This window comes from Symphalangus syndactylus, chromosome 14, assembly GCF_028878055.3.
Source record: "Symphalangus syndactylus isolate Jambi chromosome 14, NHGRI_mSymSyn1-v2.1_pri, whole genome shotgun sequence".
NCBI classification, from domain to species: domain Eukaryota; kingdom Metazoa; phylum Chordata; class Mammalia; order Primates; family Hylobatidae; genus Symphalangus; species Symphalangus syndactylus.
The window spans coordinates 79,984,864-80,056,952 of NC_072436.2; the positions used below are offsets into that span (position 1 = coordinate 79,984,864).

At 42.1% G+C, this 72,089-nt stretch overlaps 1 protein-coding gene and 1 pseudogene across 2 annotated transcripts; one reads left to right on the plus strand and one right to left on the minus strand.

Annotated features, from left to right (window-relative positions):
- Positions 1-3,655: 3,655 nt before the first annotated feature.
- PAPOLG (poly(A) polymerase gamma) lies at positions 3,656-46,944 on the minus strand. Of its 2 annotated transcripts, none has more exons than XM_055240564.2 (22): positions 46,656-46,944; positions 42,850-43,011; positions 41,344-41,410; positions 33,517-33,598; positions 33,176-33,285; positions 31,559-31,612; positions 30,441-30,552; positions 26,947-27,036; positions 22,283-22,421; positions 21,275-21,347; positions 20,033-20,153; positions 19,263-19,347; positions 18,825-18,878; positions 14,941-15,060; positions 14,395-14,504; positions 10,519-10,640; positions 10,111-10,271; positions 8,385-8,473; positions 7,909-8,129; positions 7,341-7,406; positions 7,096-7,152; positions 3,656-5,055 (listed from the first exon to the last, which is right to left on the minus strand). In XM_055240564.2, exons 1-22 carry the CDS (start codon positions 46,670-46,672, stop codon positions 4,957-4,959), a joined length of 2,211 nt encoding a protein of 736 aa, XP_055096539.1. In that variant the 5' UTR covers positions 46,673-46,944; the 3' UTR covers positions 3,656-4,956. The 2 variants fall into 2 exon arrangements, with proteins under 2 accessions (XP_055096539.1, XP_055096540.1); XM_055240565.2 differs by having other exon boundaries at positions 46,802-46,889.
- A 20,957-nt stretch (positions 46,945-67,901) lies between these two features.
- Positions 67,902-69,236, plus strand: LOC129461517 (sodium/potassium-transporting ATPase subunit beta-3-like; annotated as a pseudogene).
- Positions 69,237-72,089: the final 2,853 nt, after the last annotated feature.

The following is a 72,089-nucleotide window of genomic DNA, read 5'->3' on the forward strand; positions in this document are numbered from 1 at the left end:
AGTTAGTCCCAAATAACATCACTCAATCATCACCTATTTATCAAAGCAATTTTATTTGATTACTTATTCCAGGCAAATAATGAGGTTCATGTGTACAACTAAGAAATCAGACAATCCAAATAAAAGGCAGGGTAAATTAATATGAACTACACAAACAGCTAGCTAGAAAGGAACAGCAGCTGCATTCATTTTACATAGTACTGTAGTGATGTAGCACCATTAATCTCAAAGACATCCTAAGTATTTTCTAAGATAAGTACGTGGGTCTTTGTTCAAATGTAGCAATAGCTTAAAACTTATAGCAAGCTTGATGATCATCTTATGTTCAACTAATTTCAAATATAGAAGTATATCCGAAAAATTATTTCAGGAAAAATAAGGGCCGGGCACAGTGGCTCACGCCTGTAACCCCAGCACTTTGGGAGGCCAAGGCAGGTGCATCACCTGAGGTCAGGAGTTTGAGACCAGCCTGGCCAACATGTTGAAACCCCATCTCTACAAAAATACAAAAATTAGCCAGGCGTGGTGGCGGGCGCCTGTAGTCCCAGCTACTTCGGAGGCTGAGGTAGGAGAATCGCTTGCACCTGGGAGGTGGAGGTTGCAATGAGCCAAGATTGTGCCACTGCATTCCAGCCTGGGTGACGGAGCGAGACTCCGTCTCAAAAAAAAAAAAAAAAAAAAGGGAAAAGAAAAAAATAGAGAATTTGGGGGATGACGTGACTGTATGCAATTGAAAAAAAAAAAAACCATTATTGAGACTGGTTTTCTTCCATCATCTGCACTATTTGCTACTATGACCAATTTAAATTCTAAGCTTTGGATGATTTAATAAGTAGTTATTTGAACACACGTACAATTTTATTTATACAAAGTTTGTTTTTTTTTTTTCCCTAAACTATCACTCTTATATTTATTGGTCTGTTTAGTTTGTTCTGGCCTGAACTACAAACATGGAGGAGCAAGAGAGTTTTCATGCTACAGAACTCAACATTTTGGGATCTTTAATGATTTATTCTATTTTCTACCATTTCTAATGATCATTCTAAGTTATTGTACTCTGATAATATTGGGTTGAAATTTGTTGAACTAAAGTTTGACCCTGTTAACGAATCTAAGTTATCATGAGGCCATCTGTAAATTTGAGATTAAGCATTTTTCTAAATACCGAGGACTTTACAGTTTCATTTTAGGTTATAAACTTAGAAATTCAGAATTCCAGAGTCCCTCACCAGCCCATTTTACTAGTTAGGAGCCACAGCCCATTTTCAGAAATATACCACAGAAAAATCAAAAGGAGGAAATTATATAATATTCTAGAATTATTCAATCCTGGTGGTTCCTAACCCTAACTCCCATACTTTTGCCACTTTGAGAAGCTGATCTAAACTATGCACTTCCCCCAAGAAAAATGCATGTAAACTAGAACTTCTTATACACAATTACAAAAGATTCTCTAAGGGTTCATGATTCTCAAGTTAGGAATTCCTATTTCAAAGGTGTGGAACATAGTGGAAAATAAGTTTAGCCCATTTTGATATTGCCCATCTTTACCTAATTGCTACTATAGTGAAGTAAGCATTTTAATAATGCTACTAAATTGCTGCTTTAAAACAAAGCACTCATTTTAAATACTAACATAGACTTTTAAAATTCATTCTCCTGGCTGGGCGTGGTAGCTTATGCCTGTAATCCCAGCACTTTGGGAGGCCGAGGCAGCCAGATCACTTGAGGTCAGGAGTTCAAGACCACCCTGGCCAACATGGTGAAATCCCATTTCTACTGAAAATACAAAAATTAGCCGGGCAAGGTACAGGCCTGTAATTCCAGTTACTTGGGAGGCTGAGGCAAGAGGATCACTTGAACCCGGGAGGCAGAGGTTGCAGTGAGGTGAGATCATGCCACTGTGCTCCAGCCTGGGTGACAGAGTGAGACTCTTGTCTCCACAAAAAAACAAAAAACAAAAAACAAAACAAAACAAAACAAAAATCATTCTCCTGTCCCAGTTTTACAGTGTTAAGCCATGTAACTCTATCTTGAATTGGTTAAGTCCCTAAGGTTTAAGCTAGCAGATAATTGTTTTCCTTTCATACATATTCTCCAGAGCTACTGAAAAATGAGCAAATTAAAATGTAATGCCCTTGTGAAAATGAACCTGTGTCTATATACTGAAGAACAGATTATTTGACTTTATAAAATGTACTTCTAGGTATTTTTTCACACTTGAAAACAAACATGGCCGGGTGCGGTGGTTCACGCCTGTAATCCCAGCACTTTGGGACGCCAAGGCAGGCGGATCACCTGAGGTCACAAGTTCGAGACCAGCCTGGCCAGCATGGTGAAACCCTGTCTCTACTAAAAATACAAAAATTAGCCAGGCAAAGTGGTGGGTGCCTGTAATCCCAGCTACTCGGGAGGCTGAGGCAAGAGAATCGCTTTAACTCGGGAGGTGAAGGTTGCAGTGAGCCGAGATCGTGCCACTGCACTCCAGCCTGGGCAACAAGAGCGAAACTCTGTCTCAAAAAAAACAAAACCAAACAAACACATGTACTTAGTGCCTCTGATCATAACACAAAATCCCAGATCATACTTTCTCCTTTTTCACTTGGAACCAGTACAATGGAAGCTTCCCACCAAGTTAACGAAATGTACTCAAAGTTCTACCTACTGGTCAGGATAGAAAACATTTTATTTCTGACAAACCCCACCATCTCAAAAGTATTTTATCAACTCCTCAGTTACCAAACAGGTTGAAGAATGCTATCTTTGAGGACTCTAATGTTGACTCACTGACATGTTGAATGGGCTCCTTAATCTAAAACAAGGTTAGACTTGTTGCTTCCTTATTAAAGAAAAACTCCACTAGTCACTCCAAAGAATCTATTTATATAATGGGGTAAACATGGATATAGAAGGAATTCCTAAAGATACTTTGAAGGCTGATTTAAAAGCAAAAGATATTAAATGCAGAAATGCATACACATCAAGTATATAAAATTTAATCAAATTCCTTACTAAAGCTTTCAAAGGTTGAAGTCAAGTGGTAATTATTCAGTTCTTTCATAATCATTCATTTTTGCTCAAATAGAGTATTTGTAGAACAATCCCAAAACATCTGAATAAAGGGAAAGACTCAGCTAAGACAACAGCTTTGCCAAGGAAGCTACAACTTGGTTATGTGATTTTATTCTTATCTTTTGCTGCTATATAAAAAGGGAATAATTGAACAAACATTTTTTCCTTGTTGTTCTTTACTTCTAAGACTCTTTTCATGTTTTCCATGGTACAAAGTAAACATTAGAATTTACATTTTGGAGACCTAAGGGGCAATGAACAGGAGTGGGACCTGGAGGATACGGCTCTCTGGCAATTCAAGAATTTCAACTCAATGGTAAAGGGCTTGTAAGAGAAAATGGACTGCTATTTCTCCACTTGCTAGATGGCATCCCGTGAGTCCTGTAATACACGAGGTATCTTCCCCACACTACTCAATGTACCATTTTGAGTTTTTCCTACTGGACCTACTAAATGCTAAGTGAAACCTAAAGAAGGTGGTAGATACTAGCACTCCTGGCTGTGTAATCTATACATTTTCATTTTAAATATAGTAATTCAAGCATAATCCATATTTAAAAAATTAGACTAAGGAGAGACAATAAAGGTTTTAAACGTTTCTCTTTGAAAAGATGGTATCTTACAGTACATACAAAAATACTCTGAAAATACATACGACTTCATTTACAAAACACTGAATCAACATATTACAAGAATTACATGGTTATGGATTTTAATAAACTGAGCATGCATTCATGAAACTTAAAAAATATTAAGAAATGCATTGAAAAAAGCAGTGTAAAAAAAGACAACTCATATAGTTAAATAAAAATTACAAAGGTCCTGAGCCAATTAATGGTTGGTAACAATGTCATTCAAAATGCCTTTAGGTTTCAATAAAATCCACTGCTTATTTCTGCATGCCTAGTCCGTGAAGAAACTATTTGAAGTTGTGGGGCAAATAATGGTCAGGAATTATCATGCCAAGTTAATTTTACACCTCAAAAATACAAGTTTGTCATACTTAAAGGTTATCTTATTGTTGAAGCTGGAATGAGTTGCTCCTCAGTAAAAAATACCAGTCAACTAACAAGAATGGCGTGAAATAGGATATGTAACAATTTTACCATTCATATACTGACTTTCAGTATCCTGGTTATATTTTGATTTTTAATAAAGATGCATTTCAAAGGCCTCCATGGGAGGCAAAATATAGAGAATTTATGGTGCCCAACTCTTACGTAATCACTGGACTAATCTTCCCTGGTAACTATGCAACATTTGGACAGAAAGGCACACAAAAAAGTTTAAATATTTCATGTGCCAATCTGGAAAAAAATAATTTAATTTAAATCAACAGAACAGACAGTACATCTACACAAATGAGGAAAGCAGAAAAGATACCTCACATTCATTTATCTCAGGTTTCACAAAGTGGCTTCAATGCTAAAGTAAATGTATTAACATTTGGAAAATACAAGGCAATTTTTTTGTTTTCAATTTTTTTTAGCTCTATACAATGATTACAACATAAGACAAAAAAAACAAAAAACAAAAAACAAAAAAAGGAGTTCAGGACTTATCAGTGTCCAAGTGGCTAAGAACTGGTTCCCATAACAAGCATTGAAAGTTAAGGCAGTAAAACCCCCAAATGCAAAGCTGTAATACTGTAGATGGCAATTTGACAGCAGGTGATCCTCAGAGAAGTGTATGTAGCAATCAGTGAGAATGCTACAGCATCTGCAGGTCAAAGTTTGACAGTTCAAAAACCACTTCAAGGTTATTAGGCTGAAGGCTGTAACCTTCACCTTATTTCACATATGACAGCCACTTCTATGTAAAAACAAGTGGCTGCATCTATGCCACTAATGATTGCTTGTTCACTTAAGTGAGGAGGCACTGCTTTTACCGATTAAGGGTCAGTCGAATGGAATTTTTGATGACACGGATGTTATTTGCTGGAACTGGAGATGATGAATCTGGTAGTTCTTTACTGGGTAGTCTCTATTAGAAAGAAAGAAGAAACAAAAAAGGAAAAGCACATCATATATATTATAAAGGCCCAGCTAGAAAGTCAGTCACAAAACTTGGGGAGTTTTTCTCCCAAACCCTCCAGCTCCTAAACACTCAAGTATGCAATGAATATTTTCTTCCAGTGTTCATAGGGAACTCTTGCTTTCGGAACTACTACTTCTTTTTACAGTCAGAGGTGAAAAGCAGAGGGATAAGAGAAAGGGTAGAAGTGGCAGGAGTATGAATATGTACAGGAAAAGAGGAACTGCCATGCCTGGATCGAGAAATGCATAAAGAACACAGTCCTTAAGGTCAAGCAAAGAAAAAAAAAGGAAGTGCATGGTGACTAAACAGGAAGCTCTTGGGGTGTGAAGTGAAAAATGAATGTGTGTAGTAGAGAAAAATTGAATATCTGAGAGTTATGTCCCTCAATTTGTTTCTGTAATACATTCATGAAGAAGAACACTGACTCAATCTGTGAGATACTTAAGTTCTCAGGAAAACAACTTTGTACTTAGGCTAGATAACTTTGATGGTTATGAAATTCAGGGACATCAGTTTCAGGGATTCTGAGGACATTAAAGATTATTACATAAAGAAGGCAAAATCTAGGGCTGGGCATGGTGGTTCACGCCTGTAATCCCAGAACTGTGGGAGGCCAAGGCAGGCGAATCACTTGAGGTCAGGAGTTCAAGAGCAGCCTGGCCAATATGGTGAAACCCTTTTCCACTACAAATACAAAAATTAGCCACTACAAATACAAAAAGATCACGCCACTGCACTCCAAACCTGGGCAACAGAGCGAGCCTCCATGTCCAAAAAAAAAAAAAAAAAAAAAAAGGAAGGCAAAATCTAGACTTGTGTAATGGTGATAGTTTCTTGTCAAGAGATGACTGCTTAATTCTCCTCTTGTTTTACCTTGGCTAAGCCAATATCTGTATCATATCCATATGCATTAAAACAATTATGAACAATTTCAGATATACAAAGAAGTAGAGAACAGGACAATAAGGACTTAAATGCCAAAATGAAGTTTCAGACATTATTATAATTTTGCTGCAATTGTTTGGTGTACCCACTTTCCCTTTAGACTTGATATATTAAAAAATCCAGATATGTCATTTCACTCTTTTGTACTTCAATGTCCATCTCAATATTTTTTCTTCCACCATCACACATAATTATATATTCATTTTTTTGTAACTTAATCTTATGTTAAAGGCTCAAAATCTAGAACTAATAGCCTATGAGCATACTGTTTTGCTTTAGAATAGCTACTACATCCTGGAGAACCTGGCAAGGTAACAGATGATGATGAAAAGCACTTTACTATTTAATGGCCATTCTGTTTTATAATAAATTATTATTATTTATAATTTATAATTGTTTATCATCATATATATTTATATTTATCATTATTATAAATAAGCCATTCTGTTCATTATAAACTCTCAGAGAAGGGCTTTCTCTATTTATACAAGGCTGGTTTTTGAGTACTTGCTTTTTAGCATACCACACTTAATACTACATATTATTAGTTATAAAAGTAATTCTTCAAATAATAAACATTTAAATTACAATTTAGGGGCGTTTAGCTCATGTTTTAAAGGTACTTACTATATATACCACTACATTTGGTTCCTCTAAAATATTAATACATATGGTTCCTAATTACCAAACCTATGTTTTGGCAGTAAGCAATAGTACACAACAGAGATAAACCTCCAGGTGCTTGGTAAGAAATTAATGTGCTGACCATCCAACTGCTTCTTTAAAAACAAAGGGTGAACATAATCTAAATAGATAATAAAGTTGTCTTAAACTACTGCCTCTTTTTTAGACTTTTGAGGTACATACATTCAGAACTATATACTTGCTATCTCCAACCCCAACTACACTGCTAGTCCTTGGGGACAGGGACAAAATCTTACTTTTTCCCAGTGCTAGGCTCTTAATAAGCCTTTTGTACTTGTAGATTACCTATGAGTTTTTACCTATGTACTGTACCTATGAACAAGACTATCTTGTTACCTTTTTGCGTGATGTATCAATAGTTGGAATAGGCATAGATTCTCCTCCAATGGCATCCTAAAAACAGAAGAATCAACACAAGTGAAAACTAACTTTCCTATATGCAAACACTTATTTCTACTTAAAATAAAACCTAACTAAAACCTGAAAATAGATCTAATCTGACCTACTTTCTAATATGGCACTTTTCCTGATACATGGCGCTTTACAATAAATATTCTGAAGCACACTATTAATATATTTACCACTGATTTTCTTTTTCTTTCTTCAGCAGTGCGGGGGTCCTTAAATGTTGATTCAAGTCGAATAAACTAAAATATAAACATTGAAATAGATTGCTATTATGTACCTGCAAAAAACCATATAAATCTATATAAACTGGAAGACTAGTTATTGGTTACGCTATTATAAAAATTACTATAAACATGGATTGGTAAGAGAAGATAATTTAAATTAGATTAAATTCAACTGCCACCATTAATTTCTATAGTTTGGGTGATCTTTTTGGTTAAATAAATTCAGATTCTAACAAATATAGTTTTACCACCACCTACTGGAGGCAGGGCATATCAACACACAAGAAATGAGATTTTGTTATCAGTAATGACTTCTGTAAGTCAAGGAGAAACTGAGACCAATCATTGAAATTTTCAGACACATTAGTAATTTCAACTTAGGATGAGCAATTAATATTGTAAATATTCTTTTCAGCCAACTCCTAACAGAACACCCAACAGCTATGGAAAATTGTTTCTTTAGTATTAACTATAAAAAATATCAACTACTGAATCACCACTAAAGTTGTAACTTTACCTTTTCTACGTCTTTCAATCTCTTAGGAGTCCCATCTATGGATGGGGAATGGGATCTCTTGGGTGTAACAGTCTTAGTTATATTTGACATTCCATTCAGATGCGGTTGTCCCTGGGCAGGGTTGTGAGGTGTTGGGATTCTAGGAATGACATTTCGTCCTACTACGGTAGGAATGGTACACACAGCGGGGGGTGATACAGCTTTTACTGTAGAGTCAACTTCTGAAAAGGAAAAAAAGGATTTTAATAATTAAACATTTATGTAATTTTTTTTTCCTTGAGACAGGGTCTCTCATTCCCATCACCCAGGCTGCAGTGCAGTGGCTTGATCACAGCTCACTGCAGCCTTGACTTCCCAGGCTCAGGTGACCCTCCCACCTTAGCCTCCCAAGTAGCTAGGACTACAGGCGTGTGCCACCATGCCTAGCTAATTTTTTGTAAATAGAATTATTAATATATACAAGTTTAGATACCTACTTGCGCCAATGACTGGAATGGAAAGTCCTTGGGCTGGTGGTACACTCAGTGGCTTCTCCACAATTACAGCAGCAGGCTCAGCACTATTCCTAATGAAAGTGTTAAATTATCATCAATAAATGATTTAAATATCACTTTTCTTCTCCTTTTTTGAGAAAAGGCCTCACTCTACTGCTCAAGTTGGAGTGCAGTGGCACAATCACAGCTCACTGCAGCCTCAACCTCCTGGACTCAATTAACTCTGCCACCTCAGCCTCCCAGGTAGCTAAGAACGTAGGTGTGTGCCATCATGTTGGGCTAATTTTTTTAATTTTTATTTTTGTGGAGACAGGATCTCACTATGTTGCCCAGGCTGGTCTTGAACTCCTGAGGTTCAAGCAATCCTCCTGCCTCAGCCTCCCAAAGTGCTGAAATTATAGATGTGACCCACCACACCTGGCCCCATTAGTTATTTAAAACACTCTTGTTGTAACATTTACCACTGCCGCCGCCTTTTTTTTTTTTTTTAGACATGGTATTGTTCTGTCGCCTAGGCTGGAGTGCAGTGGCATGAACACACGGCTCACCGCAGCCTCAACCTTCCGGGCTCAAGCTGTTCTCCCACCTTGGCCTCCCGGGTAGCTGGGACTACAGGTGTGCACTACCATGCTGAGCTAATTTTTGTTTTTTTTTTTTGAGACAGAATCTCGCTCTTTTGCCCAGGCTGGAGTGCAGTGGCGCTATCTTGGCTCACTGAAAGCTCCGCCTCCTGGGTTCACACCATTTTCCTGCCTCAGCCTCCCGAGTAGCTGGGACTACAGGCGCCCACCACCGCGCCCGGCTAATTTTTTGTATTTTTTTAGTAGAGACGGGGTTTCACCATGTTAGCCAGGATGGTCTCGATCTCCTGACCTTGCAATCCGCCCGCTTCGGCCTCCCAAAGTGCTGGGATTACAGGCGTGAGCCACCGCGCCGGGCCTAATTTTTGTTTTTTGTTTTTTGAGACAGAGTCTCACTCTTGTTGCCCAGGCTGGAGTGCAATGGCACGATCTCGGCTCGCTGCAACCTCCACCTCCTCGGTTCAAGCGATTCTCCTGCCTCAGCCTCCCAAGTAGCTGGGATTACAGGCACATGCCATCACACCCTGCTAATTTTGTATTTTTAGTAGAGATGTGGTTTTGCCATGTTGGCCAGGCTGGTCTCGAACTCCTGACCTCAGGTGATCTGCCCGCCTTGGCCTCCCAAAGTGTTGGGATTACAGGTGTGAGCAACTGTGCCCGGCCAATTAATTTTTATATTTTTTTGTATAGACAGGGTTTTGCCATGTTGCCCAGGCTGGTCTTGGAACTCCTGGGCTCCAGCAGTTCGCCTGCCTTGACCTCTCAAAGTGCTAGGATTACAGGCCTGAGCCACCGTGCCTGGCCACAGCTGTTGACTCAGGCCTGTACTTTAACATTTCATTGAACTAAAAGGGGGAAAAATGCAGAGGAGCCAGTAAGAAAAGAAAAATTTAAGCAAAAAATGTGTACATTTCTGGGTACCTATCTAGTCCCATATGCTCATAAGCCTATACCGTTTCCCACAGGATTACCACGAGTTATTTCTAAACAAGAAATTGACCATCAGCCGGTAAAATGAAATCTTTTAACAATTTTAAAAGGCAGTAGCAGAGGTATAGAAAAGTTCACATTATCTTCAAATAAACTGAACAGAAAACCAAAAGGACACATTTGAAATAAAGACAGACCTTTCTGTTTCTCCTACAGAAGGACTATCAGACTTGGACACTGGAGAATTAAAAGGTGTTCCATTATCAGTGTCTCTGGAGCTATCCAGACAACTGCTATCCAGAGACGATCTTTTGGATTGAAGTCCGCCCGAGCTTCGATTGACATCAGAAAGACTTTGCTGAAAGAAGGGAACAATTTTAAGATTTCAAAATGCAAATGAGACTATAAAGACTGGTTTCAATTCTGAAGGTCATTTAAGCAAATTATCTCTTGTGATTAATGAAAATGAGATTTTAGTCCTAGACTGAACTGCCTACATCTTCCTTATTTTTCTCAATAGGTTTGGGAGCTGTAAGAATGCAAATTTGGTCCCAGATCATTTGTCTGAGTAAAACCATACTGAAGGGTTAAGATTACAAACTCACCTTTTTCTTCTTTTGAAGAATTTCTGCAGGAAGGTAGTGGTGAAGTTGTTTTTTCTTTACATGAGTTGCTTCAATTTTCATTCCCTCCTTTAGCATATTTATATTGTTTGCCTGTCTGTACACTGTAACAATGTTAATATGTTAAATGGGAAACTTCTTTCTGAACCAAGGGTTCTGCCTAATTTTTCTGAAATGCATATACCTTTACTATCTCCCCACTATCACCACCAGCCACCCACCCACCCACAACCCTCTCACAAAACAAATATTTTTAATACATTTCCATCACATCACAATCCTATTCATGAATCCACTAGTTTTTCTTTTTTTGAGATGGAGTTTTGCTCTTGCTGCCCAGGCTGGAGTGCAATGGTGCAATCTCGGCTCACCACAACCTCCGCCTCCTGGGTTCAAGCCATTCTCCTGCCTCAGCCTCCTGAGTAGCTGGGATTACAGGCATGCACCACCATGTCCAGCTAACTTTTTTGATTTTTCGTAGAGACTGGGTTTCTCCGTGTTGGTCAGGCTGGTCTAGAACTGCCGACTTCAGGTGATCCGCCCACCTCGGCCTCCCAAAGTGCTGGGATTATAGGCGTGAGCCACCGTGCCCAGCCATGAATCCAATAGTTTTTCCATGTCCACCTTCTAAGACTTTCTCATAATCAAACCTTGTTAATAGAATAAATATATTTAAAAAATAGTATTTTCCAGATCTTATTTTCTGATATTTTCCCAAAAGGCAATCTCTCCTCATAATTACTTGCCCAGGTCTAAGCTAATTCTTTTTTTTTTTCGACACAGAGTCTCACTCTGTCATCCAGGCTTGAGTGCAGTGGCACAATCTTAACTCATTGCAACCTTTGCCTCCGGGGTTCAAGCTATTCTCCTGCCTCAGCCTCCCCAGTAGCTGGGACTAGAGGCGCATGGCACCACACCCAGCTACTTTTTGGATTTTTTGTAGAGACGGGGTTTCACTATGTTGGCCAGGCTGGTCTCGAACTCCTGACCTCAAGTGATCCACCCACCTTGGCCTCCCAAAGTGCTGGGATTACAGGTGTGAGCCACTGCACCTGGCCTTCTAAGCTAATTCTTAGGCCAAATATCCAAGATGCAATTCAGGCTGTCCTCCTCCTCCATGAGAATTTACTACTGCAGCTACCACACCAATCATAGAATGACAGACTTCAGGAACCATCTTACAAATACATCCTTATTGTACAGTTGAGAAAAGGAGGCTGAACAGCTCTGAATGCCTTGCCAGGACCAGAATCCACACAGCCCTAGATTCCCATTCTAGTGCTTTTCACACCTTATAAGAAAACGGGTTTTATTAACTCACACACAAATTTCTTAATATGTTTTAACTGTAAATATACCCAATGAAAAAACAGGTTTTATTAACTACCACATACATTTCTTAATGTTTTAATTGTAAATATACTCAATGAGATTATAAGCCCACTGAAGACAGGGATGGGAGGCTTGTTTTACACAGCAAGTACTGCGAGATGTGGTAAATTATCTAATCTCTTGGGGCCTCAAGTTTCTTCATCTGAAAAATAATATCTTATAAATTTATAATAAACTATGTCCCAATCTTCTCCTTTTTAAAAAATTTAAGCCCTAATCAGAATGGAAAAATTTATGGTGAATGTTTTTATTCCAGATTGCTTATAAAAGAGTTACCAGGAGTGCTTGTTTAAGTTGCAGATTCTCTGGCTCCCTCTCCAGAGTGTGATTTAGTGGTTCTAAGGTGAAACATAAGAATCTGCATTTTCTTTTCTTTTTTTGAGATGGAGTTTCACTCTTGTTGCCCAGGCTGGAGTGCAACAGCGAGATCTCAGCTCACTGCAACCTCTGTCTCCCAGGTTCAAATGATTCTCCTGCCTTAGCCTCTGGAATAGCTGGGATTACAGGCGCCCACCACCACACCTGGCTAATTTTTGTATATTTAGTAGAGATGGGTGGGGTTTCACCATGTTGGCCAGGCTGGTCTCGAACTCCAGACCTCAGGTAATTTGCCCGCCTTGGCCTCCCAAAGCGCTGGGATTACAGGCGTGAGCCACCGCGCCTGGCCAGGAATCTGCGTTTTCGTGATAAATATGAGGGCTCTTTCAAAAGAATTCAGAAAACCCAGATGAGCCAAACCAATACTTTTAATAGTATGAATGTATAACTACTCCAGATTCTTAAGATAAATAACCCCAAATTTATAACAGATACATTAAGATATTCCAGAGTTGTGACTAGAGGGCTAGATGTGAAAGACATACTTTTCATTGATCCTGAAATATATTCAGCAATTCTGTACTTACTGGTATTTATTTCATATCAAAAACATAAAAGTCTGGCCAGGTGCGGTGGTTGACACCTGTAATCCCAGCACTTTAAGAGGCCAAGGTGGGCAAATTGCTTGAGCCCAGGAGTTCGAGATCAGCCTGGGCAACATGGCGAAATCCTGTCTCTATTTAAAACAAACAAACAAAAAACCCATAAAAATCAAGTCTTTTATTTTTTTGAGACAGGGTCTCACTTTGTCACCCAGGCTGGAGAGCAATGGCGCAATCTTGGCTCACTGCAGCCTTGACCTTCTGGGTTCAAGCAATTCTCCCACCTCAGCCTCCCAGATAGCTGGGACCACAAGGCACGATACCTGGCAAACTTTTTTTTTGTTTTTTTTATAGAGATGGGGTTTCACCATGTTGCCCAGGCTGGTCTCAAACTCCCAGGCTCAAGAGATTCACCCATCCCAGTCTCCCAAAGTATTACGATTACAGGCACTTGTGAGCCACCGTGCCTGGCAAAAATCAAGTCATCTTTAAGACTGTGATCACAAACTCTGGTTGTACATACAAAGAGCTTTCCTTTCTTTGTTTTAAAACAGATAACATTCAGCCAGGCGAGGTGGCTCACGCCTGTAATCCCAGCACTTTTGGGGAGGCCGAGGCAGGATCACTTGAGGTCAAGTGTTCGAGACCAGCCTGGCCAGCATGGTGAAACTCCATCTCTACTAAAAATACAAAAATTAGCCAGGCCTGGTGGCATGCACCTGTAATTCCAGCTACTCAGGAGGCTGAGGCATGAGAATCACCTGAACCCCAGAGGCGGAGGTTGCAGTGAGCTGAGATCGCACCACTGCAGTCCGGCCTGGGTGACAGAGTGAGACTCTGTCTCTTAAAACAAAATAAAACAGATAACATTCACATGCTACAAAACTCAAAGCACTGAAGAGTATTCAGTGATGTCTCCTTATCCTGTACCCTGACCTAGAAGCAACCAGTCTTGCCATTTTTTTTAAACTAAGTATCCTTCCAGAGATATTCTATGCATTTGTAAGCAAATATGTATTTATTTTTTCTTTTATTTTTATATAAATAGCACAGTGTACACAGTGTTCTTGTACTTAATGTATCTTGGAAATTGCCTCATAATGCTTTTTTTAAAATTTTTTTTTTTTGAGACAGTCTCACTCTGTGGGCCAGGCTGGAGTGCAGTGGGGCAATCTCTGCTCACTGCAACCTCCTCCTCCCAGGTTCAAGCTATTTTTCTGCCTCAGCCTCCTAAGCAGCTGGCATCTGCCACCACACCCTACTAACTTTGTATTTTTAGTAGAGACGGGGTTTCACCATATTAGCCAGGCTGGTCTCGAATTCTTGACCTCAGGTAATCTACCCGCCTCCGCCTCCCAAAGTGCTGGGATTACAGGCGTGAGCCACCGCACCCGGCTCCTTTCCTGTTTTAACAGCAATACGGATATGCCATGTTCACTTAACCAACTGTGGAACTTTAATAAGTACAGCCAGCCAGATCGTAGGCAGATGACACTGAGTAATAGCCAGGTTTGAGAATCATAGTTCTATGATGATGGAGTCTTACCTGTATCAGTAAATGACTGTATATCATATGTCAAGTCTATGTTGACACTTTCTGCATTTTCTACTCTCCGAAAAATTATCCCAAGGAACCACATTGATACGTAATTGTTGCTATAAAGCAAAATTTAAGAATTTCCATTAATTATTATTATTTTTTACAACTTTACAGATGCTATTTCATAATTAAAACTTGGTCTCTATCTCACAAATACAGATTTCAGTGGTCTGGCCAGATTCTTAAAAGTGACATCCAGAACTGGTAAGTTATCCCCTGTTGTTCTAAGAAGGATTAAGTGGCTAAGAAAATGACTTACTAAATATATTCTTAAAGATGCTCCAAATATTGTAATGGTGTTTTGCTGGGGTTTGTGGGCTACCAAAGTAGTTATATACTTATTTTTAACGCCTAGACACTCAAACTCAAATACATAATGTGTCATACTCCCATCAATGCCTGTTAAACAAAAATCTCACAATTACTCTGAAACGATGCATATGCCAAATAACATTATTTAAGAAATAAAGTATTAAAAAACAATTAACTTACTCTTTATGATGTTCCTTATTCCCTGGGAATGACTGGGGATTCACATGGGCAAGAGTAATAAATTCATTCCGTTCCAAGTTTCCAACAAGTACACGGATTTTAGATTCTACTAATCCAACCCTAAAATAAACAACAAATACAATTTATCTTATGTCCACTTTAAATTTGAAAGCTACACTCAAGTAAACCAAACAGCATATTAACTATGAAGCTTTACATGTTCATTAAAAAATTTCGGGCTGGGCATGGTGGCTCACATCTGTACTCCCAGCACTTTGGGAGGCAAGAGTGGGCGGATTGCCTGAGGTCAGGAGTTCAAGACCAGTTTGGCCAACATGGCAAAACCCTGTCTCTACTAAAAATACAAAAAATTAGCTGGGCGTGGTGGTGGGTGCCTGTAATCCCAGCTACTTGGGAGGCTGAGGCAGGAGAATCACTTGAAACTGGGAGGTGGAGGTTGCAGTGAGCTGAGATCGTGCCATTGCACTCCAGCCTGGGCAACAGAGCAAGACTCCGTCTCAAAAAAAAAAAAAAAAATTTCAGGCCAGGTGCGGTGGCTCATGCTTGTAATCCCAGCACTTTGGAAGGCTGAAGAGGGCAGATCACCTGAGGTCAGGAGGTCGAGATCAGCCTGGCCAACATGGTAAAACCCTGTCTTTACTAAAAATACAAAAAAAAATTAGCCAAGTATGGCGTACACCTATATTCCCAGCTACTCGGGAGGCTGAGGCAGGAGAATTGCTTGAAGCTGGGAGGTGGAGGCTGCAGTGAGCTAAGATGACCCCACTGCACTCCAGCTTGGGTGACAGAGTGAGGTTCCATCTCTAAATAAATAAATAAATAAATAAATAAAATAAAAATTTCAGCCCAATATATTAGGAACCCCATTTTAAATGCCATTGTAAACACAATTTATATCAACTTTAAATATGAAAGCTACACTCAAGTAAAACAAACAGCATATTAGCTGTTCATTTAAAAATTTCAGCCCAATATATTAGGAACCCCATTTAAAATGCTATTGTAGTAAATGACAAGTTAGTAGATTTCTGTGTGTTCTTTTTTTTAATGTAAGAACTAATCTATGTAATGAATTCCTGAATCTAAAATACCCTTAGTTAAGACTATAAAACAGTCATGGCTTAGGGCATGAACAAAAACTGCTGGTTAATCTAGTCTTGAATCTTTTTCTACCTTCAAATCTTATGTCTCAAACCTAAGGCTAGGCTAGGCCAGGTGCGGTGGCTCATGCTTGTTAATCCCAGCACTTTGGGAAGCTGAGGCGGGAGGATCACGTGAAGCCAGGAGTTCGAGATCACCTGGGGCAACATAGTGAGATTCCATCCCTATAAGATAAAAATAAAAAAAAAATCAGCCAGGCATGGTAGCAAGGGCCCGCAGGCCCCAGCTACTTGGGGAGCCGAGGCAGGAGGCATCGCTTGATCCCAGGAGTTTGAGGCTGCAGTATGATCACCCCACTATACTCCAGCCTGGGTGACAGTGAGACTCTGTCTCTAAAAAAATAAATAAATCCTAAGGCTAAGATAAGTTTAAACAATGAAACTAATATTGGCACATAATATATGAAACAATCATGCTAGACTTTGCATTTAAAAAAATTCATGGGCTGGGCGCAGTGGCCAACACCTGTAATCCCAGCACTTTGGGAGGCCAAGGAGGGTGGGTGGATCACGAGGTCAGGAGATCGAGACCATCCTGGCTAACACAGTGAAACCCCATCTCTACTAAAAATACAAAAAATTAGCCAGGTGAGGTGCGGGCGCCTGTAGTCCCAGCTGCTTGCGAGGCTGAGGCGGGAGAATGGCATGAACCTGGGAGGCGGAGCTTGCAGTGAGCTGAGATCACACCACTGCACTCCAGTCTGGGCGACAGAGCAAGACTCCATCTCAAAAAAAAAAAAAAAAAAAAAAAAAGAATTCACTAAATTTGGATCACATCCTATTAAAATACAGCAAGTTTCACCGGATTTCTACAATTTCATTTCTATCTCACTTAAGGAATGTGACCAATGGCAGCTTGCTTATTAATGACTTTATGAATTAGAAACATTACAGGAACATTTTAACATTTTTTAAAAACATCAGCAAAAGCTTATACATTATAATTATGTGTGCTTTAACAGTAAATCTACAAAAATCTGTGTTATTCCAGTGTCATCTAAATGACAGGTTGGCAAACTTTTTCTGTAAAGGGCTAAATAGTAAATTTTAGTGTTTCTGGGCCATACAGTCTTTGTTACACCTATTCAACTTTGCTATGAAGCACAGAAGCAGCCACAGATAATACATAAACGAAGAAATATGGCTGTGTTCCAGTAAAACTTTATAAAAATAGATGGCAGACTGAATTTGGCCTAGAGCCTATTTTCTGACTCCAGATCTAGACAAACAAAATACTGTTTCAGTGACAGGATTATTTTCAGAGTCCCTTTAATTACCAATGAAATAAGGATTAAACTCTTGAAGCAAAAATAAAACAGTATTGCTGTTTTGCTTTTCCAGAAGTCAGACCCAAGGAAAGTACAACCATCTCTGGTGGTCTAACAGCTTCCGTCTGATAGAGGCAAGGATGTGAATATAGTGGAGGCAGAAGGGATAAATTTAGATGCACAAGAAAGAACACACTACTTCTTGACCACAAATATCTCCCACCTGTTGACGGAAGCTTAATCTGAAAGATTTAAGCCATTATCTCCTAAATTAAACGGATATACAAAACGTCTTTTCTATTGAGTTTTGTCTTTTCTATTGAGGTAAACACAATGGCAAAAATGAAAAACTCAGGCCGGGTGTGGTGGCTCATGCCTGTAATTCCAGCACTTTGGGAGGCCGAGGCGGGTGTATCACGAGGTGAGGAGTTCAAGACCAGCCTGACCAAGATGGTGAAACCCCGTCTCTACTGAAAACACAAAAATTAGCTGGGCGTGGTGGTGGGAGCTTGTAATCCTAGCTACTCTGGAGGCTGAGGCAGAGAATTGCTTGAACCTGGGAGGCGGAGGTTGCAGTGAGCCAAGATCGCACCACTGCACTCCAGCCTGAGCGACACAGCAAGACTCCGTCTCAAAATAAAAAATAAAAACAAAAGAAAAACTCAGACGGTGGCTATCAGAATCATCCAAACTAGCTCAAAATTTTGCTTAAATCTGGCTGAGAAGCAATAAGAAGCAAAATCTATACATATATCTTTTGCTCATGTCCCTCCTGATTCTGAAACATTAATTTGATGGCATATTTTAAACACTGAAGCTCCATGGTCATGCACAACAATCACCAGTAAGATATAATAATTTTACGGATCACTTGAGGTCAGGAGTTTGAGACCAGCCCACTTGAGGTCAGGAGTTCAAGACCAGCCTGGCCAACATGGTGAAACCCCATCTCTACTAAAAATACAAAAATTAGCCACAGGGCATGGAAGTGCACACCTGTAGTCCCAGCTACTCAGGAGGCTAAGGCAGGAGAATCACTTGAACCCAGGAGGCGGAGGTTGTAGTGAGCCGAGATTATGCCACTACACTCCAGTATGGGTGACAGAGGGAGACTCCTTCCCCAAAAAAAAAAAAAAAAAAAAAAAAAGTCCGGGCGAAGTGGCTCAGGCCTGTAATCCCAGCACTTTGGGAGGTTGAGGTGGGTGGATCACCTGAGGTCAGGAGCTTGAGACCAGCCTGACCAACATGGCGAAACTGAGATCGCAACACTGCACTCCAGCCTAGACAACAGAAACTCTGTCTCAAAAAAAAAAAAAAAAAGAGATATAATCATTTTAAAAATCAAGCAAGAAAGTACTTTATAAATGGTAAAGCACCATATAAATAAGTTACTATCACCACACAGTAGGTAGAAAACTTGAAATAGAAGTCTTACCACTCTAGATGGTTTTCTTCTGTTGATGCGCTGGCAGTCAATACTATATAATGTCTGAAGAATTTTCAGCAACAATCAGAAAAAACAGCCAGAAAAATTGTTATGGCCTGCTTTTTAATCATCCCTTTTCCCTCCCTCTCACTGAACAAGTGAGCTAATAAAGGCACACAGTTTATGAAAATTAAATATGCTCTGATTTTCACAAAATTAATTCTAGGTCCTACAAGTAAAAAACAATTCACTTTAAAAAATCACTAATACTGGATTAGATACTACCAGAATAAAGAAACACTCTTATCTCTTAGGATTTTTGTTAATCTATTCTCTCTTGCTTAAGAAATAAAAGAGCTGTCACCTGTCATATATTAACTATGTTTAACATTCTTCTTTAAAAAAAAAAAAAATTCACATACATACAAAATACAAAATTTCACATACCTATACTTTTGAAAGAAATTCGGTGGCTCAAGTAGTTTGGACCAATCTGATTTTCCTTGAAGAATTTCATCTGTGACTGCAAGACCTAAATTAAAAAAAAAAAAAAAAAAAAAAGAAGAATGATTTTGAAAAGAGACCAGCTCTTAAATCACTCTACTACTACAAAATCTCAAACTCCACCAGACCAAATTTTTTTTTTTTCTTTTTTTGAGACAGAGTCTCACTCTGTCACCCAGGCTGGAGTGTGGTGGCTCTATCTCGGCTCATGGCAACCTCTACCTCCTGGGTTCAAGTGATTCTCCTGCCCCAGCCTCCTGAGTAGCTGGGATTACAGGTGCCCACCACCACTTCTGGCTAATTTTTGTAATTTTAGTAGAGACAGGGTTTCACCAGGTTGGCTAGGCTGGTCTTGAACTCCTGACCTCAGGTCATCTGCTCGCCTCGGCCTCCCAAAGTGCTAGGATTATAGGCGTGAGCCACCGCGCCCGGCCCACCAAACTCTGAGTAACAAAATATAAATATATATTATGTTGTTTTTTAGAACACAAAAAATTAGTTTCAACCAGACTGGGCTGACTCCATTTTTGGCCTTAATATTATCATATACTTTTGAAAACACATTACTAAAAAACAAAATAACCATACTTGAAAGAATTTTTAGAAAGAATTAGGTATAACTCTAACTACCAATCCATAGCTGCAACAGAGAATAAAACTGTCAACCAAAAACTTGTGGGAATATGTAAAGGGCAACGGGGCCACATGTTTACCTTGTTTAAATTCTTCTACCATTACTGTTCGAGTTGATGTGGACACATTATACGTAGAATTCTGTTGTGGGTAGGCAGGGGTGATTATGGGCATGAGATGATACCTATCTGATGGATTTACCTGTGAAATTAGAAGCAGAATAACTGATCTATTCTCCTATTTCAGTTGTCCTCACTTCATTTCCCCAAAAGTCTGAAGAATATGAAATATAAATTTAATACTACATTTCCTCAAGTTTAAGAAGTACATTTTCCCTCCCCAACTACATTTATTTCTGAAGTTGGATATGTCTGATAGTCAAAGTCAAAGGAAATACTGCAGAAGTATATTTTTCCTCAGAAAAGCTGTTAAATTGATGTGCATCTTATAAACAATGATCTCTTATAATCAAGGAAATACAGTATTATAACTACAAAAAGCATTATCTGGTTTAATGGTTCTCAATCCTTTTTCACCACCCACTCAATGGATGACTTCCCCTTGGTTACCTAGAGGAATGAGCACTCACTCTAAAAGCAAATTAAAATGCAAGATATGGGAGAATTATGCTATCCTGGAACAATGAATCTGCTTTAAATTGTATTGCAAAGTAAATCTTTTATTATACTTTAGTACTTTATTATTAGTAACCAATTACTTTTTTTTTTGAGATGAAGTCTCAACTCGTCACCCAGGCTGGAGTGCAGTGGCACAATCTCGGCTCACTGCAACCCGTGCCTCTGGGGTTCAGGCGATTCTCGTGCCTCAGCCTCCAGAGTAGCTGGAACTACAGGTGTGCACCACCACGCCCGGCTAATTTTTTATATTTTCAGTAGAGAGGGGGTTTTACCACGTTGGCCAGGCTGGTCTCGAACTCCTGACCTCAGGTGATCCACCCGCCTCGGCCTCCCAAAGTGCTGGGATTACAGGCGTGAACCATCATGCCCAGCCAAGTACCCAATTACTTTTGAGACAGTTTTTCCACAATGGATTATGGCACTGTCCTTGAGACACCCACTCATCTTACATGGGCGATTTTTAATGACAACATTTGGATCAGCATTAGTGATCCTAATCATCTGCACAAAAAACAAAAAACAAAACACAAAACAAAACAAAAACCGCAGCAGGAGGAGGAAGAGGACTATAGTTATACAGAAGGAGGAACAGAGACAAGAGGAACTATCTTTAACTAGACTGTAATTTAGTGAAATGTCCTTTTCCTTAAAAGGTTTAAAGAAACTCCATAATAAATCACATACCCGAGGATCCCAGACAGGCAAATTCAAATTGCTTTCTTCTGGTTGCTTCAGCAGCACAGGATTTGGCCATTCCCTGACATGAATAAGGCAAATTAACTTACACATGATCTCACTTCAGGTACTACACGAAACCTTATTAGATTGTTCTAACCTTCTACAGAGTGAATGTTCTGGGTATTTGGTATTAAAGGAAAAAAAGGCCGAGCATGGTGGCTCATGCCTGTAATCCCAGCACTCTGGGAAGCTGAGGCAGGCAGATCACCTGAGCTCAGGAGTTCGAGACCATCCTGGGCAACATGGAGAAACCCTGTTCTCTACTAAAAACACAAAAATTAGCCATGCCTAGTGGCGCATGCTTATAGTCCCAGGTACTCAGGAGGCTGAGGTGAGAGGATCACTTGAGCCCAGGAGGTGGAGGCTGCAGTGAGCTGAGATGCATGCACTCTAGCCTGGGCAACAGAGTGAGACCCTGTCTCAAGTAAAAAAAAAAAAAAAAAAAAAAAATGGGCTAGGTAAGAAAGTACACAAAGGAAAGGCTGCTCATTTTAATGCAGTGTTCTCTGAAAGGGCAAATATTACTTTTCATTAACTGTAACGAATTTACACCTGAATCTTTCACTTCCTTCTCATTTGCTTTCATGGATTTAATTCTGATAATTTAGTAACACCAACAGCCAACATTTACTGAAAATACTAATACATCAATGTGATTATCATCTCCATTTTACAAATGAGGAAAGCTTAAATGACCTCTATATAACTAGTAATTTGCAAAGCCACACTTATTTTAACTGCTCTCCCAAGCTAAAGGCCCACATTTACAAATCCCTGGAAGAAGGTGCCAATTAGATGTCCCACCATTGCCTCAAAGTTGATGTTTTATACTTTTAACTTTACAAAGGAATGTAAAACAACAGAAAAAGTCTATGTATAGCTCTTAAATTTCCAAACAAACTTACGCATAGGTAGAGGTTAGTAAACAGTCAAAGTACACATATAAATACTTACCACTTGGAAAAAACTAAAAAGAACTTATGAACTAAAGTAGATGCTGCTGCATTTGGATACAACTGGCAAGTTCTTGCAACTAGCATTGCCCAGGAGACACCACCAAGGAATCCTAGCATGTTGGAATAAATACCACGTCCTAGAAAATCAATATATTTGTTAATTATTATTAGGACCTACTATCTGTGACATTCTTTTTTTTTTTCTGCTCTTTACAAGGTGAATGAATATCCGTGACATTCAACAAGGTAACTTTATTCATAAGATGGTTGGTTGGAAATTTTCCCCTATAAACAAAACATTCAAACTGATAAGCAGACCTCCACATTAGGCCTACAGTCTAATTAGTTAACCATAAATTGCTAATCTTATCCTTCTTACTTTCCCTTCCAATAGAGACAACCTCAGTTCTTTGCCTCAGTCCAACTGCTCAACTGGGCTCCACTGATACTACATTGAAATTCCCCATTTTTCAGTATTTAGGATTGAGAGAAAAATGAAAGGAAGGAGACATTTGGAGAGACAATGGGGAAGAATGAATACTTAATTAATAATCATATTCATGGGTATTTTTAAATCAAGTATAAAGCTGGAGACTTACTTCAGTATTTCACGGAATTTGGATACCTCTCCATAAAGTAGAATACACCACTGATATCACTCATTTCTATTTTTTTTTCTTTTTTTAAGAGATGGGTTCTCACTCTGTCACCCAGACTGGAGTGAACTGGCACAATCATAATTCACTGTAGCCTCAAACTCCTGGGCTCAACTGATCCTCCACCTCAGCCTCTTGCGTAGCTATGATTACAGGGTTGCACCACCATGGTTGTCGTGACCGTTTCTTACATAGCTATCTATATTATGTGCCGCCAAGAGAGCAAAAGAAAAAACCTACAAAATACCAATTTCAGACATGGTAAATATGAAAAATATGCATCTAACTGACAAAACATGGCATTTATCTTTAAGGAAGGGCACATTGTTCATGTCATCCCTTCAGTGCAAATTTTACTTTATCTTAAGTATACAAGACACTTGAGCCCAAGGACAAATTCTACTTGCTTAGTATCTTTTTAGACCTGCACTGTCCAATATGGTTGCCACAAGCCACGTGTTGCTATTTTTTAACTTGGAACAGCTTTATTGAGATGTAATTCACATACCATAAGATTCGTCCATTTAAAGTACACAATTCAACGGTTTTTTAGTATACCGAGAGTTGTGCAATCATCAACATGATCAATTCTAGAATGTTTTCAGCACCCCAAAAAGAAACCTTTAACTGTCACACTCAGCCAGGCACTGTGGCTCACACCTGTAATCCCACCACTTTTGGAGGCCAAGGCAGGAGGATTGGTTGAGCTCAGGAGTTTGAGACCAGCCTAGGTAACATAGCAACACCTCGTCTCTGCTAAAAAAAAAAAAAAAAAAAAAAAAAAATATTAGCCGGGCATAGTGGCATATGCCTGTAGTTCTAGCTACTTGGCAGGCTACAGTGGAAGGATCGCTTGGGCCCAGAAGGTTGAGGCTGCAGTGAGCTATAACTGCACCACTGCATTCCGGTCTGGGAGACAGAGCAAGCCCATCTAAAAAAATAAAACGAAATAAATATAAAGGCATACCTCGTTTTATTGTTTTGCTTTATTACACTTCACAGATACTGAGTTTTTTACAAATTGAAGGTTTGCGGCAACACTGAGTTGAGAAAATCTATCAGCACCATTTTTCCAACAGCATAAGCTCTCACTTCATGTCTCTGTGTCACATTTTAGTAATTCTCACAATATTTCAAACTTTTTGATTATTATTATATCTGTTATGGGATTTGTGATTAGTGATCTTTGATGTTACTATTGTAATTGTTTTGGGGCACCACAAACTGAGCCCATATAAGACAGTGAACTTGGTAAATGTGTATGTTCTGAATGCTCCATCAACTGGTCATTACCCATCTCTCTCCCTCTCCTCAGGTCTCCCTATACCTTGAGACACAACAATACTTAAATTAGGCCATTTAAGAACCCTTAATGGCCTCTAAGTGTTCAAGTAAGAGTCACATGTCTCTCACTTTAAATCAAAAGCTAGAAAAGATTAAGTTCAGTGAAAAAGGCATGTTGAAAGCTATGATAGTCCGAAAGCTATGCCCCTTGTGCCAATCAGTTAACCAAGTTGTGAGTGCCAAGGAAAAGTTATTGACAGAAATTACAAGTGCTACTCTCCAGTGAATACAGGAATGACAAGAAAAGTAAAACTGCCTTATTGCTAATAGAAAAAAAAAATTGTTTTCTGAGACAGAGTCTCACTCTGTCGCCCAGGCTGGAGTGCAGTGGTGCGATCTCAGCTCACCACAACCTCTGCCTCCCGGGTTCAAGTGATTCTCCTGCCTCAGCTTCCCGAGTAGCTGGGATTACAGGCACGTGCCACCACACTCAGCTAATTTTTGTATTTTTAGTAGAGATGGGGTTTCACTATGTTGGTCAGGCTGATCTCGAACTCCTGACCTCATGATCCGCTTGCCTCGGCCTCCCAAAGTACTGGGATTACAGGTGTGAGCCACCGCGCCTGGCTGCTGATAGAAAATTTTAATGGTCTGGATGGAAGATCAAACAAGACACAATGTTTCCTTAGGCCAAAGTCTAATCCAGAGCAAAGCCCTAACTTCTCTTCAATCGTATGAAGGTTGAGAGAAGTGAGGAAGGTGCAGAAGAAAAGTCTGAAGCTAGTAAAGATTGGTTCATAAGGTTTAAGTTAAGAAGCCATCTCCACAACTAAATAAGTCCTGACTTATTTAGCAATAAGTGCTGATGCAGAAGTTGCAGGAAGTTATCCAGAAGATCTAGCTAAAATCATTGATGAAGGTGGCTACACTAAACAACAAATTATCAATGTAGATGAAACAGCCTTATACTGGAAGAAGATGCCATCTAGGACTTTCACAGCTAGAGAGGAGAAGCTTGGTTTCAAAGCTTCAAAGGGTAGGTGATTCTCTTGTTAGAGGCTAATACAGCTGGTAACTTTAAACTGAAGCTGGCCGGGCATGGTGGCTCATGCTTGTAATCCCAGCACTTTGGGAGGCCAAGGCGGGCAGATCACCTGAGGTCAGGACTTCAAGATCAGCTTGGCCAACACGGTAAAACCCTATCTCTACTAAAAATACAAAAATTAGCCAGGTGTGGTGGCACATGCCTGTAATTCCAGCTACTTGGGAGGCTGAGGCAGGAATCACTTGAACCCAGGAGGCGGTGGTTGCCGTGAGCTGAGATCGCGCCATTGCACTCCAGCCTGGGTGAGAGAGTGAGACTCCATCTCAAAAAAAAAAAAAACAAAAAAAAAAAAAACAAAAAAAAAAAAACAAAAAAAAAAAAAAAAAAAAATGAAGCCAATGCTCATTTAACATTCCCAAAATCCCAGGGCCCTTAAGAATGATGCTCACTCTACAATCCGTGCTGTACAAACAGAACAACAAAGCCTAGATGACAGCACAGCTGTTTACAGCATGGTTTACTGAGTATTTTAAAGCCCATGGTGAGATCTACTGCTCAGAAAAAAAAAAAAGATTCCTTTCTAAGTAGGACTGCTCTTTGACAATGCACCTAGTCACCCACGAGCTCCAGTGGACATATACTTGGAGATTAAAGTTATTTTCATGTCTGCTAATACAGCATCTATTCTGTAGCCCATGGATCAAGGAGTTATCTTCTTGTTTTACCATTTAAGAAACACATTTTGGAGCCAGGCTTGATGGCTCACACCTGTAATCCCAGCACTTTGGGAGGCCGAGGCGAGCGGATCACAAGGTCAGGAGTTGGAGACCAGCCTGACAAACATGGTGAAAGCCCGTCTCTACTAAAAATACAAAAAATTACCTGGGTATGGTGGTGCGTGCCTGTAATCCCAGCTACTTGGTAGGCTGAGGCAGGAGAATCACTTGAACCCAGGAGGCAGAGTTTGCTGTGAGCCGAGATCGCACCACTGCACTCCAGCCTGGGCGACAGAGCAAGACTCCGTCTCAAAAAAAAAAAGACTACAGTATACGGTAAATGTAACTTTTATATGCACTGGGAAACAAAAAAAAAATTAATTTGCTTTACTGCAGTTGTCTGGAACCAAACCTGCAATATCTCAGAGGTGTGCTTAAATAATAATACAGAATGTGCTGTGCCAGGTCAGTGGTAAGCAAAGGGATTTTTATGAACCTAAATATATAAACTATATATATAAACTAGTAACAGTTCCAGGCTTTATTAGAAAAGTGTTATAAGGTAAAAACAAGTGAAAGTCATCACTGTAGGCTCTTCATTTAATGAACACCTACTACAGTGTAAACCAGACTCTTTGCTGGTGGGAATACAAAGATACATAAGATGGTGTTACCCACAGGGAGGGTATCAGTCTTCAAGTTCTGAATTATTCTGACCGCCTGACTGAACCTAAGATGAAAAGTCAGGGGCTTTTAAGTTTTTGACCAAGGGAGGAAGAGGTATACTACTTATCAAAACACCATAACCACTGTACCTGAAAAGCAAATAGCTATTCCAGAGTTTATTGGCCCTTAACCTCCAACAATATCATTAGGTTCAGAGTTTCTATATATGCTTCTTTCACTGGCAAGAGAAAATTAAAATTTTATAATGCAAACATAAAAGACTAGGGATACTTACGTTTTGCCCATAATTTGACAGCTCTTAGGGTGAGTCTAAAAGTTTCTTTATTTGGCACTAAATGCAAAATTTCATCAGTAACTCTACAACCTGAAAAAGACAAAGTATTCATTTTTCACTATGCAGCAAATTCTCAGTTAATTCAAATGCCCTCCTAACTTCCAGACTCTCGAATGCTAAAAATATGAAAGATAATAAAACACTGGGGTTTATTTTATGTATATGAAATTTACCACTTATGAGAAATCAGTTTGCTTTAGGATAATTAAAAAAGACATGGGTAATGCAATCCAAAATGAGATGTGTCTGAGTATTTTTTAGTTTTCTTCCTTATTTGACTATTAATCAAATACCTCCCAATTGCGACACTGTAATTATTTCAATGTAAACCTTTTCCACAAATACTGTAATTTACTGTTACAATCTGGAAATACACCAAAGTACAATAGTGATTCGGTCCAACAAAAGACACTATAAAACATTGGTTCTCAATCCCAGCCCTTTGGGAGGCTGAGGTGGGTGGATCACCTGAGGTCAGGATCTCGAGACCAGTCTGGCCAAAATGGTGAAACCCTGTCTCTACTAAACATACAAAAATTAGCCAGGTGTGGTGGTGGGCATCTATAATCCCAGCTACTCAAGGGGCTGAGGCAAGAGAATCGCTTGAACCCGGGAGGTGGAGGTTGTAGTGAGCTGAGATCACGCCACTGCACTCCAGCCTGGGCAACAGAGTGAGACTCTGTCTCAAAAAAAAAAAAAAAAAAGACATTAGTTCTCAAAGTATGGTCTGGGTACCCCTGGGAATCTGTGAGGTCAAACTTTTTTATAATAATACTAAGGCTTTCTTTGCTTTTTTCACTGTGTTAACATTTGCACCGATGGTGCAAAAGAAACGGTGGATAAAACTGCAGGTACCTTGGCAGTCAATCAAGATGGGGCAACAGCGTGAACCCGGGATGCGGAGTCTGCAGTGAGCCAAGATCGCGCCACTGCACTCCAGCCTGGGCGACAGAGCGAGACTCCTGTCTCAAAAAAAAAAAAAAAAAAAAAAAACAGATGGGGCAACAAACTGTACTAGCAGAAGAAAATATCTTCACCACCACACACTTGCAGTTAAAAATAAAGGTGGGGAAAGGACATGTGAGACTGTGTGAGTTGTAAGCTGAACTACCTGCTTTTTTCAAGGAACACCAGTTTTACCTGAAAAAATAACTGGCAGATAAACTATAGTTATTCAGTTAGGTATTTCCTTAAACACGGACAAAAGGAACCCCTCAGTTCAAGTAAAACAAATGACAAAATTTGTTGCCAATAATAAAATTTAACCTTTCAAGTTAAATCTGAATTTTAGACAACTTTTATCTGTTACTATGAGCTTCACACCTTTCCATACTTTGTTGAGACTGGTCACTAATGAATGCTGTTTTTTTTTTTCCACATTTTATAGTGAAATGTGTATTAACATTTGGAAGATCCAAATAACTTTGTGAACCAATATTTTCCAAATGACCAAGGCATGATAGTACAAAATCATGCATGAATAAAGGGACCACTCAAAGAACAAGACAGATCAGTGGACTGTCATGTAACAGAATACAAAAAGTCTGATATGGTTTTAGATTCCATACTCTAACCTTTAAGAAACTATCATTTTTATTCAGCAACAAAACAGAACAAATACAGATGAACCTCACAAACATGCCAAATGAAAGAAACCTTACGCAAAAGACCACATAGGATACTTTTTATATGAAACGTCTTTAAGAGGCAAATCTACAAAGAAATAAAGCAGATTAGTGGTTGCCTGGGACTAGGGATTGGAAGGGAAATGACTGCGAATGGGTATAAAGGATCTTTTGAGGGTGATAAAATATCCTAACATTGGATTGTAGTGTACTAAAGACCAGTGAAGTCCGGGCATGGTGGCTCACGCCTGTAATCCCAGCACTTTGGGAGGCTGAGGTTGGCATTACCTGATATCAAGTTTGAGGCCAGCCTGACCAACATGGAGAAACCCCGTCTCTACTAAAAATACAAAAAAATCAGCCAGGCGTGGTGGCACATGCCTTTAATTTCAGCTACTCAGGAAGCTGAGCAGGAGAATCACTTGAACCCAGGAGGCGGAGGTTGCAGTGAGCTGAGATCGCGCCATCGCACTCCAGCCTGGGTAACAGTGTGAGACTCCGTCTCAAAAAAAAAGAAAAGAAAAGAAAAAGACCAGTGAGGTGTATAATGGTATGTAATTATATCTCAATAAAACTGTTAAAAAGAAAAAAAATGTTACAGGCCAAGTTTAAGAAGAATATCCATAATTATCTGAAACGGCTATTAAAACACTCCTCCCTTTTCCAACTAAAAGGACAGATTTTTTCTTTCTTTTTTGAGAAGCAGACTCGCTCTGTCACCCTGGCTGGATTGCGGTGGCATGATCTCAGCTCACCACAACCTCCGCCTTCTGGGTTCAAACGATTTTCCTGCCTCAGCCTCCCGAGTAGCTGGGATTACAGGCAAGCACCACCACACTTGGCTAGTTGTTTATTTTTAATAGAGATGGGGTTTTACCACGTTGTCCATGCTGGGCTCAAACTCCTGACCTCAGGTGATCTGCCTGCCTCGGCCTGCCAAAGTGCTGGGATTAGAGGCATAAGCCACTGTACCCGGCCTCTTTTTTTTTTTTTTTTTTTTGAGACAGGGTCTCACTCTGTCACCTAGGCTAGAGTGCAGTGGCATAATGATGGCTCACTGCAGCCTCCACCTCCTGGGCTCAGGTGATCCTCTCACCTCAGCCTCCTGAGTAGCTGGAACTACAGGCGAGTGCCACTACATCCAACTAAATATTTATTTTTGGTAGAGATGGGGTTTCACCATGTTATCCTAGCTGGTCTGGAGCTCCTGGGCTCAAGTAATCCATTCACCCTGGCCTCCCAAAGTGCTGGGATTATAGGCGTGAGCCACCACGCCCAGCCAGATTTTATTCTTATATGTTAACCAAAACAAAATATTACAATCAGTTGTAGACATAAATGAGAATCTAGCTGTCTTCTATCAGGCCTAATAATAAAGAGACTTGCAAAATGTTAAAGAAAAAAGAAGCCATTCTTCACACACAAAAGTTTATATTAATTTAAAATGGGTTATTTATAAATGAATAAGTATTTTTTAAATTTCTCAGTTTTTATTTCTAACATAGTAAATACTGACAGATATAACCAACATAAACAAAAGCTTTTTGGGGTCCTCCATAAATCTTAAGAGTGTAAAGAAGTCTTGAGATTAGTAAGTTTGAGAACCACTACTATAAATATACACAGCCTTTCAAATAAATTTGTGGCTTTTAGGATTCTTAAATGTGGTCACATTATCTGTATAAAGAAAATTACATTTTAAACTGAGTCCAATCTCCAAAATTGAATTAATAGTCAATTCAGCAAAAATATCTATATTTCTCTAATTGTTTTGAAGCAGGTATCTGAGATTTCTTTTTAGAAGCTTACCATTTAAGCTGCGAATACACCTTATATCAAGGCTTCTCAGGCGAGAGTCGTCTCTTAGATCTAAATTATCTGATATGGTTTGTATTGCCAGTCTTGCAAAGACTAGATCAATCTTTGGAAAGATGTGAAAAAAGAGAAAAAAATTACATTTTCTCCTTTTAATCCATCCTCTCCCATCCCACCATAAAAATGTGAAAAGCTCTGATTACTAGTTTGGGAAGTTCTACCAAAGCTTCAATAGGCCTATGTAGGCAGTCTCACATGGGAAAATCACTATAAAGTTGTATTAAGGTAATTAAACTTTCAAATTAATGAAAGCATTTACATGTTAACATATATGCCAAGCAGAAAAAAAAAATCAAAGGCTTATGAGCAAATTTCTAGATAAAGATAGAAGATCCAACACACATTTACATTCACTCCCTCTTGAAACCTCACTAAAATACCAGGAAAATTTAATTTTTTGTGTTTAGTATTATTTTGATGTTAAAGGCAAAATTCACTAGGACAAAGAACAGAAAATGACAACAGCAAAAGCTATGAAAGCTGGAAAGCAGATGGATACGTGGTAACAGACCCAGTAGACCTAAGAAAGCAGATAAAAATGTTCTATCTAGGAAATATGGTCAGGAGGCTGTAGATAAATGCAGACATAAATAAAAAGGAACATTTAAAGAATAGAGTAGTATTCTTAGAAATTAAAAATATGGGCCGGGCGCGGTGGCTCACGCCTGTAATCCCAGCACTTTGGGAGGCCAAGGTGGATGGATCACGAGGTCAGGAGATTGAGACCATCCTGGCTAACACGGTGAAACCCCGTCTCTACTAAAAATACAAAAAATTAGCCAGGTGGGGTGGTGTGTGCCTGGAATCCTAGCCACTCAGGAGGCTCAGGTGGAAGGATCACTTGAATCCAGGTGCTCAAAGGTGCAGTGAGCTATGATTGTGTCATAGAGTTAGACCTTGGCCATAGAGTTAGACCCCATCTATTTAAAAAAAAAAAAAAAAAAGATTATTTGATTTTTTAAAATATGCACTTATGTTAAGCCTGATTTCAGAAAACAAACCTGCAAGTTAAACAGTTCAATTGTAAAGTCAGAAAAATATTAAACACTTACTTCAATACCATCAAATTCAAATTTTATAACAGGTACAAAGGCATCTTCTACAGCCTACAAAAAATGAAAACAATTATTAACACACAGGTGTAATCCCTTCTTTATCCTTCCTAACTACCAATAATGTGAATATCTTTACTCCCAATTTGTATTTTAACCACATACGTGTAATCCCTTCTTTATCCTTCCTAACTACCAATAATGTGAATATCTTTACTCCCGATTTGTATTTTAACACAATAGACAAAGTGAAAATGTTTTTGGTCTTACATTCCAGGTAAGTATTTCTAATTTGTGACCTGTATTATGTAAGATACACAAAATGCCTGTAGCAGTATCTAAATTATCCCTCTAAAAATATTCCTCAGAACTGGAAAGCAAAACTGCTATCATCTGCAGCCATAAAAAAGAGTGACTTCATGTCCTTTGCAGGGACATGGATGAAACTGGAAGCCATCATTCTCAGCAAACATAGGAACAGAAAACCAAACACCACATGTTCTCACTCATAAGTAAGAGTTGAACAATGAGAACACATGGACACAGGGAGAGGAACATCACACAATGGGGCCTGTCGGGGGGTGGCGGACAAGGGAGGCAGAACATTACGACAAATACCTAATGCATGCAGGGCTTAAAACCTAGATGACGGGTTGATAGGTGCAGCAAACCACCATGGCACATGTATACCCACGTAACAAACCTGCACATTCTGCACATGGTATTCCAGAACTTAAAGTAAAATAAAAAACAAAAAGCAAAAAAACGAAAACCTGCTATCTTCTGGGTACTTATAATTTCGAGTCTAAACTGAAAACTGATTATTTAGAAAGGCTACTAGAGTTAGAAATTTTAAAATAATGAAAGCTCATGATTAATCTATCAAAAATTTTATTAATACAGTTGAGATTAGTAGAAATAATGGTTTTCTGAGTCTTTCTTAACTCCCCAACCTAACAAATTCTTAACTTCCTTGTCTAAAAACATTCCCAGATTCCCCAAATATCACAGATTCTTTGACCTTCACCTTATTCTAGCACTTCAGAATGCATTAACACTGTTTTGTTTATTTAGTTCACATAACCCCCTCCTCAATAAACAATGTCTTGTTTACTATTGTATCTGTAAGACTAATGCCAGCATCTAACAAATTACTGGTGCTGAAATTTTATTTGCTGAATGAATGGCTAGATATACACATATAAAGAGTTACTAACTGAACCTTACACATAATAGCACTCATCATTTGATATGTATCAATCATTATTGGCTATTACAGTAAATGGTTTATGTAAATATCTCATCAATACACAAAAACCTCATAAAAAAGTTATTACCACATCTCCGTTTTACAGATCAGGAAACAGGCTCAGAGGATTAGGTTACTTGACCAAGATCTAGGAGCTATTATGTAGTAGATTCTAGATGCCAACCCAAGTCTGTATAACTCTAAGGCCCATGTTCTTAATCATCATTTAATCATCACTTATTAAAGTTACTCTTATTAAATACCTCCTAATAGTAACTTAGAAGGTATTTCAGTGTCTTAAGCCCTAGCTTTTATAGATATTTGTTACTAATCTAAATTCAAAATATTAAATGCCAGAGGATACTTACTCTTAAGTTTCTAATGCCATCTTGATGTTTCAATTTTTCAAAAAAAGACTGAAAAAAATCAGATCTTTCCACGTGTCTTGGAGCTACACAAAGTGCATCAATGTCAGCTCCTGTAAATTAAAGTAATTTTTAATTAAGAATGTATTATGTGTTATATTCTTTGTTAAGTACACACAAACATATGTACAGAAGAAAGTATGGAAGCTGAGTACAAGAAAATGTTAACAATGATTAGCTCTAAGTAGTGAAATAATGAGAACTTTGTTCTCCTATATTTTCTAATTATGAACAAGAGTTTGTTATTGAATGTTCTTAGCACTAGAACACAGAAAAGCAGTTACCTTTGGTGTGTACTCCAAGCCTATAGGATCCAAACGTGAAAATTTTACCACCAACAGTAGCCACAACAGAAGGTGGGAGGTTCTAAAATAAAATTAAGCAGAAGACATTCAATTATTCAAATTATTTAGCATAAAAGTTACCTCAATGTTGGCTGGGCATGGTGGCTCACACTTGTAATCCCAGCACTTTGGGAGGCCGAGGCCAGTGGATCACCTGATGTCAGGAGTTCGAGACCAGCCTGGCCAACATGGCAAAACTCCTTCTCTACTAGGAATACAAAAGTTAGCTGGGCGTGGTGGTGGGTGCCTGTAATCCCAGCTACTTGGTAGGCTGAAGCAGGAGAATCACTTGAACCTGGGAGGTGGAGGTTGCAGCGAGCCAAGATTGTGCCATTGCACTCCAGCCTGGGGAATAAGAGCAAAACGCCATCTCAAAAAATAAAAAAAAAAAAATCACTATAATGTCTACTGGCCTTTATTGAGCAAATGATGCATGATTAGATTTGTCAACCTTGTCAAGATTAGATTAGTGAAAGTACTTCACGGATCCTCTGGCTGTGATCTGAATAAGGGTATTCCCAGAGGAAAGACAAAACAAATTCACCCCCACTACACATGCATACATCTCTATCTGAAGAAAAGCTTTTCTTTTTAATCACTTGACCATACTTGTCCCCTCCAATTGCCTGTCCTTTGCTTCATCACTCTTTTGGTAGTCACCAAGGAACTCTCAGTTACCAAACTAATGTGCTTTCAGCTCTCTAAAACACTCTTGGCCAATCCCATATCCCCTTTAGTTTTTGTGACAGGTATGTTTAATTTCTTGATTCTAGCTCTACAACCTTTCTGTAAGAACGGAGTCATTCCTGACATGATCTCCTTATGAGAGCTATTCTAACAAGCTTAATTAACATTTCTTGGATTATAACGTAATTAAAATGCTACTTTTTGGCTGGGCGTGGTCATGCCTATAATCCCAGCACTTTGGGAGACTGAGGCAAGAGGTCCACTTGTGTCCAGTTCAAGACCAGCCTGGGCAACACAATGAGACACCATCTCTACAAAAAATAAAAAATTAGCTAGGCATGGTGGCGTGTGCCTCCAGTCTCAGCTACTCAGGAGGCTGCGATGGTAGGATTGCTTGAGCCCAGGAGGTTTAGCCTCAGCAACAGTGAGACCCTGCCTCAAAAAAAAAAAAAAGAAAAAGAAAAAAAGCTAATTTTCACCTCTTCAGAGCCAGTTCCAAAAGCCCATCAGATATTCACTCAAGTATCCTGATCCACTTCAATATCCAGCCTCAAGCAAGCAAAAAAATTCTTCCAATATTAACAGTCAGATATTGCTTCTGAGTTCTCTATTTTTGTTCCTCATTATCCTTACTGCCCAAACCTTTTCCTTCTTCTTGGCTTACCAATTCTTAGCTTATATCCCTCACATTTGTGGCCTCCTTTCTATTCAACGACTACTCCCCTAATTCTAGGCTATTTAATGGCATCCTAAACTACCCCTAATTAATCTTCCTTTTCTCTTTCACTATCTTGTATAAAATTCACTGGCTGATGTTCTTAAATTACTCTACTAAACATAGTTGTTCTACTCAAAAGTTGCCAATGTCTTCTTCCCTAACTACTGAGGTAAGGATCCTTGGGCCTGTTGTTGAAAATCTCCACGACATGTTCCTAGGGATCTTTCTTGCCTTGTCTTCTTATCTTCCTTTCTGAAGCTCCAACTACCAACCAACCAACATGGTTACAGAATCCAACCTCCTTTTCACTGCATTTGCCATTGTTCCTGCCTCAAGTGCTTGCCCATCCTCTCTGGGCATCTTTTGTTTTTTGGGTTTTTTTTTTTTTTTAACAGATGGAGACGGGGTCTTACTGTGTTGCCCAGGCTGAAGTGAGCACAGCAGTGTGATCTTAGCTCACCACAGCCTCAAACTACTGAGCACAAAATATTCCTCCGGCCTTGGCTTGCAGAGTATCTGAGACTACAGGCAGGTACCACTGTGTCTGGGTAATTTTTAAATAATTTTTGCAAAGATGGGTTCTTTGTTGCCCAGGCTGGTCTCAAGTTCCTGTTTTTAAGCGATCCTCCTGTCTCAGCCTCCCAAAGTGCTGGGATCACAGGCATGAGCCACCATGTCCAGCTTCTGGGTATCAGTATCATTCACTTTAAAAAGTTCACTTCAAGTTCCACCTCTTCCATGAAGCCTTCCCTGCTTATCCCTACTCCCTAACAAGTTTTTTTTTCCTCTGTGCTCTCTGCCATTACAATTCTTAAATTCTTTTTTGCTATATTTACTGACTTCTTTGGTATGTAAAATCATATTTCATATTTAATCTTCAATCATATTTAAATTTCTCAGAGTTAAGAACTGTGTCTACTACTTCTCTGTATTTTCTCACAATGCCCAGTACAAGTTCTAAAGAATAATATCTGCTGATTAACTTCAACTTGAATATAAGTATCTATAGAACAGGATATTATGCTTGTTAATGCCTCTGTGTAATGAATATTAATGTTAAGAGTATCACAAATAATTTTATAGCTAGAAAGAAGCCAGTAAATTAATCAGATTTTTAAAAGAGACAGAGTTTCATTATGTTGCCCAGGCTGGCCTTGAACTCTTAGGCTCAAGGTCTTCCTGCTTCAGCCTCCTGAGTAGCTGGGACTACAGGCATGCACCACCATGCCCAGGAATCCGTAAATTTATTGATGATTAACATGAATGAAATGGACAGAGAAGACAGGACCTTAAAAAAATCGTTTAGTTCACATTTCTACTTTGAGAAGTCTGATTCTTGCATGATTTATGAGAAAGTGATCTACTAAATCAGTTTGCCACACCCAAAGTATCTAACAAAAATGATTTGATCTGGGATTCTACACTATTTAAATATCCCAATTGTGTACAGATTCAAATCATCTTTGATTAAACCCAAATCCTTCAGTTACTTTCCAAAGTAAAATATACATAAAGAGAATTATAGGCTGTGAGTGGTGGCTCATGCCTATAATCCTAACACTTCGGGAGGCTGAGGTGGGAGGTTCACTTGAGCTCAAGAGTTCAAGATCAGCCTAGCAACACAGTGAGACCTCGTCACTTTTTTTTTTTTAATTTAAAAAAACAAGAAAGAAAAAAGAGGATTATAGGCTGGGCGTGGTTGTGACTTATGCCTGTAATCTCAACACTTTGGGAAGCCAAGGCAGGAGGATCGCTTGAGTACAAGAGTTTGAGGCCAGCCTGGGCAACATGGCAAGACCCTATCTCTACAAAAAAAAAAAAAAAAAAAGTAGCTAGGCATCAGGATGTGTACCCGCAGTCTCTGCCACTTGGGGGGCTGGGGTGAGAGGACTGCTTGAGCCTAGGAGTTTGAGGCTGTAGTGAGCCATGATTATGCATGCCACTGCACTCCAGCTTGGCAAACAGTGAGAGATCCTTCCCCCATTCCCTCACACGAAAGAGACAATTACAATTCACATAGAAAAATGACCTCATCTGCTCAATGGAAGATGTTAACTAACTTATTTTTTTTGATTACCTGTGACTAGCATTTCCATCTGCTCAGAATTTGACTCATCCAATAACTTCAACTATTGATAACCCTGCTGAGTTCAGAAATGAGGCAGACAGCCTTTTGGCAACAGAAGTAAGTAGCATAAAGACCATGTTAAACTCAATGACTGTAGTCTTTAGGAGACTCAACTTTATTCTGAGCCTACTATTTAAAAGAACCAATTCTACATATTTATCATAGCTACAGAAAAAAATAATAAAAGCTGTTAAAAGAAAGAATTCTAGACTGGGTGTGGTGGCTCATGCCTATAATCCTAGCACTTTGGGAGGCCAAGGCAGGTGGATTGCTTGAACTCAGGAGTTCGACACCAGCCTGGCCAACATGGCAAAAACCCGTCTCTATCAAAAATACAAAAATTAGACAGGCGTGGTGGCACATGCCTGTGGTCCCAGCTACTAGGGAGGCTGAGGTGGGAGAACTGCTGGAGCCTGGGAGGCGGAGGTTGCAGTGAGCTGAGATCGTGCCACTGCATTCCAGCCTGGGTGATGGAGTAAGACCCCATCTCCAAAAAAAAAAAAAAATTCAGTTGTTTACCTAATTTCTAAATCCATGCAGATAAAGGGGCAGAAAGGGACTTTACAGCTAGACACACTGACAACTGTGAGACGTTACCTTTCAACTGACTGCTGTTAAGGCAAAGATGGGAAAACTATGAAAAACAAAAACCTTAAAATATAACAGTATGGGCTACCTAGTGATGAGGCAAATGGTATCACCCAGTTGAACATTCTCTCCCTTATTCTGGTACAGCCAGTAAAATAATCTTTGCAGTGGTGATTCTCAGACAATAATAAAAATTCAATTGTGAGGCTGGGCACGGTGGCTCATGCCTGTAATCCCAGCACTCTGGGAGGCCGAAGAGAATGGATTACTTGAGGTCAGGAGTTCGAGACCAGCCTGGCCAACATGGTGAAACCCCATCTCTACCAAAAATACAAAAATTAGCTGGGCATGGTGGCGTGCACCTGTAATCCCAGCTACTCTGGAAGCTGAGGCAAAAGAACTGCTTGAACTCAGGGGTGGAGGTTGCAGTGAGTCAAGATTATGCCACTGCACTGCAGCCTGGGCGAGAGAGGGACCATGTCTCAAACAAAAACAAAACCAAGGCCGGGTGTGGTAGCTCACACCTGTAATCCCAGAACTTTGGGAGGCTGAGGCGGGTAGATCACCTGAGGTCAGGAGTTTGAGACCAGCCTGACCACTATGGTGAAACCCCATCTCTACTAAAAATATAATTTTTACTGGGCATGGTGGTGTGCGCCTGTAACCCCAGCTACTTGGGAGGCTAAGACAGGAGAATCGCTTGAACCTGGGAGGTAGAGGCTGCTGTGAGCTGAGCTCTCACCCCTGCACTCCAGCCTGGGCGACAGAGCAAGATTCTATCTCAAAAACAAAAACAAAAACAATTATATTCAAAAGATAGTTAGCCTTCCGTACCTGCACGTTCCACATCTGCAGATTCAACCAATCATGCATGGATAAAAAATATTGGGGGGACGCCTCTACCCGGCCACCCCGTCTGGGAAGAAGTAAGGAGCTCCTCTGCCCGGCCACCCCGTCTGGGAAGAAGTGAGGAGCGCCTCTGCCTGGCCGCCCCATATGGGAAGTGAGGAGCGCCTCTGCCCGGCCGCCCCGTCTGGGAAGTGAGGAGCGCCTCTGCCCAGCTGCCCCGTCTGGAAAGTGAGGAGCGCCTCTGCCCGGCCGCCCCATCTGGGAAGAAGTGAGGAGCGCCTCTGCCCGGCCGCCCCATCTGGGAAGAAGTGAGGAGCGCCTCTGCCCGGCCGCCCCGTCTGGGAAGTGAGGAGCGCCTCTGCCCGGCCGCCCCATCTGGGAAGTGAGGAGCCCCTCTGCCCGGCCGCCCCGTCTGGGAAGTGAGGAGCGCCTCTGCCCGGCCGCCCCGTCTGGGAAGTGAGGAGTGCCTCTGCCCAGCCGCCCATTGTCTGGGATGTGAGGAGCCCCTCTGCCCAGCCGCCACCCCGTCTAGGAAGTGAGGAGCGTCTCTGCCTGGCCGCCCCGTCTGGGAAGTGAGGAGCGCCCCTGCCCGGCCGCCCCGTCTGGGATGTGGGGAGCGCCTCTGCCCAGCCGCCCCATCTGGAAGGTCTACCACGGAGGCCAGAAGCAATGTGGGGGCTGGACGTGGTGGCTCACGCCTGTAGTCCCAGCACTCTGGGAGGCCGAGGCAGGTTGATCACTTGAGGCTAGGAGTTCGAGACGAGCCTGGCCAACATGGCGAAACATATGAAAAATACAACAGACAAACCAACCAACCAACCCAGCGACAACAAAACAGGTCTACCCTGGAGTCATACTCTAATTTTTTCTATTTTCCTCCCTTTCTGATCCTTTATCCCACTTTCTTTTTCTTCCTCTTCCTTCTTCTTTGTCAAATAGAGGATTGAGTTATTATCATTGATCCATACAAAGTTCCTCTCTCATTTATTTTCTTTAATTCCCACCCCCCATTTCTATTCCCCGTCTTCCCACTCTGGGAGGCGGAGTGGGAAGGTGCAACCTTCCTAATATGTTTGATATGCATCTTTTTGTTTGTATGTATTTTTAGAAAATGTTTATTGTTTTGTGTGCAAAAAAAAATTAATAATAAAAAAAGATTAAAAAAATAAAAAAATTAAAAAAAGACTCAAAAAAAAATATATTGGGGGGAAAAAGCCATAAAAAATAAAGCAAATTTTAGGCAAGGCGCAGTGGCTCATGCCTGTAATCCCAGCACTTTGGGAGGCTGAGGTCAGAAGACTGCTGGAGACCAGGAGTTTGAGACCAGCCTGGATAATACAGTGAGACTCTTGTCTCTACAAAAAATAATAAATAAAATAAGCCAAGTACAATTGTGCATTCCTACAGTTCCAGCTATTCAGGAGGCTGAGGTGGGAGGATCACTTGAGCCCAGGAGTTTGAGACTGCAGTGAGCTATATAACTGTGCCACTGTACTGCAGCCTGGGTGACAGAGGGAGATCCTGTCTATAAAAAAAAAAAAAAAAATTTATGACCAGGCGTGGTGGCTGAAGCCTGTAATCCCAGCACTTGGGGAGGCTGAGGTGAGATCATGCCACTGCACTACAGCCTGGGTGACAGGGCAAGACTCTGTCTCCAAAAAAAATAATAATAATAAATAAAATTTAGGCTGGGCATGGTGGCTCGAGCCTGTAATCCCAGCACTGTGGGAGGCTGAGGCAGGCGGATCACCTGAGATCAGGAGTTTGAGACCAGCCTGGTCAACATGATGAAACCATGTCTCTACTAAAATTACAAAAATTAGCCCAGTGTGGTGGTACACGCCTGTAGTCCCAGCTATTCGGGAGGCTGAGGCAAGAGAATCACTTGAACCTGGGAGGAGGAGGTTGCACTGAGCCAAAATTGCGCCACTGCACTCCAGCCTTGGCCAAAGAGGGAGATTCCATCTCAAAAGAAGAAAAAAAAATTTAAACATGCTAATAAAAAAAAATTACAGTGACAACTATTTACACAGCATTAACATTGTATTAGATATTTTAAGTAATCTAGAAATGACTGAAAGTATGCAAAAGGATATGAAAAGGTAACATGCATATATGTACTGTATTATTTTATATAAGGAACCTGAGCATCTACAGATTTTAGTATCTTTGGAGGTCCCAGAACCAATCCCCCGGAGGATACCAAGGGAGCACTGCACTACACAAAGCAGGAAAATGTAATCAATTTCAGGAAAAAAATACTTTAAGCTACAGGAGGGGAAAAAGGTTGTGTAGTTATAAATTAGTTTGCAAATTCCTATGTCTTAGGAACCAAGCAGGTAGGCAAATAAGGGAATACCACATGAGAAACATAGTAACTGCTCAATTAATCACCTTGCAAAGAAAACAGGGAGTGGTGGGGGCCATGAGGCAATGGAAGACAGGAGCCCAATCCCCTTCAAGCCTCTTCCTGCCGTGCACAAAGGCAGGCCCAGCATTGCCAGATCTTATTAAACAGCTGAAATGTGATTTTTAAGTAAAATCTGATATTTAAATTTTGGCCTACTACATATGAGTCAAATAAGACAATTATGTGAACTCACAGCTATATATTGGCTACTTCTGGGTAAATCCTCATCTACTTAGAAATTCAACCGTCTAGACCAGTTCATTCCTACATATACCAGACAGCCAAGCTTTGATATATTTCAGATACTTCTCAACACCAGCATCTTATTGCCAGGATGAATGACCAGATATAATAAAAACAAGAATTCCACATAGTTTAGAGTCTTACCTTACTCTCACTGACATCAGAAATCCATTCTTTTACTAAATTGTTCAATTTACCAAGAACCACCAGCCTATAAAAAAAAATGCTTCAGATTAAAACAAACAAACAAATGAACAAACAGTATTTTTAAAAACCCACATAGGCAGTACCCTTTGTGTTGATGCTAGGGTAAAACCATAACACACATGTGATAATGCTATCACATCTATTGACACAGGGCCATCTCTTTGGCATTCTTAGATCCTTAACAGTGCCAAAGAGGTGATAAATCTGATTACAGTATTTTAGTTTTTGGGCTATTTTCAAAATTCAAAAACCCTAATAAAAATCATAAAATTGCCTTCAATGAGGCTGTAAAGGCTTAGTGAATTGTCAACTTTCTTGGCTTTACTATGGAATTAATTCAATTCAATGTGGTAATAGAAGCTAGAATTCTCTCATTGCTAGTAATAGGTCTTTGACTAATTAAAATGGGGGAACTAACTACTGGCTAATTTCTGTCTAATAGTATTGAAGCAGTTTGGTATTATTAAAACAAACTTATAACCAATGGTGTAAATGAATCCACATTTAGAAAAGTAGGGTTTAGACATCCCAAAGATAACATGCAAAACTGAACTTCTGTCCAAACTTACTTCTTCCTCAGTCTTCCACAAATAATGAAATTCCATCCTTCAAGGTGCTAAGACCAAAAATCTTGGCCATCATCCTTGACCCCTCACACACACATTCCAGTCATTAAACCCTAAGAACCCTACCTTTAAAATATATCCAGATTTCTACTTTTTATTACCTCTACGACCATCCTCCAGGTTCTAGCCACCATCATTTCCTCCTAGGGCTATTATAATGGCTTGCTAACTGGTTTCTCTGCTCTGCCCTTGCACTTCTTTTAAGATTACTCTCAATACAGCAGCCAGAGTGACCGTTAAAACTTTTTTAAGTCGTCATGTCAATCTTCTTTTCAAAACCCTAATAGCTTCTCATTTCACTCAGAATAAACCAAACCTTGACAACACCTTACAAGGTCCTAAGAGCTCTTGCCCTCCAAGCTCCTTCCCACCTTGCTTTCATTAAGCCTGTATTTTCCTGCTTCCTCACTGCTCAGACACCCAGGGTATCTTGGCTATGTACTCTTCAAATACACCACTTCAAGAGTTCTGCCTAGAACACTTTTCCCTCAGACAGACACATGGCTCCCTCCTTCATCTTTAAATTTTCCCTTAAATGTAACTTTCTAAATGAGGCTTTCCCTGAAACCTCTACCCCCTCAGCTTTTTCTCAGTAGCACTTATCATATGTAATATTACTCACGAGTGTAATACTGATATTATTGATGACAAATCTCCTCCTCTAACCCCTACCTAAAAGGTAAGCTCCAAGAGGGCCAAGATTTTTCTTTTTGTCATTTCTGCACCTGTATGTAGAGACACAGTAGGTATTCAATATGTTCGTAGAATTCATGATTAAATAATGCAGTCAAATATTTAATGGTTTTCAATGACATACCTGTGGTTCAATTCTTCCTCATCTTCAAACACTCCAAACGGTTTCATGGCGTCAATTAATTTCTGTGTGTAAATATGATCAATTTCTTTAGGAGATGCCAAACTAATTGGAGAGGTAATTCCATAATGCTTTTGTTGACGCTGGCTGTCCAGCACGGTGTTTCTGTTCAAGAAAGTAGTAAAAATGAAACAGAAAAAATTTAAAGTATATACTATACTGATACACTGAATCTCTCAATCTACTCATGTTAATTTAGCTACCTTAAAAGTTTACTTAGTACTAACAGTAGTGGCAGACACTTTCTTTTAAAGGAAAATGGGTATTTTATGTTTATGTTTATGAAGGCGCTATTCATACTGCCTACAGCTTTCATGGTTAGCATGTTTTTTCAAGCCAAGCGCAGCATGTGTTGGCATCAAGACAATTGTACCAACACCACTCAGCTCAAACCCAGAGTTTGATTGGGATCTGTGCCAGGGCCACCTCCACTACCCTGCAGACTTAAGTCAAGTGCCATCCAGATTCTGGAATCTTTGAAAAGCAGTCAACCACTTGAAAGAAAGCTTTTAGTAAAAACAATGGGTTTTTTTCCCTAGGAAAGAAATGAAAACATCCCATTAGAAGGTCCTTGTGAAATAATCTGGCTTTTAAAAAGAAATCACAATTAGATTTGTCCTTGGGAAACCGAGGTTAACATCCTCTGCTTGAATCAGAGTTTACAGTCCTAGTATTTTGTGATTCTAGTTAATTATTTTCTTCATTTTAGACTGGTACCCATCCCATCTTCACATTGAAATAAAAATCTTTATACTACTGGCAATCTTTTGGAAGATACATGAGCCACCCTCCAAACATCTTAGCCATCAGGAAACTACGGTCTTGAATAAAGTACAACACAAGTTCTGAGATTTTTTTTTTTTTTTTTTTGAGATGGAGTCTCTGTCTCCCAGGCTGCAGTGCACTGGGGAGATCTCAGCTCACTGCAACCTCCGGCTCCCGGGTTCAAGCAATTCTCCTGCCTCAGCCTCCCAAGTAGCTGGGATCACAGGCGTGTGCCACCACACCCAGCTAATTTTTGTATTTTTAGTAGAGACGGAGTTTCGCCACGTTGCCAGGCTGGTCTCGAACTCCTGACCCCAGGTGATCCAACAGTCTCGGCCTCCCACGTTGCTGGGATCACAGGCGTGAGCCACCGCGCTCAGCCAATTGAAGTTCTGAGATGTTGAGTTTACACAAACTAATCAACTTCAAAATAAATACTGGGACCAACAGGGGTTGGCAAAACTTCTAATTTTGCTATGAAAGTAAAAACATACACACTAAACGACCAACACTACCATTTATCTTCACCATGCTTCCATGAAGGGCCATTAACACCAAGAGTAAGAATGTAATCTCAAAATTAGAAACAATCTTTCAAGTTGAATAAATTAGCCCTGTAAAAAAGCAACATACAATAGAGATCGTTTAATTGTTCTTGGATTTCAACTGATCAAAACACTGTCTTACCACTGCTAAGAGCACAGAGTAAGACACGCTGTAATAGCTAAAGATCTCATTAGAGGCCGGGCGTGGTGGCTCACGCCTGTAATCCCAGTACTCTGGGAGGCCGAGGTGGGTGGATTACTTGAGGTCAGATGTTCAAGATCAGCCTGGCCAACATGGTGAAACCCTGTCTCTACTGAAAATACAAAAAATTAGCTGGGCATGGTGGCGGACATCTGTAATCCCGGCTACTCGGGAGGCTGAGGCAGGAGATTCACTTGAACTCAGGAGACAGAGGTTGCAGTGAACCAAGATCGCGCCACCACACTCCAGCCTGGGCAACAAGAGCGAAACTCCGTCTCAAAAAAAAAAAAAAATCTCATTAGGTAGAGAGGGAGAAATAATCATATGGAAGATAAAATAGCCTGTATACCTTCCAAAATGACTCAAAAAAAAAAAAACCCAAAAAACAAAACACAGGTTAATTTATCTTCTGTATTTATTTTGTTGTAGAACAAACAAAACTTCAATTAGTTATTTCAAGTTGTAATTTCTTTTTAAAGATTTGGCTTTTTACCTCTGAGAAAGCTAGAGCAGTGTTTTGGTATTGTTTGTGTAATATATAGGTAAATACATATGGTAAGTGAATAGGACAGAGTAATTATCTACATATCTATATAGTATCACTCAATCGCAATAATCCTAAGAGGTACTGAATAAGTGCCATTTTACAGATAAGTATCTGAAAGTCAAAGAGAGAGGACAAGCCAGAATCTGAACTCCAAAACCTCTTTTCACTACTCCATTCTCTCCTCCCTAACTACTTCAGCTCTGACACCATGATGACGGGCCTCATTTTCTTACCTGCATGCTGACAAAGTTAGCCAACTAGCCTACTGGCCCTAAAATTCCAAATCTAGGTTCTGAACTTCCTCCATCTAGAGGGGAGACGAAAGTAAACAACAGAATCCCACATTCCCTTCAAACCATCAATTTCACTTACAGGCAAACAACCTAGAGAAATTCTAGTTACAAGCGTACAGAGACACGTAAAAGAATGTTGACTGTCACACTGTAACATTAAAAACTTAGAAATAACTTAAAATAGTCACTAACAGGAAAAGAATTAAATTAGGGTGTATTCCTACAATAGAATACAATACAATAATTAATATTAATTAATTACAACTAAAATACTAACATGAACAAAGCTCAGAGATACTATGTTGTGCTGAAGAAGTTACAGAATTCCAAGTGTGATACGAGTTATATAAAGTTTAAAAACAACTAGAACTATGCCAGTTATTATGAACAAATGTGTATGAATGTGTATGTAGAAATAGCATTAAAAAACATGCAGCTCCCATGATTCGAGGGCGAAAAAAAAAAAAGAAGTAAAATAAAAAACACGCAGCAACAATAAACATCAAATTCAAGACTGTGGAGGCATCTGGAGCAAGAGATGATTGGGACCAGAGAAGGAGGTAGGAGAGTCCTTCAGATGTATCTGGAATGCTTGATTTCTTTTTAAAATAAATAGATATGTACATACACACCGTGTGTGTGTGTGTGTGTGTGTGTCTGTGTGTGTATGTACGTGTGTGTGTACAGTTACGTTTTGGGAGAAATGGGTGGTGGCTCCACAAATGATGCTTATGTTATTCTCTACATTTTTCTGCATGTTTAAATTATTTCCTAATAGACCAAAATGGAAGAAGCTACAACAAAATCTAGCCAAGTATGGGAACTGTTTCTGACTTATCAAAGTGTGAACAAGAGGTACAGACCGGTAGATGTTGTGGGTAGGTGGGGAGGCAGGGGGTGAGGGAGAGGGTGGGGACGGCGGTGAAAAGACTTTAGCCTCATATGAAAGAGAAACGCATGGGCTGCGATAGGTCTTTCACTCCTGAAGACCTGGAGACAGCCGGTCGGCAAGGGAGGAGGGGGAGGCAGGGGGATGGTATTTGCGCCAATGCAGACAGGAGCAGACGGGCTCAGACAGTGCTGGGGGCAGGCGAGTGACCGACAATTTCTCCCCACGGACACAGGCACCTCTTTCCCTCCTCATCCTTTTCTGAGGGCGTCCTCGGAGGCGGGACAGCTGGGGACTCCCGGAGTCCCCGAGTCCGTGCAGGGGTGGCCAGGTGAGCCGCCGGGTTTAGGGGAGGTGCCCCTGCGGACCAGCCGGGAGCCGGGAAGGAGACCATCCCGGCGAGCTGCGTGCAGGGCGCAAGGGACAGGGAACGGAAACAAGGACACAGACGGACCACCCCAGCTCACCCCTACCCGCCTCACCCCAACCGCCGCCCCCCACCACTTACGCAGACATCTCTTTCATCGCTTCCTGCGTCTCCCTCTCCAGCGAGTGTTTATCGCTCTGGAGTCCTGTTCTTGCTGTTCCCTGCTCCCCCTGTTCACTTTCCTCCGGTCGCTAGTAGCTCGCTTGCTCGCTCACTTTCCCACTTACTATGGCTGAGGCATCCAACCGAGTAGTGAAAACACCACAAAACCGGTTCTATTTATGACAATACAGCGCGGCCGACGCCAATATGGCGCCGCTTCCCAGCCTGCCTCTCGCCGGCCGCAGCCCCGCCCCTGGAGGTCTGGACCACCCTCAGCCACGCCCCCTCTGCCTTTGGGTCCCGGGAGGCTCCGGGGCCCCGCCCACAGGCTCAGGGCTCTCAGTATACCGTTGGTTCGAAGGAGCATTTGGTGCCCTCCTTTGTCCGCGGTACTGTCAATCCCAGTAGACCGCTTGGAAGGAAATTTGGAGATATGTTTTCCTTGCCTCTCGAATGGCAGCATATATCATACATTTTTTAAAAAGGTCACACCCTTGCCTAGCAAAAATTATTTCAACGCCTGCATTATCCTACATCTTTGATTTAATTATAGTTATACGTAATTAACTCACCAGTTGAGATTTTGTCTCGAAAGGGTCACACCCAGGAACGTGCGACTTTAACACAAGTATCCCAGGGAAAAACAAGCTTGTAAATTGGAGGCTTAACTGTTCACTTCACCCCTAAGTACCACCTTTGATTAGTGACATTCTGGCATTTAGCTGACAGAGGTTGAAAACAATAGCTAGCAGTTTGCAATAGGATAAATCCCAGGCTGAAACAAAAATCTTACACTTTTAAATAGTGGAGATCATGTTCGATGTGAGTGTGGGGATGAAAATGGGAAAATAATGACCAATTTTAAAATGCTGAAAGGTAGAAGTAATTTCAAGCACTAAATCATTACAAAGAAAAGGAAGTCAAGAACTGCTTGCTCTTGAACATAATTCGGAGTCACAGTAAATAGAGGCGATTACTTGCTGATTAATTCATTCAAAAATATTTATTGAGGCAGGACACAGTGGCTCACACCTGTAATCCCAGCACTTTGGGAGGCCAAGGTGGGAGAATTGCTTGAGGCCAGGAGTTTGAGAACAGCCTGGGCAACATAGTGAGACCCTGTCTCTACAAAAAGTTAAAAAAAAAATTAGCTGGGCGTGGTGGCCCATGCCTGTAGTCCCAGCTACTCAGGAGGCTGGGGTGGGAGGATCTCTTGAGTCCGGGACGTGGAGGCTGCAGGGAACCAGGATGGCACCACTGAGTTCCAACCAGAGTGATAGAAGGAGACCCTGTCTCAAAAAAAAAAAAAAAAAAAAACTACAAAAAATGCAATCCCAGCACTTTGTGACGCCGAGGCTGGTGGATCACTTGAGGCTATGAGTTCTATCAACACCAGCCTGGCCAACATGGCAAAAACCCATCTCTACTTAAAAAGCAACAACAAAAACCTGATGTGGCTTGGTGTAGTGGCTCACACCTGTAATCCTAACATTTTGGGAGGCTGAGGCGGGTGGATCACTTGAGGTCAGGAGTTCGAGACCAGCCTGGCCAACATGGTGAAACCCCATCTCTACTAAAAATAGAAAAATTAGCTGGGTGCATGGTGCGCCTGTGATCCCAGCTACTCAGGAGGCTGAGGCAGGAGAATTGCGTGAACCCGAGAGGCAGAGGTTTTTGAGATGGAGTCTCGCTCTGTTGCCCAGGCTGGGGTGCAGTGGCGTGATTTCTGCTCAGCCTCCCAAGTAGGTGGGATTACAGGCATGCACCACCACATCCAGCTATATTTTTGTATTTTTAGTACAGATGGGGTTTCACCATTGTGGGCCAGGCTGGTCTCGAACTCCTGACATCAGGTAATCTGCCCACCTCGGCTTCCCAAAGTGCTAGGATTACAGATGTGAGCAACCACACCCAGCCAAGCAGTGTTTTATTATGTATGTATGTATGTATTTATTTATTTATTTATTTATTTCTGAGATGGAGTCTTGCTCTGTCGCCTAGGCTGGAGCACAGTGGCATGATCTTGGCTCACTGCATCCTCTGCTTCCTGGGTTCAAATGATTCTCCTGTCTCAGCCTCCCCAGTAGCTGGGACTACAGGCGTGTGCCACCACGCCTGGCTAATTTTTTGTATTTTAGAGACGGACTTTCACCATGTTGGCCGCCCACCTCAGCCTCCCAAAGTGCTGGGATTACAGGCATGAGCCACCGCTTCCGGCCTAATTTTTGTATTTTTAGTAGAGACGGGGTTTCACCAAATTGGTCAGGCTAGTCTTGAACTCCTGACCTCGTGATCCGCCAGCCTCAGCCTCCCAAAGTGCTGGGATTACAGGTGTGAGCCTCCACGCCTGGCCGCAGTGTTTTAATCAATTGCTTTTCTTCCCATTTTCCTGTCTTTGTTAATCTACCTGGGATTTAATGACAGTCCCCAACCCTCATCTCAATAAGGATACGGTATTTTTCCCAACCCCAATTTCAATAAGGACATTTTTCTTATTTGCAATGTACATTGTAACTGTATTTGTTAAGTTAAAAATTTTCAAATTATAAAACGAACCCATGCTCATAAAAAAAGAGTGGACGTCTGTCCCTCCTTTCCATCTCTTGCCCAGGCTGGAGTGCACTGGTGCGATCTCAGCTCACTGCAACCTCCGCCTTCCGGTTTCGAGTGATTCCCCTGCCTCAGCCTCCCGAGTAGCTGGGATTACAGGTGCCTGCCACTATGCCCAGCTAATTTTTGTATTTTTAGTAGAGACAGCATTTTGCCATGTTGGCCAGGCTGGTCTTGAACTCCTGACCTCAGGTGATCCACCTGCCTTGGCCTCCCAAAGTGCTGAGATTACAGGCGTGAGCCACTGTGCCCGGCCTGTATTTTATTTTTGAGACAGGCTCTTCCTCTGTTGCCCAAGCTGGAGTGCAGTGGTGTGATCTTGGCTCACTGCAACTTCCACCTCCCGGGTTGAAGCCATTCTCATGCCTCAGCCTCCCCAGTGGCTGGGATTACAGGTGCGCGCTACCATGCCTGGCTAATTTTTGTATTTTTAGTGGAGACGGAGTTTCACCATGTTAGCCAGGTTGGTCTGAAACTGCTGACCTCAAGTGATGTGTCCGCCTAGGCCTCCTAAAGTGCTGGGATTACAGCCGCGAGCTACCTCGCCCCGCTGATATGTATATTGTAAAATAAAATTTATATACTTGAAATTGTCCTCTTAGAAGTTTATACCAGTATATACTCCAACATGTATGTGATGGTCTGTTTTCTCAAACACTCACAAATACTGGGTATTATTATTATTATTTTGAGACAGAGTTTTGTTCTTGTTGCCCAGGCTGGAGTGCAATGGCGCGATCTTGGCTCAGTGCAACCTCCGTCCCCTGGGTTCAAGCCATTCTCCTGCCTTAGCCTCCTGACTAGCTGGGATTACAGGTGCCCACTGCCACTCCAGGCTAAGTTTTTGTATTTTTAGTAGAGACGGGGTTTTGCCACGTTGACCAGGCTGGTCTCAAACTCCTGACCTCATGTGATCCACCCTCCTTGGCCTCCCAAAGTGCTAGGATTACAAGCATGAGCCACTGCACCCAGGCAAATATCTGGGTTTTTTTGTTTTGTTTTGTTTTTTTATGGCTGGACGTGGTGGCTCCGGCCTGTAATCCCAGCATTTTGAGAGGCTGAGACTCATGAATCGCTTGAGGCCAGGAGTTCCAGACCATCCTGGCCAAAAGGGTGAAACCTCATCTCTACTAAAAATACAAAAATTAGCTGGTCGTGGTGGTGCACGTCTGTAATCCCAGCCACTTGGGAGGCTGAGGCACAAGAATTGAGTGAACTCGGAAGTGGAGGTTGCAGTGAGCCAGTACACTCCAGCCTGGGTAACAGAGGGAGACTGTCTCAAAAACAAAAAAAAAACCAACCAGAAAAGTAACTTTTGGCCAGGTACAGTGGCTCACACCTGCAATCCCAGCATTTTGGGAGGCTGAGGTGGGTTGATCACTTGAGGTCAGGAGTTCGAGATCAGCCTGGCCAACATGGCGAAACCCCGTCTCTACTAAAAATACAAAAAAAATTATCTGGGTGTGGTGGCGGGTGCCTGTAATCTCAGCTACTCTGGAGGCCGAGGCTGGAGAATGGCTTGAACCCAGGAGGTGGAGGTTGCGGTGAGCCGAGATCTCACCATTGCGTTCCAGCCTGGGCAATAAGAGTGAAACTCCGTCTCAAAAACAAACAAACAAAAAAACCCAAAAAACAACTTTTTAATTTGGTTGGGTGTGGTGGCTTATGGTTGCAATCCTAGTACTTTAGGAGACTAAGGCAGGAGGATCCCTTAAGCTCAGGAGTTGAGAACAGCCTGGGCAACAGCAAAACCCCAACTCAATTAAAAAAAAAAGTTTTTATGCTTATAAAAAAACTATAAATGTACAGAAAAAGTAGAGAGAATAATATAATTGACACCATATACCCATCATGTAGAATTTTTTTAGCATTTTGTCATGTTTCACACATTTTTCAGTGAAATCTTTTTAAGTAAACACATAAAATTTTACTCCTAAATATTTTGATATGCGTATCTAATGAGAACACTTTCCTGTACAACCATAATATTAACACACTCAAGTATTTCCACTTGTTGCCCAAATATCTTTTGCACCAAGTTTGTTTATAGTGTGATCCAATCAAGAAGTATGATGGCATTTGGTTGTTGGGTCTCTGAAATGGCTTTTTTTTCCTTAAAAGTCTTTATTTTTTAATTAGCTGGGTGTGGTGGCGGGTGCCTGTAATCCCAGCTACTTGGGAGGCTGAGGCAGGAGAATTGCTTGAACTCGAGAGGTGGAGGTTGCAGTGAGCTGAGATTGCACCACTATACCACTGCACTCCAGCCTGGGTGACAGAGCGAGACTCTGTCTCAAAAAAAAAAAAAAAATGAGGAGGGGGCTTTATTTTTTAAGAGCAGTTTTAGGTTCATAGCAACATTGAGAAAAAAAATACAAATATTTCCCATGTGCTGCCTCCCCCAAGACATGCATAGCCTCCTCCATTATCAAATCCTGAAATATATTTTAATCTAGAACAGACTTTCTCTGTAGCTTGTTATTTTTCCTGTGACATTGATTTGTAGAGAGTAGACTAGTATTACCTTAGAATGTTCCATCTTCTAGATGTTTCTGGTTGTTTCCTTGTGGTGTCATTTAACAATAACCTCAGTATTTTCTATTAATGAAAGTTGGATCTAAAGGCTTGATTAGATTCAGGCTAAATACTGCATCATACCGGAAGGCATATAGTGAAGCTTTGTTTATCCCATTATTAATGATATTAAGATTGATCACTGGGTCTGTGTGGTGGCAATCATCTTAGAACTCCTTAGTAAACTGCAGGGTGATAACTTTAGCACCAGATGAACATACAGCTCCCCAACCTTTCACCTAATTGTTTCAGCATCCATTGATAATTCGTGGATTAATTAATTATTTCCCTAGGGATTGCAAATTGTGTTTTTTTTTCAATTCTGTCTACATTGATAGCTAGACTTTTTCAGGAAAGAAGGGCTCTTGCTCATCAACTGTGACTATTAGGCTACTCTGCAATAGGTTACTGCAAATAACCTAATTCTTTCCCCTTTCAGATAAGAACTTGGTGGAATGGCCACCTTTAGAAAAGTTTTTGTTTATTTGATGGCTTGTTTTATTCCTCTTCCTCTTTTTTTTAATGTTTATTTTAAGTATTCTATGGACGCAGGGATATTTATTTATTTATTTATTTATTTGAGACGGAGTCTAGCTCTGTTGCCCAGGCTGGAGTGCAATGGCGCAATCTCGGCTCACTGCAACCTCCGCCTCCCAGGTTCAAGTGATTCTCCCTCCTCAGTCTCCTGAGTAGCTGGGAGTACAAGCATGTGTCAACATGCCTGGCTAAGTTTGTATTTTTAGTAGAGATAGGTTTTTGCCATGTTGGCCACGCTGTTCTCAAACTCCTGACCTCAAGTGATCTGCCCACTTCTGCCTCCCAAAGTGCTGGGGGATTAGAGGTGTGAGTCATCGTGCCTGGCCTGACTCATGGATTTTTATATAGTCAGTGTGTTTCAATTTGTTACAGGCATTGTTCTTTTGATGCTAAAATTGTCCCAACTTTGGCCAATAAATGCCTCTGTCAAGCAACTTGTTCTATTAATTTTTTTTTTCTTTGAGGTAGAGTCTCACTCTGTCACCCAGGCTGGAGTGTAGTGGCATGATCTTGGCTCACTGCAACCTCCACCTTCCAGGTTCAAGCGATTCTTCCACCTCAGCCTCCCAAGTAGCTGGGATTACAGGCGCCCGCCACCATGCCCAGCTAATTTGTGTATTTTTAGTAGAAATGGGGTTTCTCTATGTTGGCCAGGCTGGCCTTGAGCTCCTGACCTCAGGTGATCCGCTTGCCTCAGCCTCCCAAAGTGTTGGGATTATAGACATGAGCCATGGATCCCAGCCAGTAGTTTTTAAAAATTTAAAAAATCAATCTGACAGGTTGGAAAGTGCTATTTCTTTGTGATTTTAACTTGCAGATCCCTCATCAGTGGTGAAAGGTGAGCATCTTTCATATTTTGCCAGTGGTGAATATCTTTCATATTTTACCAGCCATTTATATTTCTTACTCTGTGGATTGCCTATTCATATCTTTTGTCCATTTTCCTATTGGTATAACTATGTATATGTTTATATAATTAATTATCAACACTCATCTCTACAGATGAACTGTTTTCAGTGCTCACTGCCAGTCTCTTCCAGCTACAACTTCCCTATTCTTGAATTTTTTCTTTGGATCATTTCTTGCTCTAGAATGTCAGCTTATTCAGAAAAGGGATACATTTTCTTCTGGCTTATTTGAAAATGCCCTTCTACTACATGATAACATTTTCTTCAGAGCTTGATAGATGTTTTATTATTAGCTGTTGTATCTTAGACATTGTAAAGATTCTTCTTTTTTTGAGACAGGGTCTTGCTTTGCTGGCCAGGCTGGAGTGCAGTGGCATGATCATGGCTCACTGCAGACTTAACCACTGGGACTCAAGCGATCTTCTTGCCTCAGATTCTCCTGACTCAGCCTCCAGAGTAGCTAAGACTATAGGTGCACACCACCATGCCTGGTTAATTTTTTTTTCATTTTTAGTAGGGACCGGTCTTTCCATGTTGCCCAGGCTGGTTTTGAATTCCTGGCCTCTAGTGATTCTCCCACCTCAGCCTCCTAAAATGCTGGAGTTACAGGCATCAGCCAGTGTGCCCAGTGAAATTCTTATTTTTGAAGTTTAAAAATTCCTCCAAATTAGGCCTTTTTCCTAAAAATGTATACAGAACAAGCTAAACATTCTTTTTTTCTGAGTATTTTTTTAAAGATTAGATACATTCTTTTTTTTTTTTGTTCTGGTATAAAAAGTATTATTGCTTCTATTCCATTCATTGGCTCTTTTATTTTTTAAAAGTTCATTCAGGTAAACAGAATTGCAACTTGGAAGAATGTTACAATGTTAGTACAAGTAATTCATGGGGAAAAATCTTTAAAAATTATTATCTTGGCCGGGCGTGGTGGCTCACAGCTGTAATCCCAGCACTTTGGGAGGCCAAGGTAGGGGGATCACCTGAGGACAGGAGCTCGAGACCAGCCTGATCAACATGGTAAAACCTTATCTCTACTAAAAATACAAAATTAGCCAGGCATAGTGGCACATGCCTGTAATCCCAGCTACTTGGGAGGCTGAGGCAGAAGAATTGCTTGAACCCGGGACGCAGAGGTTGCAGTGAACCGAGATCACGCCATTGTACTCCAGCTTGGACAACAAGAGCGAAACTGCATCTCAAAAAAAAAAAAAAAAAAAAAAAAAAAATATATATATATATATATATATATATATATATATATTATCTTAACTTTTTTAACTATCTACTGGGTTGTTTACTTGTCTGTAGGACAGGGACCATCTCAGTCTTGTACACTGGGTCATCCTCAGAACTTAGCACAGGTGCTCACTCAATAAATATTCGTTGAATGAATTCATTTCAACTATTATTTTCTCTCTTATATCTGCCTTTATCTCATCATTTCTCCATCTTTTGCCCCAACTGATAGACTATGTCTACCTTGCCTTCTCCCTCACTAACTTAATAAATATTCTGATGTGTCTGAAAGTTATACAATTACTCCATTGAAACTTTTTCATCTCTGGACTCTTTCATTGACTCGGAGAATTTCTTTTTTTTCGGCAGATTATTGTAGCATGGTATTGCTTGCTTGCACTGGTCATTAGCAGGTCAATATGGTGGGCTGTGAGCACTTTTTAAAGAATGAATAGAAAAGCGTGGCGCTCCTACTTGACAGTAGGATCCTCCAAAAACAATCTTGGGAGCTAGTGCTAGGATTGCCTGCATGTTGTGCCAGGTAGGGCTAAGGTCTCCCCTTCTATCAACAGGAGGGAGCCTGCACTTAGCTTCTCCCAGGATGGCTTTCTGCTGGGTCGCTGGCTTTCCCGGACAACTAAACAGCTGGCACCTAAACTCAGACACCCTGGCTCTAAATAGTCTCTGTGTCCACATTCTGACACATTTTAAGGGGGTGTCATCTCAGGGTGCACACGTCCTTCCATTGGAACACATAGAGCACATAGCCTTAGCATCCCTCTGGGATGATGGGAGAGTCTGCGACTATGTCCTCTCTTGGTGACCCTTGGCTTGTATGTTTCTCCATTAAAGCCTGTTCCTTAACCCAAGCTGAATGACCATGTGAAATTCATCCCAAGCCCTGTTGCACAATGGGTGGCAACCATGAAGGGAATCCCTACTCACTTTGAACAACCCAAATAAAATGAAAAATACATATTGTTGAATGGGCTCCAAGAGGATTCATGTCTGGTCTTACTTGGTTGATTTTGAACAAATAGAAGCTGAGTTGGATGTTGTCAGAAATTGATGTGGATCCCCAACCAATTTTTCTTTTTGAGACAAGGTCTTCCTGGAGTGCAGTGGTGTGATTATGGCTTACTGCAAACTCTGCCTCCATGGCTCAAGTAATCCTCCCACCTCAGCCTCCAAGGGTAGCTGGGACCACACACGTGTAACCATGCCAGGCTAATTTTTTTTTTTTTTTTTTTTTTTTTTAGTTTTTGTAGAGATGAGGTCTCCCTATGTTGCCCATGCTGGTCTCTAACTCTTGGGCTCAAGTGATCCACCCACCTCAGCCTTCCAAAGTGCTGGGATTACAGCCATGAGCCACTGCACCTGGCCTCCCAATCAAAATTTTAGTGGTAGGACATCAGATCCAGATAAAATAAAAAAGAATAAAGCTGGCAGTAGTGAAATCTCAGAAATGTAGTAGATTTCTTATAAAATTGTGAGGGAGGAACAGAGTAGAATGGGGAAGGTAGAGTGATAGCTGAAGCCATATTTCTAATGTGAGTAGGATTGCTAGGAAAGGGACTCTCTCCTTTAAGTTTTTATACTTAGATGGCTAATTTGTGCCTCGTTGAGACATCAGAACCACCATTAAGGGTGTCAGAAGAGAAAAGGACATCCAAGTATTGCAATTCCTAAAAGGACTGTCAACAAACTTTTCTTTTAGCCCCCTGTGACAGGGGGGTAGAGTGTAAGACATATAAATGTTCTTTGGTCAAGGATACGCTGAGGCGGATGTCCAGCCCACTTGACTCAGTTGAGTTTGGTGTGCAGGCACACACTTCCACTTATTGTATAAACTGTTTGTGTAAATTCATACTTAGCTCTGAGCCACTGTTGTCTCTAAAAGATATAATTGCCCTGCTAATGCTGTACAGGAGCTCTTAGGGCTCGGCTTGGCTCAACATGGCTTGACATGGCAGGTGCTCTGGGGCCCAGAGAAAGAGAGAGACAGCCAAAGGTGTCTGTCTTGCAGACAGACAGGAGGGAGCCAGGACACAGCTCTGCTTGCTTGTGCCCAGAGAGAGAACAAGCTGTTGCCCTGAAGGCAAAGGAGAGCCGGCCACACAGCTGTGTGTGGAAGCTGCCAACTCAAGCAGCTGAGACGGGGTGGACAGTGTGAGAGAGACAGTGTGAGAAAGCTGTCGATGAGAGCTACTGCTGAATAAAATAATCTCTCACCTGCCTTCGGCCCCCTGAGTATTTCTGCTCATCCGTCCACTCCCCTCGGATTTCAGCATGGGCTGGACCCGGACCCCAGGATCTGAAAATTGACAAGTATGGGATGAGATGAGTGGGTCTTCAGCCCCTGAGGGCTCCTGAGTTGGCTATGTGGCCATGGCATGGGCTGTGGAACCCGGTGGCAGCAGTGCTGCTTGGACGAGCCCCAGTGGAAACATGGGAAGCAATGGATGGGTCCCCTGCAAGTGTGGAGAAGGCGCTGAAGCACCTGGAATTACACAGCACTGAGAAGAAGCATGCCTTTACCGGCAGAGTCAGATGGGCATTTGTGACTGTGCTACAGGAAGTACATGCCCAGTCCCTGTGGGATGCAGCACAGGAAGGAGGAAGAACCTCCGTGGCAGGCTAGCCCAGTGGTCTGCCAGGAAATACGGCATGAGCAGCTGTTAGGCCCCAAGAGTGGGCCGAGAGACACACCCCACTACCGTGGTGAAGCACATTTCCTATGGTGTCTGTGCCCCTGCTGAGTTGTGGGAGTTAGGCAAGTAATGTCAGCAGTCATATACAGATTTAGTGCAAATCATTCAGGAGAAGGACATTCCTTCTCCCCAGTGTGCAAGCCGGTCCTGCCTGAGCGTTCCAGTTTAGAGAGTACCTGCTGCAGTCAGGCAGAAGTGTAAAGCCTTTTCTGTTTGATAAGAGACTGGCCAAGATGAGTGGCTGAGGGGTTACTGGACAACTGGAGCCACTTGTGGACTTGGCAATCCACTGGTCCCTGAACCTGGGTAAGTTTCTGGGCAGAGCCACATTTATTGATGGCTATGAAGACTGGTCAGTGAAAGTGAAACCTGTATCTCTACATCTTGGCATTGGCCGCTTGGCTCTCTGCTTATGCACTGTGTATGTCTGTTCCATACCTGAAGACATTCTGGGGTGGATGTTTTGCACAGGTTAGTAGCTGTGCTGTCTGTCATAGACTTGATGGACTATTTGACAATGGAACTGGGACAGTCCACCGAGAGCCAGGAACAGTTTGCCTTCATGGGAGGGCAACAATGGACTTTTACAGTGTTGCCACAGGGCTATATGTATAGCCCCACCATGTGTCATGATTTTATCAATAATGTTATGCCAACCTCTGATTTTCTTGCTGGTTTAGAAGCAGTAGCACCCTTCTTGCCTGAGAATGGGATAATGAGGCTGATACAGCTTTTCTGGGTAGTAAACCAAGGGTGCCCATTCATGTAACCACATTCATGTAGATGTACATGTAACCACAGATAGTTTTGGATAGGGTCTATAGCAATGCATGAAGCACTTGGAAGTGCCAGTGAGCTGTTAGCTGTTAGCTGAGCTCCGGTGCTCATTAATAAAGAAGCAGTTAGTGATTGCATACGCTGCCCTTCAGGCTCATAAGAACATGGCAGGATGGGTTACAGTCGTCGTGCAGACAACTTACCTGGTGGCAGGATGGGTGTGTTCATAGGTAATGATCCCCTGGACTGGGACAACACAGACATCTACTTTAGTGAAGTGGGATGCCTACTTAGAACAGCAGAATATGCTGAGTACAAGTCCCTTAGCAGCAGAGTTACAAGAAGCCTTAGGACCTGTAGTCCCAGTGCAAGATAAGGTCATGGGGCCTGAGGCACTCCTAGATCCTGAGCCTTCACCGTTAGGAAGGGCATCCTCTCATTCCTAATAGGCATGGTACACAGCTAGGTCTAGCTGGGGTGCTACTGCTGCCTAGACTCCTGGCGCAGTCCAGTACTAACACCATGGTGTTAGTACTAGGTGTCTGTGCCCCTGCTGAGTTGTGGGAGTTAGGCAAGTGATGTTGTTTGAAACCAGGTGTAGACAGAGTAGCTAATGAGCTCAGTAGCCTGAGCTAAACTCAGGGCAGTGTGAATAATCTCCAAGAGGGTGACAGCTATGGTAATCTGTGATGATAGCTAGGCAGTTTATCGAAGCTTATGTATGTAACAGGCCTGTGTGACCAGAGCCTCTGTCTAAGGCCTGTGTGACAGTCTTATGTAACAAGCCTGTGTATGTATATTGGGCCTATGTGCCCAGAGCTTATGTGTGTCAAGCCTGTGTACCGGGCCTGTGTGCCCAAACCCTAGGTCTCTCTCGGCCTAGGGGGTGGAGTGTAAGGTATATGGATGTGCTTTGGTCAAGGATAGGCCTTGGATGACCCAGTGAGTTTGGCGCGCCCTCCACTTGTTATATGACCTTTGTGTAAGTTCATACTTGGCACTGAGCTACTATTGTCTGTAAAAGGTGTAATTGCCCTGCTAATGCTGTACAGGGGCTTTGGGGCCTGGTTTGACTCAACATGGCTTGACGTGGCCGAGAAAGAGAGAGAGAGAAAGAGCCAAAGCTGTCTGTCTTGTAGACAGATAGGAGGGATCCAGGACACAGCTCGGCTTGCTCATGCCCAGGGAGAGAACAAGTTAAGCTGCTGACCCTGAAGGCAAAGGAGAGCTGGCCACACCTGTGTGTGGGAGCTGCCAGCTCAAGCAGCTGAGACAGGGTGGACAGTGTGAGAGAGACAGTGTGAGAAAGCTGCTGATGAGAGCTGCCGCTGAATAAAATCATCTCTCACCTGCCTATGGCCCCCTGAGTATTCTTTCTGCTCATCCGCCCACTCCCCTTGGACTTCAGCATAGGCTGAACCCAGAACCTGGGATCTGACAGGCCTCTACCACTCCATGTTATGGTGTCAGAGGGCACCTTGTAGCATCTCTGGTTTACATTCACAATTTGTTGTCTCCGAGGAAAGATTCCCTTGCATGGTTTGGTTTTTATTTTGCTACCCAGTTCATTCAGCATTTAATTTAGCATAAATTCCTGGGGTTTTTTTGTGGGTTTTTTTTTTTTTTTTTTTTTTGAGTCGGAGTCTCACTCTGTCCCCAGGCTGGAGTGCAGTGGCGCGATCTCGGCTCACTGCAACCTCTGCCTCCTAGGTTCAAGCAATTCTCCTGTCTCAGCCTCCTGAGTAGCTGGGACTACAGGCGTGCATCACCATGCCCAGCTAATTTTTGTATTTTTAGTAGAGACGGGGTTTCACTATGTTGGCCTGGATGGTCTCGATCTCCTGACCTCGTGATCCGCCTGCCTTGGCCTCCCAGAGTGCTGGGATTACAGGCGCGTGACCCACCGCGCCCAGCTTCCTATGTTTCTAATATGAAATTTCTGTGGCTGGTGCAGATGTTTGTACAACTTGTAGCTTTTTTTTTTCTTAAAGTTTGGCGCAAAGTCAGTTATCTATTCATTTTCCTGTACCTGGAACAGTAAAGTCCTGGACATGCTTTAAGCAATTTAAGAGCCCATGGATTAGATGAGTTTGCCCTCAGAAAAACTTCCAAGTCTCTGGATTTTCATGATTTATGTTTGTAAGGTGAGGCTCCCTGTTTTCTTTCATTAAAAAACCCACTAACTTCACTGGAAGAGCCTTTGCTCTGTGAGCTTAGATGCGTCAAACCAAACAAGGTAGCGATCCACAGCTTTCCTAGGAGGCATCTTAACTGCTGAAGTTAAGGAACTCAGCCATCCTTCCCAAACGTTTGTTCTCCACACATTAGGAAGGGCAGAAAAAGTCTTTATTCCAATGTTAAAACTTTCCCCCAGAACTCAGGGGATTAATGTATAAACTCAGTGGACAGGGAGGTAGGTTTTCTGCTTCCCTCCAAATTGAAGCCAAGATTAATTATAGTATTCACCTGTTCCTGAAACATGCCAGTTAATGGTTCCTAGCTGTGCACTCCCCGAAGCAGCACTGGTCCCACAGTTCTTAGCGGACTCACTTGCTTTGATCAACTCATTCTCTCTCAGCAGGCCAAAACACTAGCCACGGGACACAAGTGCTTAGTTTACAATCATGTTAATTTTGCTTTTTGTTTGTCTTCAGCGGTTGGAGATTAATGAGTAAAAAGGGTGTTTAAATTTTCAACCAGCTTTCTTCTAATCACTTGGCTGCATTGTCACTGGCAGTTTTATTACTTTGATTTCCTGAATCAATCAGGTGTACAGTTTCTATGTCCAATGTAGGTTATGGTGCAGGAAAAGGCAGTCCTACCAGGAATTACTGCTGTTGCTCTGGATTCCAGGAAGGCCTATTGTGAAAATACTTAGCACTGTTGTAGGACTTTTCTTTTTTCTTTAGAGACAAAGTCTCGCTCTGTTGCCCAGGCTGGAGTGCAGTGGTGTGATCACCACTCACTGCAACCTCCACCTCCCAGGTTCAAGCGATTCTCCTGCCTCAGCCTCCTGAGTAGCTGGGATTACAGGTGTGCACCACCACACCCAGCTAATTTTTGTATTTTTAGTAGAGACAGGGTTTCACCATGTTGACCAGGCTGGTCTCAAACTCCTGACCTCAAGTGATGCACCCACTTTGGCCTCCCAAAGTGCTGGGATTACAGATTTGAGCCATGAGCTGGGCCTATATTTATTATTATTTGGAGACAGGGTCTTACTATGTTGCCCAGGTGGGAGTACAGTAGCTATTCACAGGCATGATCATAGCTCACTGCAGCCTCGAATACCTGGCCTCAAATCGAAAGATTCTCTCCGGGGCCTGAAAGCTTAAGGGAATGAATAACTCCTCCCTCTTCAGGCCCAGTCCCAAGGCGCAAGGCCACTTGCGCCAGCAGCGTGTGTCAGCAAGATAGCAGAAGCAGGAAGAGAGCTGGCTGAAAGACACGTACCCCCGAAGACAGAGAGAGAGGCTGTGTGGGTACCGCGTAGCAGTTACATCAGACTGAGACACTTCCTGATTACAGGAGACTATAAAACCCCTGCCCCGTCCTCTTTTGGTGCTGACGCCATATTAGGCCTCAGCCCACCAGCACCCAGGCGCTCATTAAAACAGCGTGTTGCTCCACACCACCTTGTGTTTGTTGGTGCCCTCTCAGGGTTCGAACCGATACAAGAGCCTTGCACAAATGATCCTCCTTTTTCAGCCTCCAGGATAGGTGGGATTACAGGCAAGTGCCACCTGGACTGGATTATCCCTTGCATTTTTAAGAAATCTGACATTTTCTAAACATTTTACAAAGGATGTTGCTATGGCCATTTCTCATAGTTAGAGAATCAAATTAGCCTGTCTGTTGGAATGGTGAAAGTTAATTAAGAATTTGAAGTAGGCTGGGCGTGGTGGCTCATGCCTGTAATCCCAGCACTTTGGGAGGCTGAGGCCGGTGGATCACCTGAGGTCAGGAGTTCGAGACCAGCCTGACCAAAATGGAGAAACCCCGTCTCTACTAAAAATACAAAAAAATTAGCCAGGCTTGGTGGCACATGCCTGTAATCCTAGCTACTCGGGAGACTGAGGCAGGAGAATCACTTGAACCCAGGAGGCAGAGGTTGCAGTGAGCCGAGATTGCGCCATTGCACTCCAGCCTAGGCAACAAGAGTGAAACTCTGTCTCAAAAAAAAAAAAAAAAAAAACAACAACAACAAAAAAGAATTTGAAGTAAATTCATTAGAAGATGAGTTTGTTGCTACTCCAACTCCTCATCCTGTTTTCCTAACTGAGGAAAACAAACTCCATTCTGTTGCAGGTTTTCTTCAGTGTATGCTTCCTGGTGTATACAGAAACAAACCTAGCCTGGATAATCTCTCTCAAAGAGGTCTCATATCAGAGAAATCCCCCTCAGGTCTTATACATTGTAATGGAGATTTTTTTTTTTTTTTTTTGAGACGGAGTCCCGCTGTGTCCCCCAGGCTGGAATGCAGTGGCGCGATCTCAGCTCACTGCAAGCTCCGTCTCCTGGGTTCACGCCATTCTCCTGCCTCAGCCTCCCGAGTAGCTGGGACTACAGGCGCCCGCCAACATGCCCGGCTAATTTTTTGTATTTTTAGTAGAAACGGGGTTTCACCGTGTTAGCCAAGATGGTCTCGATCTCCTGACCTCGTGATCCGCCCGTCTCGGCCTCCCAAAGTGCTGGGATTACAGGCGTGAGCCACCGCGCCCGGCTCTGTAATGGAGATTTTGTACACAAATTGCAACTGACTATGCCTTGTTCCTGGCAGTAAGGGACAAGGATAGCTTTGCTTTCATGTAGTGAGGACTTGTGAAGTGCAAACCTGATCATAATACTTCTTGCCTTCACGTTTTTAAATGTTCCCTATGGCCTCTGGATGATACTCCCACAAGTTTATAGATGCCTCTCTCCACTGTGAGTTCCTTCTGGAACAGTGGCTTCTTTCTTTCTCATTGTGCTGCCAGCTCCTAAAACAGTCCTGGGGACAGGAGGCCCTTACTGAAGAAATGTTTAAGGCATTGAGGAAAGAACTTCATCCTGATGCCTTGGCATGAAGATGCATTCGGGGGTCCCAGGGGTGTAATGACATTTCTCAGGACCTCAAGCCTGGGTGATGTGCGACACTCATTTCTTAAGCCCACAGGGGCTCTCCCTTACCCTTCAAAATCCCAGGAAGGGTATCTGAGAGAAGCTTAAGAACTTCTCTTAGGCCAGCTGCGGTGGCTCAGGCTTATAACCTCAGTACTTTGGGCGGCTGAGGCAGGAGGATCGCTTGAGCCCAGGAATTTGAGACCAGCCTGGACAACATAGTGAGTCCTTGTCTCTACTAAAAATAAACTATTAGCCAGATGTGGTGGTGCGTGCCTGTGGTCCCAGCTACTCAGGAGGCTGAGGCAGGAGGACAGCCTGAGCTGGGGGAGGTCAAAGTTACAGCGAGCAGTGATTGCACCACTGCATTCCAGCCTGGGCGACAGAGTGAGACCCTGTCTTAAAAAAAAAAAAGCCGGGTATGGGGGCTGTTGCCTGTAATACCAGCATTTGGGAGGCTGAGTGGGGAGGATTGCTTGAGCTCAGGAATTGGAGACCAGCCTGGGCAATGTGGAGTCCTATCTAGGGAAAAGGAGTCAGGCTGGCAAGACCAAGAGAAAGCAGAAAGAGAAAGCAGATAACCTGTGGGTCTGCATGGTCCAGGATATGTAGCCCTCCTACATCCAATTTATCACAAGACACCTGTAGATTAATTAGCTCATTGCAACCTTGGTGTTATCAGCACTGCTCTAAGCCCTTGTCAGCACACAGTACCATCCTATAAAATCCTCAGCAAGCCTTTGTCTCCTTGCAGTCTGCCCCTCTCTAGCTGACCTGCCCCTTGCACTGTTGCAATGTATTTTCATACTTTCTCTAATAAATCTGCCTTTCTTTACCAACAACTGTCTTGGTAAATTCCTTTACCACCTGCATGATAGCAGTCTCAGTTGCCACTCACCTGCAACAGGCAACATGGCGAAACCCCATCTCTACAAAAAATACAAAAATCAGCTGGGGGTGGTGGCGCGTGTCTGTGCTCCCAGCTACGTGGCAGGGCTGAGGTGGGAGGATCGCTTGAGCCCAAGAGGTTGAGGCTGCAGTGAGCCATGTTTGCACTGCTGCCCTCCAGCCAAAGAAACAAGAAACAAACAGAAAAAGACCTTGCCTTTAAGAGCAAGGATTGTGGGACTCCAGAGTGTGGCTGTGCATGAAAGACAATGAAGTGGGCACTATGCTGCTGGGGGCAGAGAAAAAAAGGGACATGTGTGACCTAACATAAAAGCTAGAGCTGGGTCTAATGGCAAAGATGACCATCAGGCTGCTTGTGGGACTTGTGGGATGCTGCTACGGCAAGCTGCATTTTTCTAAGATTGCCATGACAGTATGTATCTGATTCCACGTGTTCTCCTTACAATGTGACTGGATATTCCTCCATTGAGAGTTGGGTCTATGTTCCCTACCCTTAAACCTGAGTAATCTTTTGTGTCTACCTCAACCAAAAAAAATCTGGTGGAATGATGCCATGTGACTTCTAAGATTAGGTCATAAACGATTAGGTCATAAAACAGCTTCTCCCTGCCTCTCTGTTAGGGTACCTGCCTTGGGAAACGCTGAGCTGTTATGTAAATCTAACTACCTTCAAGCTCTCTTGCTGGAGACACCACACAGAGTTAGAAGGGGATGTCTGAGGAACCGCAGGTGTTTCAGTACCTAGCTGTTGGAGTCTCCTCAGCATAGGCTACCAGGCATGTAAGTGAAGAAACTTTTGAAATAAGCTAACCCCAACCAGTCAGGCTGCAATCTCATGAGAGACCTTGAGCAGAACTGCCCTTGAGTTGCTCTAGAATTCTTGACACATAGAAACTATGAGAGGTAAAAATGATTATTATTGTTCAAAACAATTAATTTTATGGGTGATTTGTTATATAGTCATAGTGTTTGAGAAAAGGAACTAGACACATTTACCAAAATTGACCATAACCTGGGCCAAATTGTAGTTAGGATTTAAAAAAAACATTTGGGGTAATTGCAATTTAGTCTTTTTTTTTTTTTTTTTTGAGACAGAGTTTCACTGTTGTTTGTCCAGGCTGGAGTGCAATGGCGCAATCTTGGCTCACTGCAACCTCTGCCTCCTGGTTCAAGCGATTCTCCTCCCTCAGCCTCCCAAGTAGCTGGAATTACAGGCGTGCACCACCACGGCCAGCTAATTTTTGTATTTTAGTAGAGATTGGGTTTCGCCACGTTGCCCAGGCTAGTCTCGAATTTCTTATCTCAGGTGATCCACCCTCCTCGGCCTCCTAAAGTGCTGGGATTCCAGGCAGGAGCCACTGGGCCCGGCCGCAATTTACTCTTAAAAATAAGAACCTAAGTGCCGGGCACGGTGGCTCATGCCTATAATCCCAGCACTTCGGGAGGCCAAGGAGATTGGATTGCCTGAGGTCAGGAGTTTGAGACCAGCCGGGTGGCGAAACCCCATTTCTACTAAAATACAAAAATTAGCCAGGCATGGTGGCAGGCACCTGTAATCCCAGCTACTCGGGAGGCTGAAGCAAGAGGATCGCTTGAACCCGGGAGGCAGAGGTTACAGTGAGCCGAGAATGAGCCACTGCACTCCAGCCTGGGCAACAGAGCCAGACTCTATCTCAAAAAAAAAAAAAAAAAAAAGAAAAGAAAAAAAGAAAGAACCTAGGCTGACTGCTGTGGCTCATGCCTGTAATCCTGGCATTTTGGGAGGCTGAGGCAGGCAAATCACTTGAGGCAGGGAGTGTGAGACCAGGGCAAAACCCCCTCTCTAGTAAAAAATACAAAAACAAGCCAGATGTGGTGGCACACACCTGTAATCCCAGCACTTTGGGAGGCTGAGGAGGGTGGATCACTTGAGGCCAGGAGTTCGAGACCAGCCTGGCCAACATAGTGAAACTCTATCTCTACAAAAAATATAAAAATTAGCCAGGTGTGGTGGCACATGCCTGTAATCCTAGCTACTCAGGTGGCTGAGGCACAAGAATCCCTTGAACCTGACGGGTGGAGGCTGTAGTGAGCTGAGATTGCTCCACTGCACTGCAGCCTGGGCAACAGAGCAATACTCAATCTCAAACAAAACAAAACAACAAACAAAAAAACTGGCTGATGCAGGAGGATCATTTGAACCCAGGAGTTTGAGGCTGCAGTGAACCATGATCACACTACTGCACTTCAGCTTGAGGGACAGAGTAAGACCCTGTCTCTCAAAAAAAAAAAAAAAAAAAAGAAAAAGAAAAAAAGAGAAAAGGCCAGGCGTGGTGGCTCATGCCTGTAATCCCAGCACTTTGGGAGGCCGAGACGGGTGGATCACCTGAAGTCAGGATTTCGAGACCAGCCTGACCAACATGGGGAAACCCTGTCTCTACTAAAAATACAAAATTAGCTGGGTGTGGTGGTGCATGTCTGTAATCCTAGCTACTCAGGAGGCTGAGGAAGGAGAATCACTTGAACCTGGGAGGCAGAGGTTGCAGTGAGCCGAGGCTGTGCCACTGCACTCCAGCCTGGGAGATGGAGCAAGACTTTCTCTCCAAAAAAAAAAAGTCTAATGTCAATGGATAGAAAAGATCTTCCCTAATCTGATAAGTGACTCAATGAAAAACTATAGCAAATATCATACTAAATAGTAAAATAGTAGTAAAATATAAAAGTTTTTCCTCTTGAAGTTGGGAGCAAGACAATGATATCCACTATCTCTACATTGTCCTAGCAAATACAGAAGGCAAGAAAAAAACAAAATGTATAAGGCTCAAAACAGAAGGAAAAAGCTGTCATTATATGGAATTGACATACTTGCATGCCAAGAGAATTCAAAATAATCTACAGAAAAATTATTAGAATAAAAATAATTTTAAAAGAATTAAAACATTAAAGGCCGGGTGCAGTGGCTCACGCCTGTAATCTCAGCACTTTGGGAGGCTGAGGCGGGCGTATCACCTGAGGTTGGCGGTTTGAGACCAGACCAACCAACATGGAGAAACCCCGTCTCTACTAAAAATACAAAATTAGCCAGGCTTGGTAGTGCATGCCTGTAATTCCAGCTATTTGGGAGGCTGAGGCAGGAGAACCGCTTGAACCAGGGAGGTGGAGGTTGTAGTGAGCTGAAATTGAGCCATTGCACTCCAGCCTGGGCAACAAGAGTGAAACTCCGTCTCAAAAAAAAAAAATTCTTTTTAAATAAATTAAAAAGAAAGAAAAAGACTGATAAACTATTCTAGAGTAAAGAAGACTAAAGAGACATGATATGGTATAAAATGTATTTGGTTTCTTTCTGCCCCAGAACTCCTAAAATTCTAGAAAGTTCCTGAGTGCTAGGAGGATCTTTTGTTATTCATAATTAGCTCCTTTGATAAGTCCTGAGTTTATGCTAATGAACCTGCTTAGGGCGGAGCCCGTAGATAGCATCAGGATGGGGCTAGTCACCAGAAAGTCCAGGTGATTAGAGGATTAAAGGGTTGGAACTTAATCCCCGCCCACCAACATCTGGAAGGGCTGAGAGTGCAAGAAATTTAGCTCTATTAAAAATTTAAACACTGCAGTCGGCTCGAGTACTCCCAGTAAAACGAGGTGTTCTCGGCGGTCCCACCCTACCCTGCCGTCGCCGGGCTGCGCCGCCGGAGCCGGAACGCGCCTCCGCTGCCCTCGCCGCCTCCATCCCCGCTGCCCTCGCCGCCTCCATCCCCGCTGCCCTCGCCGCCTCCATCCCCTCTGCCCTCGCCGCCTCCATCCCCGCTGCCCTCGCCGCCTCCATCCCCTCTGCCCTCGCCGCCTCCATCCCCGCGGCCGCCGCTCCGCTCGCCGTCCGCGCGCACACCATGACGAAGAACGAGAAGTCCCCCAACCAGAGCCTGGCCGAGTGGAAGCTCTTCATCTACAACTCGACCACGGGAGAGTTCCTGGGGTGCACCGCCAAGAGCTGGGGTTTGATCTTGCTCTTCCACCTAGTTTTTTATGGGTTCCTGGCTACACTCTTCTCATTCACGATGTGGGTTATGCTTCAGACTCTCAACGATGAGGTTCCCAAATACCGTGACTAGATTCCTAGCCCAGGACTTATGGTTTTTCGAAAACCAGTGACTGCATTGGCATATACCTTCAGTAGATCTGATCCAACTTCGTATGCAGGGTACACTGAAGACCTTAAGAAGTTTCTAAAACCATATACTTTAGAAGAACAGAAGAACCTCACAGCCTGTCCTGATGGAGCACTTCTTGAACAGAAGGGTCCAGTTTATGTTGCATGTCGGTTTCCTATTTCGTTACTTCAAGCATGCAGTGGTATGAATGATCCTGATTTTGGCTATTCTCAAGCAAACCCTTGTATTCTTGTGAAAATGAACAGAATAATTCGATTAAAGCCTGAAGGAGTGCCAAGGATAGATTGTGTTTCGAAGAGTGAAGATATACCAAATGTAGCAGTTTGTCCTCATAATGGACTTATAGACTTAAAATATTTCCCGTATTAGGGGAAAAAACTGCATGTAGGATATCTACAGCCATTGGTTGCTGTTCAGGTCAGCTTTGCTCCTAACAATACTGGGAAAGAAGTAACAATTAAGTGCAAGATTGATGGATCAGCCAACCTAAAAAGTCAGGATGATCATGACAAGTTTTTGGGACGAGTTATGTTCAAAATCACAGCATGTGCATAGTATGAGTAGGATATCTTCACAGAGTAAATGTTGTGTTGTCTGTCTTCATTTTGTATCAGCTGGACCTTCCATTCTAGAATTATAAGACCACCTTGGAGAAAGGTGTGTGGTACATGACACTAGGTTACATCATAACGTGCTTCCAGATCATAGTGTTCAATGTCCTCTGAAGTAACTGCCTGTTGCCTCTGCTGCCCTTTGAACCAGTGTACAGTTGCCAGATAGGGACCGGTGAACACCTGATTCCAAACATGTAGGATGGGGGTCTTGTCCTCTTTTTATGTGGTTTAATTGCCAAGTGTCTAAAGCTTAATATGCTGTGCTATGTAAATATTTTATGGCTATAACACTGTCATATTTTGATGTCAACAGAGTTTTAGGCATAAAATGGTACCCGGCCAACATCAAGTGACTTTATAGCTGCAAGAAATGTGGTATGTGGAGAAGTTCTGTATGTGAGGAAGGAAAAAAAGAAAATAAAAGTGTATTTGAAAAATATTTTTTAAAAAATTTAATCACTAAGATTTGATAAGTTTCCTTTCTGCTGAACACCCGGAGGTGCTGGGAGGGTGGCACACCCAGAGGTCATGGCAGCACCACACCCCTCCCCCCGTACTTTGCCATATCCATCTCTTCATCTGGTTATTCATCTGTATCTCTTGAGACAGAATCTCCCTCTGTCGCCCAGGGTGGTTTGCAGAGGCACAATCATGGCTCACTGCAACCTCTGCCTCCCAAGTAGCTGGGATTACAGCTATGTACCACCATGCCCGGCTAATTTTTGTATTTTTTAGTACAGACAGGGTTTCACCATGGTGGCTAGGCTGGCCTTGAACTCCTGACCTCATGTAATCCACCCACCTTGGCCTCCCAAAGTGCTGGGATTACAGGCCTGAGCCACCATGCCCGGCGAAGACCCTGTGTTTTTTTTTTGAGACGGAGTCTCACTCTGTTGCCCTGGCTGGAGTGCAGTGGCGCAATCTCAGCTCATTGCAGCCTCTGCCTCACGGGTTCAAGCAATTCTTCTGCCTCAGCCTCGTGAGTAGCTGGGATTACAGGTGCCTGCCTCCACACCCAGCTAATTTTTGTATTTTTAGTAGAGACGGAGTTTCACCATGTTGGCCAGGCTGGTCTCGAACTCCTGACCTCATGATTTGCCTGCCTTGGCCTCCCAAAGTGCTGGGATTATAGGTGTGAGCCACCACGCCCAGCCAAGACCCTGTCTTAAAAAAAAAAAAAAGGCAGAGCATGGTGGCTTATGCCTATAATTCCAGCACTTTGGGAGGCCAAGGCGGGCGTATCACTTGAGCCTGGAAGTTTGAGACTAGCCTGGCCAACATGGTGAAACCCGTCTCTACTAAAAATACAAAAATTATCTGGGCATCGTGACACGTACCTGTAATCCCAGCTACTCAGGAGGCAGAGGCAGGAGAATCACTTGAACCCAGGAGGCAGAGGTTGCATCACGCCATTGCACCCCAGACTGGGCGACAGGGCAGGACTCTGTCTCAGAAAAAAAAAAAAAAAGCTGAGTGCGGTGGCTCACACCTGTAATCCCAGCACTTTGGAAGCCTTGAACCTGGAAGGCGGAGGTTGCGGTGAGCCGAGATCACACCATTGCACTCCAGCCTGTGCAACAAGAGCAAAACTCCATCTCAAAAAAAAAAAAAGACAATCTTGCTCTGTTGCCTAGGCTGGAGTAAAGTGGCGTGATCTTGGCTTACTGCAACCCCCACATCCCAGGTTCAAGCGATTCTCCCACCTCAGCCTCCCAAGTAGCTGGGATTACAGGTGTGAGCCACCATGCCCGTCTCATGGCGGACGTACAAAAAACTTTCGTATTTTTAGTAGAGAAGGTATTTCACCTCGTTGGCCAGGCTGGTCTCCAACTCCTGGCCTCAAGTAATCCACCTGCCTTGGCCTCCCAAACTGCTAGGATTAGGCAGGAGAATAGGACCTGGAGGCAGGGAACCTAAGGACTTCCGAGAACTAAATCAAATGGAAACATCTCAGCTATGACAGGAAATATCCTTTTCATTTACATAGGCTGTACAGTGAGTAAATGATTTTGTAACTTTACTTCATCCTCTTCATTTACATAGGGTGTACATCAAGTAACCAATGGAAACCTCTAGAGGGTATTTAAACCCCAGAAAATTCTGTAACAAGGCTCTTGACCTACGCTCAGGCCTGCTTTCACCCTCTGGAGTGTACTTTCGTTTTCGAGAAATCTCTGCTTGTGTTGCTTCATTCTTTCCTTGCTTTGTTTGTGCATTTTGTCCAATTCTTTGTTCAAGACGCCAAGAACCTGGACACCCTCAACCGGTAACAGGACTACAGGCATGAGCCACCACACCCGGCCTATGATATCTTTTATAATAAACTGGCAATGTGTTTCCCTGAGTTCTGTGAACTGTCCTAGCAAATTAGTCAAACCCAAGGAGGAGGTTGCAGAAACCCTGGTTTCTACCCAGTCAGAAGTACCAGTGGCCTAAGGATAGTGTCAGAATTTTCATTCACTCATTCATTCATTTACTTATCATTCTGGTGGGTACATAGTAGGTGTATGTATTTCTGGAGTACATGAGATATTTTGGTACAGGCATGCAATGTATGGCTCAGAATTGAACTGAATTATGGGACACCCGGTTGGAGAATCCACTGAGGGATTGCTTAGTGGCATAAAATCCCCACACATTTTGGTGGCCAAGGGTCTCAGAAGTCTTCTCTGTTGATTGTGAGATTAAAGGCCAAAAAAAAACGGTTTTTCTTTTTTGTAGAAATGGGGTCTCCACCTGTCACCCAGGCTGGTCTTGAATTCCTGGCCTCAAGCAATCCTCCCACCTCACATCACTGTACCCGGCTTGGTTTTTCTTTTTACGCATGACAACTAAGTGCAATACGTGATGCTGGATTGAATTCTGGACCAAGGTTTTAAAAAACTTTTTTTATTTTGCTACAGGGGACATTAGTGAGATAACTAATGAAATTTAAATAAGGTACACAGATTTTATAGTACTGTATCAGTGTTAATTTCATGATTTTCATAACTGTATTGTGATTATGTAAGGGAATATCATTGTTTTTACAAAGTTATTTAGAGGTAAAGTGGCATCATGTCTGCAATTTACTCAAATGTATAAACAGAGGAGCCAGGTGGGGTGGCACACGCCTGTAATCCTAGCACATTGGGAGGCCAAGGCAGCTGGACACTTGAGGTCAGAAGTACAAGACTAGCCTGACCAACATGGTGAAACCTCATCTGTACTGAAAATACAAAAATTAGTTGGGTGTGGTGGTGCACGCCTGTAATCCCAGCTACTTGGGAGGTTGAAGCACAAGAATCATTTG

What these genes read in the sequence shown, in the direction of transcription:
- PAPOLG (XM_055240564.2), bottom strand. An exon ending in CTGATGTCAGTGAGAGTAAG is followed by an intron (nt 33,599 to 41,343) that starts GTAAGACTCTAA and finishes ATTTTATTTTAG; the next exon opens with AACCTCCCACCTTCTGTTGT. An exon ending in CATTCCAGTCATTGGCGCAA is followed by an intron (nt 8,130 to 8,384) that starts GTAGGTATCTAA and finishes TTTCCTTTTCAG; the next exon opens with AAGTTGACTCTACAGTAAAA.